Source organism: Mus musculus, chromosome 18, assembly GCF_000001635.26.
Source record: "Mus musculus strain C57BL/6J chromosome 18, GRCm38.p6 C57BL/6J".
NCBI lineage: Eukaryota > Metazoa > Chordata > Mammalia > Rodentia > Muridae > Mus > Mus musculus.
In genome coordinates, this window is record NC_000084.6 from 8,660,995 (window position 1) to 8,733,083 (window position 72,089).

General features: G+C 39.8%; 1 long non-coding RNA gene and 2 pseudogenes across 1 annotated transcript; 2 read left to right on the plus strand and 1 right to left on the minus strand.

Moving 5' to 3' along the window:
- Positions 1–12,926: 12,926 nt before the first annotated feature.
- Positions 12,927–57,022, minus strand: Gm35180. Its single transcript, XR_386043.2, has 6 exons — positions 56,975–57,022; positions 20,983–21,169; positions 18,352–18,459; positions 17,558–17,845; positions 16,443–16,581; positions 12,927–13,031 (listed from the first exon to the last, which is right to left on the minus strand). It is a non-coding gene; the product is annotated as a predicted gene, 35180 (long non-coding RNA).
- On the plus strand, positions 18,057–18,304 carry Gm35232 (annotated as a pseudogene).
- Positions 32,964–36,120, plus strand: Gm5819 (predicted gene 5819; annotated as a pseudogene).
- Positions 57,023–72,089: the final 15,067 nt, after the last annotated feature.

Consider the following 72,089-nt stretch of genomic DNA (forward strand, 5'->3'; position numbering starts at 1 on the left):
TTGGTTTCTCTTTACACTTGCCAACTTTTCTTTGACACTGTTTAGATTATCTTTAACTTCAAACTTTCTTGCATTAAGAACAAGCATAATTGTGTAACCATCACCACTAACCATCCAAGGAACCCTTTCGTCATCCAGAACTGAAGTAGGGTTCACACTGAGCAATCAGTTCTCCAATCCTCTCCATACTGCTGACAGCCATCATTCTATTTTGTCTTGATAAAATTGCCTATTTTAGCTGCCTTACATAAAAGGGATGATACAATATTTGCCCCTTTGTGTGTGGCTTATTTCATGTAGAATGTTGTCTTCACATTAGAAGCAGTATAGTATGAACTAGAATTCCAAAGAATTGGGGACTGATACTTCCCTATTGCACACATTTAAATTCAGTTTCATCTATCATTGGACGTCCATTTGTTCATGATTCTTGGTTATCAAGAATAATGTCCTTTAAGCATAGGTGGATAATGTCCTTTAAGCATAGGTGCACATTATCTTTTCAAATCATTATTTTCACTTATCTCTGATACATAGGTGTGAGTGAAATTGTTGAAACCATTAGTGATCATCTGCTTGGCCCTGTGTAGGGATGCCATGCAGGCTTGTAAACAGACTGCTCCCATTTACATCTCCAACATGTTCACCAACACTTTTTTCTTCATTAATTAATTAATTCACTTTACATCCTGATTGCAGCTGCCACTCTCCTCACAGCCCCCTTATAGTTCCTTCCCCTTTTCCTCTCCCTTTCTCCTCCTAGAAGGAGACCTCCTCTGAGTACCAACCCACCCTGACATATTGAGTCACTGCAGGACTAGGCTCATTCTCTCCCACTGAGACCAGACAAGTTAGCCCAGTTAAAGGAATAGGATCCAGAGGCAGGCAGCAGAGTCATGGACAGCCCCCTTTCCAGTTGTCAAGAACCTGCATGAAAACCAAGCCATATATCTGCTAGACATGGTTAAGGGGTTAGGTCCAGCCAATATATGCACTTTGGTTGGTGGTTCACTTTCTGGGAGCACTGAAGGGTCCAGGTTAGTTGACTTTCTTGGTCTTCCTGTATGTCCTTATTCTCTCTGGGTCATGCAACCTTCCCCCAACTCTTCCACAGGAGTCCTTGAGCTCCATTCAATGTTTGGCTACATTTCTTCATCAATACTTTTTATTTAAAAAAAAAAAAAAAGTAAGATAACAGCCATCTTTGTGGGTGCTAAGCAATGGATGCCTCACTGTGATTTTGAGCTGTGTTCCCTGTGACTATGATTATGAATATTTATTTGTGTGTTTGAGTTGGTCATTTGAAGGTCTTATTTATGGAAATATCCAATTCTTTTGCCTGATTTTTACCTGGTTTCTTTATTGTGTTGTTGAGTCATATGAGTTCTTTAGGTGTTCTAGATACAAATGCTTTATCTAACTTATGACTTACAAGTATTCAATTCTGTAAATTACAATCATCTTTTTCATCTTTCTTTGATGTGAAAAATGATTGACTTTCATAAAGTCCAGTTTTGTTTCATTTTGCTGATTTTGGCACTCTTGGTGTCATAGATAGAAACTGTGGCCAAGTTCAATGTTTAACTATTCTTTCCTAGGACATTTTCTACACTTTATAGCTTTGGTCTTTATGTTTGGTTGGATGCTTTATCCATTTTGGGAAGGAGGTAAGGACCCATCTTCACCCTTCTACATGCAGACATCTTTTTTTTTTTTTACAATAGCATTTGCTGAAAAGACCACCTGTTCCTCATTGAAAAACATGGTACCATCATCAAAATGTTTTGAATAAACATTAAGGCTGTTTCTACTCCTTGTATTCAACTCTCCTTGGCAGATATTTCTGGCACCTCTAAGATATTGGGATCTCCAGTGTTCAGGGTTCACTTCTATAGCTTCATACAATGGCTTCTCAGGGACTCCATGTAGAAACTATCCTGCTCTATGCTTGATGTCAGCAGCTCCCTTATCTGTGTGGGAAGATCCCACCAACCCCTTTACTTGTGTATCTTTCTTGACTCTAAAGTACCATGGATGGAACTGCCAAGCTTGGCTACAAACTTGGGCTGTACCTAAGAACCCTTGAATCACATTCATGGTAGCTTTGGGTTTTGTTGCTTTTTAGGAGCAGAGAATTACTTGGGGATATACATTTCACAAGTTGGAAGCTGAGCTAAGTAGGATCTTACCCTGACCTTTTCATTCCATTTTTTATCAGGCTTCCCTTGAATCTTCTCAACTCTATCAGCACAAGCCTTGGCTGCAACATTAAATTTCTTAGTGTACTTTTTCCCCTCAAACTATATATTTTGTAATTTTTTGTTCTTATTTGGTTTTTTATTGTATATATTGTATATATATTTACCTATATAAAAGTGATTACCAATAAAAATACAACAGAGTCAATATTATGCTTCTTAAAATCTCCTCCACAAAGGAAATTAATCCATTAATTTTCAGTTTAGTATCAACCTAAGCATTAGAACAAAGGCAGAAAGTAGCCATGATCTTTTCCCAAATATCATAAGAATTATCTCTTACCAAGATACTGATATTGTTCCCCTCTTAAATATCTTGATACAAATCTTCCATAGTATGCATGGCTCTCAGTGCTACTGTCTTCCAAGATCCTACTAGGATAGCAAATTAAGCTCTTGTTCCAGCATCCAATCACCTTTCTAGTTCTAAGTCCAAAAGTTTTCCACATGCCTCCAAAAACCAAGGCAAGTTTTTAAAAAAGGGTTTAATTTTCCTTATAATTTTAGAAGGAAAGGGTCCATAAAGACAGAACAGAGAAAAAGCTGAAAGCTACTATCTTCATCAACAACTAGCAGTCAGAGGAGAGAAATAGTGATGCTAGAGATAGATAGATAGATAGATAGATAGATAGATAGATAGATAGATAGTAGATGATAGACAGATAGATAGATGGACAGATAGATAGAGTCCCTTTAATCTTTGACACCTTAAAATCTGTCCCCAGTGACACATCTCCTCCAAGAAGGCCAAGCCTCCTAACAGTTCCATTAACCAGGGGCCAAATATTAAAACTTATGGAAGCCATTTTCATTCAAACCACCACAGAGTCCCATAGACGATAAACCTCTCTGGACATATTTTTATATCCCTTCCCACTATTGACATGCCTGGCCATAATATACCTTCAGCTATAACTACACAGATGAAAAGATCAAGGTTCATTCTGCTTTCTTGGGCTTCCTTGTATAGAATCCCAAGTCTGAGATTTGAGAAGAAGGCAAACATTCTCCTAATTCTCCTCCATAGGAAATGGGCATGCTTTTCTGTTCTGTGCCTGCATGGACACTACCTCATGAGAGCTGTAGTCAATGTTACTAGGGTCCTTTCCTCACAGTTTCACCTAAAGGTCTTCCTACTTACTAAGCATAGTAAAACACCAGCTTTTCACATGAGTCTATTTAATGTTGCATCTTCCCACACTCACCTTAGCCTTCCAGGGTAAGAGTTGCTTTCCAATGTTTCCAGAAATTTCTGTCAACACATTCACATAAAGCTATTGTTTGAGGCAGTTGACTTGGTGGTTGCTATTCAAGGCAACACCCTCCACAGACCTCCTCCTTCTCCTCCATGCATTCTGTACCCAGGCCTGGGCAGCAGACACTTCAACGCAGGTGTGGTATTGACTTCAGCACAGGTTCATTCATTGTACATTATCCTCAACATCCTTCCTCCTATGAATATCAACCAGTGCTAAGGTCATCATTTCCCTTGATTTCGCCTTCCTTTCATATTCTCATTTCAACTGGATCCTGAAATTTTAAAAATAACTAAGACATGAATCTTTTAGTTAAATTTTAATTGTGTGTGAGGCTTTAAGAGTCAAGGAAAAGATTTAAAAGGAACACAAGATGACCTTGTTGCTCGCTTGGCAGAGCTCCTGCACAGCATGCACAGAGCCCTGGGTTCAGTCCCTAGCACCACATAACCAGTGATGTGACTATAATCCCAGCAGTGGGAGGCAGAGGCAGGAGGAATAGAAGTTGAAGAAGTTCATCCTGAACTACTCCATAGCAGCTTCAAGGTCAGCCTGGAATACATGTGACCCTGTCTGGGGAGAAATTAACTAAAATAAATAATGCTGTGCTCTCTCTTTTCACATAAGCCTTATATGGAGGCCATAGAAAGTGGGGACACTTAGGGAAGAAAACATGAGTGTTATGAAATGCCCCATCTTCCTGCCTAAGGGAGATTTATTTATTGAAAATTATATTTCAACGAAAAAGCCTAATCAAATGAACTCTCCAGTCATTATGTCACATGTAGATGTGCTGTAGAGTCATGATTTTGCAGTTAAGTAAGTAAGCTGTCAAGAGCTTACAATTTTAAAGCTGGAAATAGGCAGCTCCCCTGTGGGTCTCGTGGGCCCTGCTGTGAGCCTGATTCTTGGCCAGTGCTGAGACACAGGAAGTTCCCATCTGCAGTAATTTAAACACTGTGAAAATGGAACCTAATGACTTCACAGAAAGGTAAAAATAGGCTAAACCCCATATCCCAGACAAGCCACACAGCTCAGCAGGAGAGGGGGGAAAGGAAAAATTAAACTCCAGTTTACAAACAATTACCCAGTTTTTGCAAAACAAAAATGGAAATCCCTTATTCAAATCTAGAAGAACTTCAATACAGGGGGATGAGATGGCTAAACCAACTGTGGTCTAAGCATGGAGCATAGTGCATATGTCCAGGCCCCAGAGTTGAGACACTGGCTCTTTAACAACTGAGAGCTAGCAGTGTAGCAGAGTAGGCAGAGTACTGTCCTAGAATGATGTGAAAAGTGGTTGCACCCACAGCACCATTAAAGCTGGAGGTGATTCCAGCAGCACAGAGGTCTCTACAAGAGGTCCAGCAGCAAGAGGATCAGGAGTTCTGGAGATCATCTTCAGCTACATGGTTTGAAACAATCCTGTGTATTTGAGACCAGATAAGTAGTTGTGCAGTAGCAAAGCTCAGTGGTCTCAGCTAGAAACTACTCATTCATCATGGTTATTTTGGAACAGCACTGTATATTAATCTGTAGTATGTGTGAGTATTTGCTACATATGCCTAAGGTTGTTGTATATGGCTATAAAGCAAATCTTGGGTCAGGGTAAACTCTTTGAACTCAGCTCATGCAGATCCAACTGTGCAGCCTTGAACCTTGGGCTCTTAGTTTAGCAGAGAGGCAAGATAGTCTTCACACCTTCAGGACTGCCACTGGGTAAGAGTGCTTAAAACAATAAGATAAAACGATTCTGGTTACTCCAAATGAATTTGCAAATTGCTTTTTCTAACTTGGTGAAGAATTGAGTTGGAATTTTGATGGGGATTTCATTGAATCTGTACAGTGCTTTCAGCAAATGGCCATTTTTACTATATTAATCCTGCCAATCTATGAGCATGGGAGATCTTTCTGTCTTCTGAGATTTTCTTAAATTTTTTTTCTTCAGAGACGTGAAGTTCTTGTTATATAGATCTTTGACTTGCTTGTTTAGAGTCATCAAGGTATTTTATATTATTTGTGACTATTGTGAAGTATGTTGCTTCCATAATTTCTTTCTCAGCCTGCTTATCCTTTCAGTAGAGGAAGACTACTGACTTGTTTGAGTTAATTTTATATCCAGGCACTTTGCTGAAGTTGTTTATCAAGTTTAAGAGTTCTACGGTGGAATTTTTGGGGTCACTTAAGAATTCTATCATAAAATCCATAATTCCAAAAACTATTCTCAACAATAAAAGAGCTTCTGGAGGAATCACTATTGCTGACCACAATGTGTATTACAGAGCAAAGGTGATTAAAAAAACAAAAAAACAAACAAACAAAAAAACCCAAGTAGTATTGGTACAGAAACAGGAAACGTTCAATAAAACAGAATTGAAGACCCAGAAAGTAACCTACATACCTATTGTCACTTGATCTTTGACAAAGGAGCTAAAACCATGTAGTGGGAAACAGACAGAATTTTCAACAAATGATGCTGGTTCAACTAGACGTCAGCAAGTAGAGGAATGCAAATTGATCCACTCTTATCTCCTTGTACAAAGCTCAAGTCCAAGTGGATCAAGAACCTACACATTTAACCAGATACACTGCAACTAATAGAAGAGAAAGTGGGGAAGAGCCTCAACCCCATTGGCACAGGGGAAATTTTTCTGAACAGAACACCAATGGCTCATGCTTTAAGATCAACAATCTACAAATGGGACCTCATAAAATTGCAGATCTTCAGTAAGGCAAAGGACACTGTCAATAGAACAAAACGGCAACCAACAGATTGGGAAAAGATCTTACCAACCCTACATCCAATGGGCTAATATCCAATATATATGAAGAACTCAAGATGTTAGGCTCCAGAGAACCAAATAACCCTATTAAAAATGGGGTACAGAGCTAAACCAAGAAAAATCAACAGAGGAATACCGAATGGCTGAGAAGCACCTAAAGAAATGTTCAACATCCTTAGTCATCAGGGAAAAACAATCAAAACAACCCTGAGATTCCACCTCATACCAGTCAGAATGGCTAAGATTAAAAACTCAGGTGACAGCAAGATGCTGGGAAGATGTGAAGAGGAACACTCCTCCATTGCTGGTGGGATTGCAAGCTGGAACAACTACCCTGGAAATTAGTCTGGCCATTCTTCAGAAAATTGGACATAGTATTACCTGAGGCCCCAGCTATACCACTCTTAGGCATATGACCAAAAGATGCTTGAACATATAACAAGGACACATGCTCCACTATGTTCATAGCAGCCTTATTTATAATAGCCTGAAGCTGGAAAGAACCTAGATTTCCTTTAACTGAGGAATGGATACAGAAAATGTGGTACATTTACCCCATGGTGTACTCCTCAGCTGTTAAAAACAATGAATTCATGAAAGTCTTAGGCAAATACATGGAATTAGAAAATATCATACTGAATGAGGCGACCCAGTCACAAAAGAACACACATGGTATGAACTCACTGATAAGTGGATAATAGCCTAAAAGCTCGGAATATCCAAGATACAATTCACAGACCACATGAAGCTCAAGAAGAAGGAAGACAAAAGTGTGGTTGCTTCAGGCCTTCTTAGAAGGGGGAACAAAATACCCACGGGAGGAAATACAGAGACAAAGTGTAGAGCAGAGACTGAAGGAAAGGCCATCCAGAGACTGCCTCACCTGGGGATCCATCCCATATGCACTCACCAAACCCAGACACTATAGCTCCAGCTGTATATGTGGCAGAGGATGGCCTTGTAGGACATGAATGGGAGGAGAGGCCCTTGGTCCTGGGATGGCTTGATGCCTCAGGATTGCCAGGGTGGGGAGGTGGGAGTGGATGGGTGGGAGGGTGAGCACCTTCAGAGAAGCAGGGGGAGGAAAGGTGGGATAGGGGCTTTCTGGAGGGGAAACCTGGAAAGGGGATAGATAACATTTTAAATGTAAATAAATAAAATATCCAATAAAAATTTAAAAAATCTTAAAAAAAAAAACAGTTCTGGTATAGTGTCTTTTCTTGCCCTAAATAAAGACAAGCAATGATTTGCTTCTAATAACACAACAATGTAAATTTAGCTGTCCCCTTTTCTCACCTAAGAGGAACTCAAAAGTTTCTCTAAGTGTTGCTATATGTAAAGAACAATAAAAAACACAGAAGCTGTTTTTATTAAAGTAAGAATTTAAACTGAAGAGTAAGTGACTCGTAGCAGTAGTCTGTCTGAGTAGTAAGTTTCTCCTTTAGTATGGGTAAGAAATTTTAGGGTTTGAAAGCCTTGGCCACAGAGGACTCTTCAGCTTGTTTTGGGGCCATCATGGCCCTATGGAATCTGCTAGGAGTCCAGTCAGAGAGCAGACATGGAGAGCCATTCTATTTAAATGAAGGTAATGAAATCTCACTACACTCATTAAAACAAAATACAATAAAAATGCCACTGCCTGCTGCTGGTAGGTGGAGTTAAAATGAGCAGAGGTAAACTTCAATTTCAAGGGGCAAGTGTTAGATTATTGCCTTCAATCTGGCCACCAATGCTGCATGAGACCTCGCCCCATTTTATAATTCTCCTTTTGTTTGCTGCAGAAACAGAAACCGTACATTATGATTTGGAAAGGAATTTTATGTGCAATTAGACTGCCAAGAATCATGACGTAACACATTCAGGTTTTCTAATTGGGCCAAGAGGAAACCATCATGTCTGAAGTGACTTGGGTACCTTAACCTCAGCTTAAGTTCTCTGGAACACTTGGAGTGATTACAATGGTGCCTGCTTATTTTCAGCACTTCCATTTAATGTTAAGGCTGTGTGTTTTCTAGCAGTGAGACTCTGTTATGGAAACAGTGAAAATGGCCATTTCTTACATTACACTCTGAAACTGTCAAGAATATTGTCATTTGTAAATGATTCCCTGTGACAGTTTTTAAAAAATTGTTTTCAGTGTAACCTTAACACAATCTCACTCTCTGCCAAGACTCAGAGCCAAATTAATATCATAGTAAAATAATTTCTGTCCATACTACCAGTAAAATGCTGACTATGTAGGAAAAGTAATTTCTGAAGCTAAAATAAACATCTCATAGGTTCTTACACACAGCTATTAAATGAGTCTCTAATAATTAGTCTCAAATATTCTCATAATTTTTGCATGACTCCAACTGGTGAGGTCAAATGTTAAATAAAACAACTCTAAATGAAGAAAGCACAGAAAATCACTTTAGTTTGTTTTAATCGATATTTTATTTCTTGCAAAGCACTATGGCTGCTTCTAGAAATCGATGATGCAGTGTGGCCTTTGTAGTTCAATTGACTTTCTGCTCCAGAAAGTCTGCATGGCTATTAACTCAAAGTGGAATTAAGATGGAAGAGCTGAACAGTCAGACTTGAATAATCCATACACACTTACCCCATACCCAAGGGTCTCTGAAAACACTGTGCAGGGTAGGAATGGGTCTGACATCCTCCATATACTATTGACTTGTTGAATCCCAAATACTTTAATCTGAATAAAAATAGCATTTTCCAATCTCACTGGCATTGGAGAGGTCCAGCCACAACCAAATCAATAATTCCTTAGAGACCAAAGACTGTGCCTTAGCTGCACAAAACAATGGTGCACTGGCCAAGATGGAGGAAGAAAAGAAAACATCATTTATATAAATAAATAATTTACACATGGTTATATATTCATGCGTGATACAAATCCAGATAACTAGGATTAAATTTATGGAAACCCTGCCAGAGAAAGAAAAAAAAATACAATTTGACTTGGGAAAGAAGGAGAGGCAAGTGCAGCAATCTGCAGACCCGAGTAAATGTGTAAGCGGAGAGTATGTAGCAGATGGGCTTGTGTCAAGCAATGAAAATCCTTCTCCAGTGGAGGTTTGAGAAGATGAACAAAAGCATTAATTGCTCAGATATATCACTGGAACATTCTGTTCAATAGAAAGTTTCCTCTTAAACATTTTTCTCTTTTTTGCTTGGTTTATTGTGCTATTATTGACAAATTAAAATGTGCATATATTGCAGAATACAAAGGGCGCAATGCTTGTATGTATGTGAACTATGTGGGTGGAATCCACAGTCAAGCTGGCACACCAGTACCAATGTGTGAGGACATATGAGATACCTCATCATATTTCAGCTGTCTGTCTCCTTAAGTCACTAGCTTTTATACTGTATCTCTATATTACCCTCAGACATGAGTTACAACCTTGGATAATTTGAAATACAGCTCTTCTCACACCTCAGGTCCAGGTGAATGCTATTCTAGCTCTGCTGTTAAGACTGACAAATAACTATGATAACATAACATTTGTCATTCAGTCACTGACTTATTTCACTCACCTAGCTGTATTTTTCAAAATTGACAATTTTTTTCTTTTCAAGGTTGAAAAAAAGTTCCACTCTGCCTTGTTTCTTTTTCTTTACAAACATATGTATGTGCAAAATTGGACCTGTTCATCTGTTTGCAGGTGCAGGTGTATGTGTTGGTGCACTTAGAGTTTGGAACTCAATTTTGGGTTGCTATCTTGGGAGTCATCTACATTCTTTTTCCTTTCTTTTTTCTTTTATGATGATTGCATTTGCTCTTTTATAGTTTCACACATCTATATAGCACACCCTGTTTAATCTCATTCTCCTTGACATCTCACATCTTATCCTCATCTGCCAACTCCAACGCCTCCTCATTCCTGCTGGTCCCTTTTCCAAGTTCTTGCCTTACTGCCTTGTTTGTGAACAACTGATTTTTGTCAGGACTGTCTCTGTGAGAGTAGGTTTGGAACTACCCATGGGAGTCTGCTGGATTCCCTCTTGAGTGTGTAACTGGAGATAATGAATATCATTCTTTCAGAATCTATTAGTTGATAACAGTTCAGTGGGGAAGAGCAGCACCTATTAGTCCATGAGAGTCTGCTGACAGGTCCAATCTTGTGTAGGACTATCAGAAAAGATCTTATAGTTGCTAGTAAGACAACATTTGCTATGGATGTCTGACTTTCTGAATAAAACATTTTCTTCTTACCTTTGGGCTCTTTCATTCTTTTCTCTCTGCTCTCTCCAATTGAATCTTTTTTTTTTTAACTATAGAGTCTTTTTTTAAAAAAATTAGGTATTTAGCTCATTTACATTTCCAATGCTATACCAAAAGTCCCCCATACCCACCCACCCCCCCTACTCTCCTCACTCTCCTACCCACCCACTCCCCCTTTTTGGCCCTGGCGTTCCCCTGTACTGGGGCATATAAAGTTTGCAAGTCCAATGGGCCTCTCTTTGCAGTGATGGCCGACTAGGCCATCTTTTGATACATATGCAGCTAGAGACAAGAGCTCCGGGGTACTGCTTAGTTCATATTGTTGTTCCACCTATAGGGTTGCAGTTCCCTTTAGTTCCTTGGGTGCTTTCTCTAGTTCCTCCATTGGGGGCCCTGTGGTCCATTCAATAGCTGACTGTGAGCATTCACTTCTGTGTTTGCTAGGCCCTGGCATAGTCTCACAAGAGACAGCTATATCTGGGTCCTTTCAGCAAAATCTTGCTAGTGTATGCAATGGTGTCAGCGTTTGGAAGCTGATCATGGGATGGATCTCTGGATATGGCAATCACTAGATGGTCCATCCTTTCGTCACACTTCCAAATTTTGTCTCTGTAACTCCTTCCATGGGTGTTTTGTTTCCTATTCTAAGAAGGGGCAAAGTGTCCACACTTTGGTCTTCGTTCTCTTGAGTTTAATGTGTTTAGCAAATTGTATCTTATATCTTGGGTATCCTAAGTTTCTGGGCTAATATCCACTTATCAGTGAGTACATATTGTGAGAGTTCCTTTGTGATTGGGTTACCTCACTCAGGATGATGCCAAGGGAAAGAGTATAAATGTTTCTAAGCCTTAGTTGTGTTTGATGAGCACTAAACTATCATTTATTCTAAGCACTATGAATAGCCACAAGACTTCACTTATTACAGAGAACCTTCTCTAACTAATGGCAAGAGTAACATTTGTCCATGGGTACAAACATAAATACTTAAGTTACAGTTTGCTTTCATGTCAATTTAGATGAACAATAGTCAGTTTCTTCCTAGGGTCTATGGCCTCCTCCACTATGGCTTTCTGACCAAAACCACAGTCAATTTTGTGTTTCTTGAAAGAGTGATCTTTGCTAACATAGAGCTTGTGAACTAGGGTACACTTCATCGCCAGTAAGCCCTAAGGAATCACCGGCTTCTGCTTCTTACTGCAGGGATAAGAAACACATGCTGCCTTGGTCAGTTCTTTCTGAATGAGCTTTAGGGGTAAAACTCAGGTCCTCATATTTGTGCTGAAAGTATTTTACTGCCTGAAGCATTTTCCCAGCCCCTTGCCATGCTTTTTGGAACCAACCACATGTTGATGGATGCCAAAGTGTTCCCTTGCATTGAATATTATGAATAATGCATCAAGAGACTAATTCCTGGATGTGAATGTCTTTTTTTTTTTTTTTTAATTTTATTTATTCATTATATGTAAGTACACTGTAGCTGTCTTCAGACACTCCAGAAGAGGGCGTCAGATCCTGTTACGGATGGTTGTGAGCCACCATGTGGTTGCTGGGATTTGAACTCCTGACCTTTGGAAGAGCAGTCGGGTGCTCTTACCCACTGAGCCATCTCACCAGCCCGTGAATGTCTTTTTAATATACTGATTTTTATATTCTAAGGTTGTACACATGATGTTGGAAGTCACATGAAATGGTAAAAAAAATGTCAACCATATATCTGAAAGATGTGTCCTAATTTGCTTCTTGCTGTGATATAACACTGACAAAGAACAACTTGCAAGGAAAGGATTTATTTGACTTGTAGGTCTAGAAAAGTGGAGGCAGGAACTCAAGGCAAAAACCTCGAAGTAAGAACACAAGCAAAAGAATGGAGAAAAGTTCAGCTCCTTTCCTGAGTTGTCCCAGGACCATCTACCCAGGCATCACACTGGCCACAATGATCTCTGGGCCACAATGATCTCTTTCTACATTGATCAGCAATTAAGAAGTTTCCTCACACACTTGCCCAAGGCCAGTCCAATGGAGGCAATTCCTCAATTGAGGTTCCATTTTCCAAGTTGAAAACTGAAGCTAACTATGTGCAAAATTCCCAAAATATCCAAAACCCAAAGAATTAAAAGCCAGAGTTAAAAAATATATATTAAGGGGCTGGAGAGATGGAGAGATATGTTGGGGATTTAAAGCACTTGCTGTAGTTCCAGGAGACCCAGGTTTGGTTCCCAGAGCTCTTGTTGGGTGGCTTACCTTTAACTTCAACTACAAGAATCAGATACCCTCCCCTGCCCCCACCTGTGCACCTGTTCTCAGAGGCACATATCCACAACACAGAGACATGCACATACAAAGAAATAAAATTAAGTTAAAAATCAAATATTGCAAAACCTGTGATTAGGTTTGAAGAAATATTTCTCAAGAAAAATCTTCAAATGCCCCCAGTTGTATGATTTGGGTACGCAACATCACTGTACCTCCTACATCAAAACCACAATGAAGTGCAGCTTCAGACCTATTTGAAGAGATAATTTACAAAGAAAAAAATAATTACAAGTGTTGGCAAAGATGTAAAGAGATGGAAAATTTTGACATGGCTGTTGGAACATAAATCAGTATAACCACATGGGAAATACAGAAGCTCTTAAATATTACATATATGATTACACACACATATATACATACACATACATATTGACATACCTATATGCATATGTGTATACCAGTGTGACCTATTATATACCTATATATAAAATTAATAAATATGATCCAATATTGAAATAATAAACTAGTGATATTATATATGTGACTAAGTATATGTATACATTGTACTATGAATTAATATACATTTAGTGCCCATCAAGGCAACACATTTTAAAACTTTAGATGCAGAAGAAGCTTTAGTAAGACTTCCGGTAGCTGTAGAGATTACTCAGTGGTCAAGAGCATTTGTGACGCTCTGATGAGGGCCCAAATTCGATCTTAGCACCCATATAACGAGCCAGGAATCCTGAAAATGTCTGTCTATAACTTGAAATGTGAGGGATCCAACTACTTTGGGCCTCTACATTTGTATAGGCATGGAATCTCTCCCTAGCCTTCTCTGTCTCTGTCTCTGTTTCTCTGACTCTCTCTCTCTGTCTCTCTATTTCTCTCTCTCTCACACACACAATTGCTTACCCTTAAAGTGTCATACACACACACACACACACACATTAAATAAATCTGATTTTATACCTATATATCTACATAAGCCACATTCTCTGGCTATTTCAAAGTAAATAGAGAGATACTGGATAAATCTTAGGGGACATGAAAGTAGCTAAAGTTGGGTGATACACATGGAGATGTACTACTCAATTCTGCCTATTAATATGCATTTTAAAGCATTCTAGTATGGTGATAAATGTAAGGAATGATAGGCTAGTGCTTATTGTAGTTTTCTCTTTTTTATTTGTTTCATGCTTATGTTTTTTTTCCTCATCAGCAGTCAAAAATACATGATTTTCACTGCAGGTAACAGTCTGTGGTGTATAATCTGATCACACTGGACAACTGATATCATTGATGTATTTTGCTACACCAATTCCATCTGCATAAGATCATTCTCCATTGTTGCATAATATTTATGAATTCACTTTAAACATCAATATTATACAAAGTTATTTACCCAAATGCTATTTATCTATGGTTCATTCAACTGTAAGATAAAGCATTGCATTATATATTACTTAAAACAAAACAAATTCCTATGCAATACATATTGAAATGCTCTCTGTGCTTTAATTTTATGTTAACTTTTATCTATTAAAAGCTCTTTCAGTAGGAGTTGACATGCTTTGAATGCACATATAAACATGAAAACATAAATAGGGTTAATTGGTTGTACTAGCCCTAAAAAATGTTTCACCTCCTAATCTGATTGCTGTTGACAAGTAGGGGAGGTGGTGTGGACAGGAGAGTGATTGACCAAGGGACTAAAGCCAGTCATAGCAACACATAATATCCTATCTTAAAAAAAAAAAGTCTGTGCTTTCTACACATGATATCAACCACTGTCCATGAAATACATTTGTCATTTGTGATGCAGTATCTACAGATCTTCCTTTGAAATAGGGTTTCTCTGTATAGCTCTGGCTGTCCTAGAACTCACTCTATAGACCTGGCTGGCCTTGAACTCAGAAATCTGCCTGCCTCTGCCTCCCAAGTGCTGGGACTAAAGGTGTGCGCCACCACTGACCATGTAATTCTTTATGTTCTGCATATATGGTATTACTTTTACCTAGCTTCTTAATGTTGAAGAATTAAGTCCATGAGAAAATAAAAAGAATTATGGACTGAGTGTCTGTAAGCCCTAATAGTTTATATATGCTCTTTGGTAACTTCCCTCCTTTCTTGACATTTCTACTTGGATGAGTGCCTGGCAAATACAGAAGTGGATGCTCACAGTCATCTATAGATTGGAACACAGGGTCCCCAGTGTAGGAGCTAGAGAAAGTACCCAAGAGCTGAAGGGGCCTACAACCCTATAGGTGGAACAACAATATGAACTAATCAGTACTCCCAGATCTTGTGTCTCTAGCTGCATATGTAGCAGAAGATGGCCTAGTAGGCCATCATTGGGAAGAGTTTGCTAGACCCCTTGGTCTAGCAAACTTTATATGCCCCAGTACAGGGGAATGCCAGGGCCAAGAAGTGGGAGTGAGTGGGTAGGGAAGCAGGGTGGTGGGAGGGTATAGGGGACTTTTGGGATAGCATTTGAAATGTAAATGAAGAAAATATCTAATAAAAAATTAAAAAAAATAAAATACAAAAAAAGAGAAAATAACATTATGGGATTAAAGACAAATGAAGAGAATATTACTCAACATAACAAATAAAAATGTGTTATCCTAGCCAAAAACAGTTACATTAACTAAGTCATACATTGTGTCTATGTTTAAACTCTTCTAGTTTTCCTCAAAGGATTTTGTGGTTTTCGGTTCCTATGATCCAAGTTCTAATCATTTTGCTTATTACAGCTCTGGCACTGACCTTCTTGGTAAGCCCAACTTCCAACTCCATGTGTTTTCTCTCTCTCTCCTTCCCTCTCCTCTTCTCTCTCTCTCTCTCTCTCTCTCTCTCTCTCTCTCATTTTTTTGTCTTAATTTCATGTGTTATGTATTGTTCTGGGATGTGTGTATGTCTGTGGTCTGTGTGTCTCTGTGTGTATGCTTGTGTGTACATATTTGGGAGTACATCTACAGAAGTGCATATGGAGGACAGAGATCAAAGTGTGCTGCTCTCATCTGTCATCTCCATTTCATCATTTGTTTGAGACAAACTCTTTTGCTGAATCAGGTACTCACCACCTTAGCTATCCTATATCTTCAAACAACTTAAGAGGATTCTTCTGACCCTGTTCTCCACTGTTGGGAATTCAGGTATATGCCACCAACAAATCTGGCTTTTGAAAATATTTGGATACTGGAGATTTAAACTCAGGCTCTCATGCTTACCCAGCAAGTATTTTAATTTCTGTGCCATTGCTCTAGCTCAACCCCAAGCCTGTCTTTTCATAAAATATCCCATATTGTGGACTTTTCTGAAGATGTCCTTGTGATTATATTTAATTTACTTTTTGGCAAAATACTACACAGTTGCTGTGGCATGGGTCTGATTATATCATATCAGGAAACTACATCATATCAATTTCCTCCAGTGTCTAGACTTAAGTGTCCAGTTAGTCAAATGGCTGCTACATCTCACTTATACAGGAAATGCTTACCTCAAAATCAATAAACACCTAGTAAGTAACATTTTAAGAACTTGTCAGTGTCTTCTTCCCCCGAAAACTGCTACTCAATGGTTTCAACTTTCATTCCTACCCTCTGTTCATATGCTTACATATTAACATATACATATACACAAACATAAGTATACATACATTTAGCATACACATGGAGAAACACACAGAATGTTGTGTCAAACATGACAATAGCAGCGGCAAGGTTGACTGGATCAATGCAGATGTTGAGACATTAGATCATCAACTCTAAGATACATCTTCACAACAAAGCTGGGATCTTGTGAAGACAAAAAAGTTTGTCTCAGAATGAGCAATGCAAACCAGCTTTTTCTGCTGCCATGTAGGAGCATACAGTGGCTAAAAATACCAGACAACCTCATAGTGAAAAGGAAGTTCTGTAAACTAACTATCACTACTTAACTTCCTCTGAATGTGGATTCACTCTGAGGAATTTGTCAAGTTGGATATTTTGTACATGGTTGTAAAGTTTCATAACATGCATCAGTTAGGTTTTCAGAACCAAGTTCTATGTAAATTTGGCATGTATTCACAAATTTTCATCTGCTTTGAGAAAATAAAAATCTAATTAAATTAATTAGTGCAGATATAGACAACTTCTAGTTTTATTGATGACTCATACTGCGGATGTTCAGCAAACAGCACTTCCTCTAATATAACATAGGCTATAAAAACTCTAAAGTATGAATATACACAAGAACTAAGTTGGGAAAATGAGATTGAGCTGAACAAATAAGTCAACAATGAGAAAAACTGCTGTGTCACTATTATGACTCTACTGGGTATGTACAAGATCAGTAAGCCACCTAAGTCATCTTAGGTACCTACCAGGCTTCCCTGGTACCAAACATCTGAGTTAGGCAGGGAGAGAGAGAGAGAGAGAGAGAGAGAGAGAGAGAGAGAGAGAGAGAGAGAGAGAGAGAGAGAGAGAGAGAAAGACAGAGAGAAAGACAGAGAGACAGAGAGACAGAGACAGACACAGAGACACAGAGACAGAGAGACTGTATACAAGAAAATACCTACTTATTGAATACTAGAAAGTATCCAAGAACTTTATGCAAATAATCTTAACATACAAAAACAATGCTAATTGTGATTGTCAAGCAAGTAAGGGGTGAACACTCAGGATCTAGGATGATAGTTCAGTCAATAAAGTCCTTGCCACATAAGCATGAGTAACAGAGTTCAAGCCCCAGAAACCCCTCAAAAGCCAAGTGTGGCAATGCAGTACATACCAGTTAATCTCAGTACTTGAGATTCAGAAACAGAGTATCTGTGGGTCTTGCTGGCCTGGCAGCCTACTACATTAGCAAGTTTTAAGTTCATTAAGAGATCTTTTCTCCTCAGCTTCTTTCAGCCTTCCCGAATTCAACACCAGGGGTCAGCTGCTTGTGTTCATTGGTTGAGTGCAAATATCTGCATCTGACTCTTTCAGCTGCTTGTTGGGTCTTTCGGAGGGCAGTCATGCTAGGTCCCTTTTTGTGAGCACTCCCTAGACTTAGTAATAGTGTTGGGTCTTCATCCTGAAGGAGTAACAAAATGAAGTTTGCCTCCTGGAAAGACTAATCTGGTATCACAAAAAGGTTTGGACACTCTGCTGTAAATATGGGGTGTTGTCAATAAATAGGGCCAGCTGTGGGCACTGAAAAGAGCTACTAAAAATGCTAAAATGCTGTGAGTCTTTTTTTTTTTTTCTGTGCTCTCACTGGACCAGTGAGCAGGGATGGCCTCAGCATGCAGAATGAGGCCAGCAAGTTTGTGGACCTGTAGTTGCCTCGGCATTGCTCTGGGAGCAACCACATCATTGCTGCCAAGGACCACACGTCCATCCAGATGAATGTGGCCAAGGTTAACGGGGGCACAGGCTGGTTTAATAGCCAGTTTTAATCCTACGGCATCTGTGGATTTGCAGGATAGATGAGTCAGATGATTCTGTTCTCCTATTGGCTAAGGCTGATGGAGTTGTCTCAAAGAACGTTTGAGCAGAAGAAATCGTGAATAATTTGTTACAAATAAAAGTGATAAGTACCTGGGACAGCTTTAAAAAAAATGCTGTGAAAACTAGACCAAAGTCGGTGCCCAGTTAGCAGGAAAAGGCAAGTTGCTGGTTCTAGAAGTCTAGCTGACTCACAGGCTCCTAGGAAGGAAAACCAAATAAATACATGAACTCACCTGATAACATGAATGCCAACAGATTTTGTAAGGATCCTTTTAAATATAAAATACTATGTAGTAAGAAGAGCAGATTTCACACACCACATTGATATAAATGGTACTAGTTTCCAAGTTGTTTTTTTTTTTTTAACAGCATTTACATTTGAGCCAAATTCTTTTTTCCATCATTCAACCTCCAGCATGTTCTAGTGTATCCTGGATAGAACTTAATTTCTTTTCAATCTTTCCTCTTTTTCTTAGTATATCCCATCCTGTTATGGACTATTGGAGTTATAAGTCAGTTTTTTTGACCGAACTTCATCCCATAGGTATTGTCTTTTGAAGTTAAACACATTGTCACAAACCTAGAAATTTTATCAGGACAGGTATGAAGTGTCATACTTGCTTATGTGAGTCATGAACTTGGAGGCAAGTTGCTACTGGTTCAGGTTCTCATCAAATTGTTGTCACATGTTGGCCAGGGCTGTACTCACATGGATGTTGGCAGGCCTCTATTCTGTGCCACAAGAAACTTCTCTCCTTCATTCTTCTCTTTGGCCCTCTCTCCCTCAGTTTCTTCCTCTTTCTCTCTGTATGAGTGTGTATATGCATATGTGTGAGGTATGTGTGTGCTCAGATAGGTGTGTGTGCACATGTATTCGGGTGCATGTGCATATGGAGGCCAGAGGTTAATCCTGAGTAGCCTCTTCATTTGCCCCCTACCTTACTTTCTTGGCCAACATTTCTCATTTCTCTCTAAGACTACTTAATTAAACAAGACTGGTCAGAAAGCCCCAGGATCCACTGGTCTGCCTCCCCAATATGGGCATGAGAAGTGCTGCTTGCCATCACATCGGTTTCTTTGTTATTTGGATTTGTGTTTGTTTCTTTTAATGCAAACTCTGAGGACTGACCTCAGGTCTTTATGCATATGAGGCAAGGACTTTATCTACTGAGATGTATCACCAGCCCTGCGTAACTTTTTAAAACACTGGCAATCTGTCTTTTTGGGAGAATGGGAAGAGTCTAGTAATTCTTTGCAAACTGAGTTGCCAAAGAATGGGCCTGTGCCCTAGACAGCACAAAAGGGTCACCCAAAAATACAGTTCCAAGTACCACAATGTAGACTCTCCAGCTCCATGAAGCTCTGCTTTGACTTTGCAAGAAACTCCTCATTCAAATAAATCTGCTTAAACCCACAGTTAGGCTGAAGGGTGGCTTAGCAGTTAAGAGCACACACTAGGCAGCTCACACTCACCTGTACCTTCAACTCTAAGGAATCCTACACCCTCTCCTAGTCTCCAAAGGCACTTCAAAGCCCTCAACATACACACAATTAAAACAAAGTCTTTAAAAAGTATGTTAGTAAGTCTCTAGGAATAGATCTTTCCTGTCATTTCCATGTGTGATAGTAGGTTGTAAAGCAAAGAAACAATAATCCATTGGATATTGAACTTTGTCTTTTAGTTTCTATTGCAGTGATAAAACATCATGACCAAAAGTAACATGGGGGGTAAAGGGTTTATTTCAGCTTAGAACTCTAACATTAAACTTTACTACTGATAGAAGTCAGGGCAAGAATTTAAGGCAGGAACTCAGAGGTAGGAACTGTGGTAGAAGCCATAAAGAAATGCTGATTTTGGGCTTCCTCTTATGGGTTGGTCAGCTTACACTACTTAGGACCAGATACCCAAGAGTGACACCATTCTTGCCTACATAAATTATTAACCAAGAATATGTTCTACAGATACATTGTCTCAGCTGAAGTTCCTGTTCCCAGTGAGTTGACAACAAACCCTAAAGAATAATTGATTGCTTGTCAGTTTGACACACAAACAAGTAACTGTTAAACCATAACCATTCTTTCCCTGCTATCCCAAAATTTTCATATTAACTTATATGCTATATTAATATGATAATATAAAACACTCTAACCATAAAATTCTCAGTCTTTAAATTTTTAAACACTTAAAATTTTGAGTTCTTTAAAACATCTGGTCTCTTTCAAACTCTTCTAATTATGGGCTCCTGTAAAATAAATTAAGCATTCTTACTCTAAGAGGGGAAAAACAAGGTCACACTCTGAAGAGAGCAAAACCAGAGTTCCACAGTGTTAGACTTCTGATATTCACCATCTTCCAGGCCCCAAAGGGCTTGCCACTGCACACATTGTACCTCTCACAGACTCATGAAGAGTCCACACAGTATACCCCAGGCTCAGGCAAGCTCCACTCCAGAGCTACCACTGCTCTTGGTGGCTAGTCATTCTGCATGTGACTGGGATCTCCAAATGGTTTCAAATGCAGCTGAGTTGTGCCAGCACCAATAGCTGCTCCTGGGCTCTGTTCAGGTACTCTGTCCCTGCCATGTGGTGCCAAGCTTCAATTCTCTACATGACCTCTTACATCCTGAGGCTTCTACTGTAACTGAGGCTGCATTTTCACTAATAGCATTTCCTGGATTTTCTTTAGAGACTCCAGTCCTGTCACATAGTGCTTAGCCTTACCTGCTCTCCATAATCCCTTCATATCATTAAAGTAAGGACTCCTTGGGAGACGTTGACAATCTGCCAGTTCAGCACACAGCTTTGCTCCTGTAGCTTATGTTGTGTTGACCTTGAGGGAACGTTTCCCACTGATGCTCGTCTCATCTTTGTCAGAGCTGGTTTCTCAGCTCCAGCTGGACCAGCCCCCCTACCCCCCAAAAGAAGGTTTCACTTTAGTGTTTCTGGCTACTTGTTAATCATAGCTGATAATTCAACCCCAGTAAAAACAAAGTACAGATTAATAACTCCAAATATCCAAGAGCCTTAATAGAGTGTTAACCCCCAAATTTCTCTCTGAAGCTTCGCAGGCCAGGCCTCCATCATCAGTGTTGCTCTCATGTCTATTTTCTAAGTCCCTACAGCAGCTCAGTAAGTTGAGAACACTGAATGGTTTCTCTGGCCCAAAGTTCCAAAGTTACTTCATAATCCTACCCAAACCAATAGTGGTCACATATGTCACAACAGTATCCTATGGACCAAGAACCAATTTCTGTCTTAGTAGAAATGTCTAGTGCTAAAATAAAATACCATGACCAAAATAACTTGAAAATGAGAAGATTTATTACAGCTTACAACTCTCAGGTCACAGTTTATCACTAAGAGAAATCAGTACAGGAGCTTAAAGCAGGAACTTCCATGAAGGAAGATGGCTTACTGACTTGCTACTATAGCTTGTTCAAAACTATAGACCACACAAGTATTATAGGTATTTATTGTTACAAAGGCATAAACTCACTATTTTGAAAGAACCACTATTGACATTACAGGAAATGCTATTTAATCTTAAAAATATACATGAAACACTATGTATGTGAAAACATTGTACACCCATGCATACATACACCATTATATAGCACACATGCATCTACACAAAATGTGAGGTTGCTAAGTTTGAGGTAACAAAGTACTTCAACTTTTGCCTGATGCAATGGAGAATTGTTTTAAGACAGTTCAGGAAATTGGAAGTCCGAGTTTGAAGTATCTAGTCCTGGTGTCAAGTTGAAGTAGTATCGGGTCCCTTTGGAGCCACCTTCTTGGTTGGTATGTGGCTGTCATCTCTATTTCCTTATACTGTCCTTTCCAGAACTACAGAGTTTCTATTATAGCTTCATTTTCCAATTTATATGAACATCATTTTGACTAAAGCAAGACCCATCCCAATGTCCTCATTCACACTCAGTTATGTCTTGGCCTCTGCTGTCAAATACAGCTGCACTGTGTATATTCTAACTGGAGTCAAGAATATGTAGCAGAATTTGGCCTAGTAGGCCATCAATGGGAGGAGAGGCCCTTGGTCTTGCGAAGATTATATACCCCAGTACAGGGGAATGCCAGGGCCAGGAAGTGGGAGTGGGTGGGTTGGGGAGCAGGGTGTGGGGAGGGGATAGAGAGTAGCATTTGAAATGTAAATGAAGATAATATCTAATAAAAAAATTTAAAAAGATCTAAATATATAAGTCAGGACATAGTGCCCCTCTGTAATATGTGTGCAATATTATACACTAAAATATTTATAATATATATACATGAGCTATTTCATTTCCATATACACAGGGATCTTGCAAGTACTCTATTTGGTAACCCACATGTCATTCTGTATCTGTTAACTGTGGAACTGGTCATTGCAAGAACACAGAGTAATAGTTGTTTACCAAACTATTTGTGAACTCATTGTTATTTGCTTTCTGTCTTTTCTCATTCAAACTCTATCAAAACATAGTAAATGCTACTATACATGTTTGCACATGTAAGATGTTGGGGGATTTTTCCAAAAGAGAAGTTTCTACAAAAAGAACATCTGGACTAAGGACATGCCTTGAAACTTTAACCTGCTTTTCACAAAGCTTTGATCAATTTACATAGGGAATTTGTCTATCGTCTGATCCTCCTTCTGTCAGTAATATCCATTTTAGCCTCTGAAAATAAGAGATGGAAAATATATCTTTTTAAAATCTTGTTCAATTTTCATGATGATTTTTCTGGGTTTTTTTGTTTGTTTGTTTTGTTTTGTTTTGTTTTTTTCTCAGCATGAAGAAGATATTGTCTTGACTAACTCCTCATTTGTTAGTCATGAACACTGGAACTTGTTTCCTGGAAGTCTGTGGTTTGCTTTCCCGTACTGTTCACATTAGTCATCTGCCATTCTAAAATTCTTGCTTTCTTCTCTTCTGTAATTCTGGAGGGTTTTGGTTGTTGTGACTCTTGACAAATTTCTCCTTTGTGAGGTAAAGTGTGGTTGTGTGTGTGTGAATATTTGCAGATAGGTGCATCTGAGTGCAGAGGTCAGAGAACAACCTCAGATGTTGCCATACATTTGGGGTTTTTTGTTTGTTTTGTTTTGAGATCGGGTGTCTCAGTGGCCTAGAACCCTAGTAGATTAGCCAACAAGTAGATTAGAACAACAAAGTAGGTGCTGGTCTTCACTTCCTTCTGTTTGTAGGCTACTAGGATTGTAGACTTGTATTGTCACATCTGGTGTTACATTAGTCTGGGGATCTGACTTGTCTAGCAAGTGGTTTACCCAATGAAACATCTCCATAGATACTTTCTTGTACCTTTCTACAATCTTCACTTAGATCATTCTGAGTGTTTAAAAATAACCCATGTGCTCAGTTCCATGTGTCCTTCATAGGTAAGTTGTCATTTCACCATAATTTATATACTGGAGAAGTTAATGATGTTTACCCAAGACTGTTTGGCTACCACATCAGATCAATGCATAATGAACACATTTCATGCTTATATCAGTTAAGTAAAAAGGGAAGAGAAAACCTATTCACAGAAGTTTATGGCCATTCAAGGTAAACAGTCCATATGTGTTTAAGTAAGATAGAGTCCTGGGAAGGCTGCTTGCTGATTCAGTTTCTATTCACTGACTATTCTATTCTTAAATGTACTCGAACATATATTTAATAGTGTGAATGTGAAAACAAGATCTATGCTTCTCCTGTTATGATTTATATCACTCTTTTTCCCCCTGGAGCTTACCCTTGAGACTAAGTTCAGAGAGCCCCATCTCTCAGCAAGACATCTGACACAGGAGATGCCTATAATGTTGTATGTACACACAGGCTTCTACATACACTTAGTTTCTGAAACACCCACCCTCATCTTTGCCACTTCCCTTGGGCTGTTTAATCATGCTTGGTTTTTTTTTTTTAATGTCCTATTACTCTTTCATGAGTTAAGCCTGCTTTATTTTTTATGGTGACAATTACAACTTGAGTCTCAATATTTCTACCAAGCATTGTAGGAAGAAACTATAATTCTGCCTCATTTAGAATGGCCCAACTCTTTGAAATTATTTTACAAAATTATAGTTGTCTAACAACTAAACCCAAAAATTCTTTCCATTTGCCTACCACCCCTCAAGTAAGCTGTGGTAAAAGAATCAGCCAGGTATACTTTTATCAATGACACTCAGTAAAATTTAAGACTATTTCTATTATTCTCCACTAAAGCTTTTGTGATGTTATAGCATAGCATCGTATAGTGTATATATAAGCTTTTAGGAAGTAAAGATTTCAATTATTCTTGTATGAAGTTGAAGATGGCCATAATATTAGTTTTTCTGTGAAAAAAAAAAACCCACATTGAGGGGTAAATGAATCAGAATTAAAACACTGCCAAACTTCCCTTATTCCTAGTCCCTAAAACAGCTGCAACTGTGGGAGCATAAACTCTGAACCACTGTTAACAGAAGTCAACCAGAGAGAACAGTTGATTTTTTTCAACAACCAGTAACATGTATCATAAACTACAATGTGTAACTAAGATAGAAAACATGTTATGGTAAATTATGTCCAACTTACAATGACTTCAGAAAAGAATTACTTTTAAAAACCTCACAATTGAGCAGATTTGGTTAACACCATCTCTCATATGAAACATGAAACCACAAGAGTAATCTCAGAAGTTAGCAACTCAATGCAGCAGAAATCTAAGATACCTGGTGAAACTGAACCATGCCCTGCAGCACATGCTTAGGTCACCTGGCTATTCAAAGTGTAAATGTAGTGATGTTTTCTGCCAAGGGCCATGTAATGACTATTTTAGGCTTTTCCATCTGGGAATCTTTGTAGCAACTCCTCTACCATGGGTGCAGTAGAACAGCTAAAGAAAATGGGCTATGCACAGTATAGCTTTATTTATAAAACTAAGCAGTGAGCCAGATTAGCCAATAAAGTCAGTCCACTGAAACTGATTCTTTCGGGTTAAGGAAGGGCTCTTCTCTCCATTTTCTACACCTACTGCTTGAAATATGGAAAATTCAAAGGAGGAAGTAGGACATTCAATGGTAATGAGAGAGCAAGGCATTAGTGTTACTTGTATTTAATTTATTGAAAAATTTTAAAGAATTGGAGATCTTGTGATTTCAAGCCATAAAATTTGGATACATCTATTGAAAAAGAACTAAGACCGTATGATGACGAAGATGTAAATAAACTTTTCTTATGACATTACTTCTCACTAAAATGTATCTTTGCATGAAGGATGTTGTCCTTTGTTTATAGAGTCTGCCAATAAGGTTATCAAGTAATTACCACTGACGTCCATGCTGCACTCTGGGGTCTGGAATAATCCCATAACAGTGAAGAAGAGGGATAGGAGACGGCTCAGGCAGGAAACATATATTCAAGCCCACAGACCACATACAAAGTTGAACATGGCAATGCATAGTTGTATGTCTGACATCTTAATTATAACTAATTAGGACCTAGTTAAATACAGAGACATCAGTAAGTCCTCTGATTATTTTTTTTTTTTTTTTTGTCCCTTGATGGTTATAATTCCTCCTTGTCTTGGGACAAGGGACATCATGTCACGATGTTAAAGTGTAGTTTTAACTGGGTTTTGTTGTTGTTGTATTTTGAGACAGGATCTCACATAGTCCAGGCTAACCTCAAACATAGGTGAGGATGAGAAACTTCTGACATTTCTGCATTCCACCTCCAGAGTGCTGCGATTGTAGGTATGCCCCATCAAGTCCATTTCTGTATAGTTATGAGTATATGTCTCTTGTGTAGATTTTGATCCTGTGCTGTGGCTGTGTCCAAAGATGCTGGGACTGCTCTAAAGTAGGACAAGGACATCCACTGACCAAAGCTGAAACCAAGGATGGTCAGACTGTTTATCTGTTTGATTTATAATTAGGTCATTTTGCTCAAATATATTGTAAAGGTATATAATTATTAATTGATATAAAAAGAGGGAAAGAATTCACTTTAATATAAAAAGGAATACAAAGCAGGAGTCATTACATCTTTAAGAACATGTTTTTGGAGCTAGAGAAATAGCTCAGTGGAATAGAGCACTTGCTGTTTCTGCAGAAGACCCTGGGTTCAGTTCTCAGCATCCACATGGTAGGTCACAACCATTCAATTATTCTTTGACTAAACCAGAGCCACTGGCGGCCTGCTTCAGAGTATCACTCTCCAGTCTCACTCTGGACCCATGTAACAACACATGGCCCCTGTAACATTTGCCTTTCTATTTTGACAGTACATAAATATGATGACATAGCAGATGAATAAGACTCTGGACACAAGGCAGAAACAGACCTGGATCCCTGTAAATCCATCATCTGCTTCATACTCAACTGAGCTGCAATTCTATCCTCCTCGGATGCTTCCAAAAAGCAGCCAATTTCATTTGCATGCATTCTTCCCTGGAGATGACACAGGTAAGAACATGCTTGTCTGACAGCAGGATTGCTGTTTTGACTTGCTAGGCTTCCCACTGCTGCTGTCAGGAAATAAAGCTGCTTTGTGAGTTTGAGGATAATGTGCCAGGTGATGCCTTAGCAAAGGAAATAATTAAAGTATATGCTTGTCATTTAGAGAGGAAAAGAAGATAGACAGGAAGAAAGAGAAGGAGTAAAGAATGGGAAAATAAAAGAGAAAGGGTGACAGTGATCAAGGGAGATCAAATGGAGAGAGAAGTTTGAGCATCATTGCTCCCAGAATAATCTCATATTCCTTAGGTCCACATAGAAATGTAAATTTTTTTCTCAGGAAGGTAGTTAGTTTTATTAGTTCACAGTGGCCCACAGCCACTATGGCATTCCACCTAGAATATTCTACCACAGGCCTGAGAGCTCTGTGATTATCCTGGGTTGGAGCCACTGGGCTTCCCTTTTACAGATAAGAAGAGTGTGTGGCACAAGAGATCATGGACAAATTGGGGTTGGCTGCAGTTCAGAGGAAAAAGCGAGGACTCAGAACTGACATTTTCGGTTAGCAGATGGGTGAGTGTTTCTCCAAAAGACATCTCTGGGAGCTAGAGATTTGCTTCCATTGATAGAGTCCCTGTCAAATATGCATGAAACTTCAAGTTTAGCCCCAGTCAGTGCATAAAGCCAGCATAGTAGCTCACACCTGTGACCCAAACCCTCAGGAGGAGAAACAAGGGGATCATAAGTTCAAGGCCAGTCTTAAGACTTGAAGGGATCTTGACACTAGTCTGGGCCAGAAACTGGAAAAAAAAATAAGTGGGGGCATTCCTGTGTGCAGAATCAATACTGGTATTTCATGCAGGAGACAATCCCTGGTTTAAAAGTCACTGTGCCAACTGATCAGTTGACTCTGGTTCTTAATTTGTGCTTCTTGGGAAATCCAATAAGAGTTAGAAAGAGAAATGCTATTGAAGTTTTCTTTGTCATTTGTGGATTTACCCTGTCAGCAAGATTACCTCCTGTCAAAATAACTAGTTAAGAGAATTTAGAATGTCAGCTTTCACAGAGAAGAGAACATCCACAAAACACAAAACTGCATCTCCTACTTTCAAACACCATAATCCTCGTTTCTAATAGTGATCTTGAAAATAATTATGAATAATATTAAACTGTATATTGAGTTTAATATATTATCGTTCCTTTCCTATTACCTGTGGTGCTAGAAAGTAAATCCAGGGCCTAACACATGCTAAGCAAGTGTCCTACTACTAAGCTACCTTTACAGCTGCAACACTTTATATTTTGATGTGAAACAAGCCTAACCTAACTCATTCAAATGACTGCCAAGCAGGTATTGGCATAAAGGACCAGGTGGTTGATACTTAGGTTGTTGATCACACATTCCTTTCTACACCAGAGAGACCATTGCTGTGCAAAATCTGCCATATATGTTAATGAATGAGCATTGCTGCATGCCAATAAAAGTTTATTTATAAGTGATGGAGTAAGTGCTAAACAGACCTGGACTCATCAAAGAAAGTGTGGCAAGATCATATAACTTTACTCAATTCTCATCTAGAAAAAAAGAATCTATAGGTAAATTATATTTCAGTTTCATAGCCTCTCAAAATTATTTCTCCTAATCACTCCTGCATTCCACTGAAATGCTATATGAATTCTTTAAATTCCATCAATAATCATTCAGAAAATAGGTATCTCTGCAAGGACACATGGGTTTTGCTATCCTTACCCTCAGTTTTGAAGTGATAGGAATGTTTGGAGATGGGGCCTGGTGGAGGGAAGATGGATTAAGGTGGTATGCCTTTGAAGGAGATCTAGAGACCTCAGGTCCTTTACCTTCTTGCTTCTTAATTATCCTATGTGGATACTTTTATTCCACAATATATTCCCCAACAAGATGCTCTGTGTGGGTGATTGGCTCAAAATGAGAAAGCCAAAGCAACCATAGCTAAGCCTCAGCCAACATAAACTCTTCATCTTTCTGAGTTGAATATATCAGATAATTTTGAAACAGGAATGGAAAGCCATTGACACATCATCTAATTGCATAGTAATACTCAGAAATTATAAAGTCTTTTTCTCTCTCACTTTCTCTCTCACTCCATGTGTCACAGCCAGCTTCTAGAAAACTAAAAAATGCTGTGCTATTTATTCCTATTTTCCTACCTTACTTCTGAAAAAAATATATCCAATTGTTAAAATCAAATCAAAGTAAGCAATTAACATAATACATTTCACCAAATCACATACATGGGAAGAGGGGAGAGAACTAATTATCTGGGTCACCTATTCCTATTTATGGTTAAGTCATGATACTGTCCTCCTTGAAATAAAGTTTAGTAATCTTTCATTGATAGGTGGGTTCAGAAATTGAACCAGCCTATCTCTGTTTTGTGTCTCAGGTATGCCCATACATCTGAGACATTTTAGTTATGTTTAGTTTAAAAAATAAAAACCTAATCACAATAAAAAGTCTTTTTAACATTATTGACTAGATAACTTTGGTGAATTGGCTGGAAGCATCACTAGAATAAGATATGTATATGTAAGCATCACTATGTATAAGATTACTATAAGTGCATAAATGTTCCCAATAAACAGGGACCAACTGGCACTAATTGTAGTACATGGTGACCTTAACATGTAGATAGAAAGTCACTTTCCTGTGGGCAACTCAAAAAGTGAAAGTGCTCCTACTTCTCAAAATATATTCCAACACTCTTAAAGAATCTGTTAGAGGATTTGTTAATAATCAAAATTTGCTGAATACCATGATCAGTATTCTTAGAACATTAAAAATAAACTGTTTGTAGAGGTCAAAGAACAGCCCCAGGTACTACCCACCTTATTTTTTGAGATAGTCTCTCTTATGAATTTAGATCTCTTCAAAAGAGCTGAAAAAAAAGGAGCCTTGGTCAATCTTCATCTCTGCAGATGAAGATCCAGAGACCTGGAGAACATGAATAACCTCCAAGCCAATTTTTACCTTGGTTCTGGAGATCAAAATAAGAGGCTCATGCTTTCAGTGCAAGCACATTACTCATTGATCCATTTCCCACCATTCCTAGATATTTTAATTACAAATATTTTTAACCTGCAAAGCATAGACAACTTCAGAATGATGGGACTTAGGCCCACACATCATCTGTGATCTTTCCTTCGTGCTTATCAACCTCTTTCATGTACTGGGACCCCTCTAGGGTCTTCACAAAGATCTTGGTTTCAAGATCATATTTGCTCTTCCTAGCCCACCCCTTGAACAAAGAGAGTCCATTATTGTCCAAGCAGAGAAAACCCAGTGGTTGTGAATACTTTAGATAGAGCTGGGAGCTCCTCAGTCTATGATGAATGAAACAAAAGTCTACTAGTCTGGAGTTTTCAGGGGAATTCATTAATGAGGACTCTGTAGAGTAAATGGAGGCATAGAGAAGATTCAGAGAAAACATGGTCCAGGTCTGGCTCCATCTCCTGCCATGGAGCCTTACAATCTTTCCCTATTTTTTCCTTTATTTTGTTAACGTCTGTGGGTGTGAATGAGTGTCCCCGTGTGTGTGTGTGTGTGTGTGTGTGTATGTGTGTGAGCACACTCATGAAAGCCAAAGGAGATGCTTGAATGTGGGTCATCTGGAACTGACTACATTGGGTTTCGAATCAGAATCTCTCCCAGGCTTGTAATTTTCCTATTTGGCTATGCCAACAGGCAGGCAGCCAGTCTCCTCTTTCTCAGCTCTGAGGTTACAAGTGCTCACCACTTTTGATTTTTTTTTCTGGGTGCTGTGGATGGAACACGAGTCCTCATACTTACAAAGCACACACTTTAACATCAGTACCTTCATTTCAGTTCATCCAGTTATACTCAGTGTGTCCAACTCCCTGCTCTTTGTTCTGCCCTGCCCAGGGTCTTCTGCTCTGTTAGCAAATTGTTCTTTGAAGTGATCCTTTCCCATGGGCTAATCACTTGGCTTAGTTCAGTCACTTGACCTTGGGAAAGCTTTTAGTAGAAGGAATTGGGGCAACAATTTAAAGAATTTAAAAATTGTGATCATTTAAAAGAAATAAAATATGCTGGCAAGAATAATGAGCATGGCTCCTTCTGCTACTTCTTCCTTTTGCCTTCTTTGTTAGAAGAAAAAATTACTCTATGTGACTAATTATTTTTCTAGTTCCTGAGCAGTTTGTGTCAAGAAGGCCTATTTCCAGGAAGAGGGCCCTTTATGGAAATCAATGTCTATTATTTATGCAATAACTACACAGAGGGTTCACAGGCAACACTTGATGAGACAGTAAAGAGAATACTTAAATTTTATTATGTAAGCTTTACAAAATCTATGTGTATGTCTTATTTTAAGTAATTGTATCAACTCTACGGTTGCTTATGGGCACCACTTAGAATTTTCAGAGAGGTCTGTATGAAAATAATAATTGCCATGAAATTTTTCAGGTTAGAATTACATCAAAGCAAATTACCATAGTAGCTGTAATGAGAAGAAACTTGTTGACTACTTAATTTCAAAGCTATTATCTAGAGTTGAGGAGATAGCTAAGTTGATAAAGCGCTTGCCAACAAGGACATGAGTTCAAACTAGAACCTTTATTTAAAAGCTTACTCTAGTGGTACATACTTGTAACCTCAGCACTTGGGAAACAGAGGCAGACAAATCCATGAGTTCACTGACCATATAGCCTAGCCTACTTTGTAAGTTCCAGATAAGTAAGAGACTATCTGAAAAACAGACTATAAAATCAACATTTAAAGTTGTCCTCTAACTTCCACCTGTACCTCCATGTGCAACTGCATACACATACACTAAATAAACACGAACACACACACACTTGGTTCTGTAATATGTGGTATGTGATTTTTAGGTGTTCCTGAAGAGCATGAATCTCTAGTCTTATCCTCTATGAACTGGATAAAGTGTGCTAAGACAAATGCGCTTCTCTACTGAAATAACATGATTTTGAATCCAATCCTTCTCCATATTATGCAAATGACAGGCTGAAGGTTTGATTCTGCTTCTATGAATTAGAGAGAAGTTGCAGCAGGAGATATATTCCCCAAATTGGCTATAGGTCACTAATATGAGTTTATTTAAAATATATATATATTAGGTAGTTGCTACCACTATCTAAACATAATTTCCTGGTGTGAGTTTACTGGATGTTTTATTTCCTTGCATGTCTGACTCAATACCTACTTCTCTTGAGACTCTTTCTGTATATGTCAGAATAATCTGAGTGTCCTTAAATATGTGCAAAAATTTCAAGATTTTTTAAAGGGTTAAACTAAAAATCATTAAAGACACAGTCACAAGTTAGACTGAAGAACTTACTATGACTAGTTGTCTGTTTAGTTCTTAAAACAACCTATTGGAACAACTCAGAAAAGGCCAGTAGATCAGGATTTCTATGAAACAGTAGTGAGCAAATATGGTGTCATCAAAATACCACATAGCTCCATAAGACCCATGGACTGAGACTGAAAAGTCTCTTCAGTCTCTAACAGCAAGAAACAGAAGCTATTCTCCTTACCTAAATGTGTTGGCTCCATAGAACCTGGTGAGATTGATAACATTGTGTGGATGGCATCTAGAGAAATCAAATCAATGCCTATTAATGTAATTTTACTAGGCCAAATTTAGAAATTCAAATAGCCTGCCATACTCCAATTAAATAACTAGAAGCACATTTCTTTCTCAGTAGTTGAAAATGAGAGTAAGTAGAAGCACAGAGGGTGAGCTGACTCATCCTAACATTGGCAAGCCCTACAGAAGAAACCAAGGAAGGATGTATGTTGGAAGAATGCTAGAATAACTATCCCAAAGTCATGCTCAAGGATTACATGTCGTTTAAGAAAGCATTCAAAGATGTAGTTGCAGTGCTGAATGTATCCAAACTGTTTCAACTTCCTGGATACTCACATTAGAAGCAAAGAGTCACACAACACCTATACTTTGCTAGGAACTGAACTTGACTCTGCTAAGAGTTGGTTATGGATGATGATGATAGTGGATACTGACCTTAAGAAAAAGCAAATGGACCTTGGTAGGCAGGGGCGTGGCTTGGTGCTGGGGGCAGGGTGCAAAGCGTGAGTGTGTGTGTGTGTGTGTGTGTGTGTGTGTGTGTGTGTGTGTGTGTGTGTGGCGGGGGGGGGGGGGGGGGGACGGGGACTGCTGCGCACCGGCAGGGCGGGCGGCTGGCGAAGGCGGAGCGCGAACCAGGCAGGTTTGAATCCTCTGTGACAGACAGCCGGCCCTGGCTGCGGAGGATATGAGTCAGCATTGACAGTGGCTGCGGCAGATCCCGGTCTCGCGTCAGCCCAGCACCAAGTTGTGGGTCGTCATTTCTCCGCGCTTTGGAACGAGCATGCGTCCTCCCACCTTGCCAGGTTCTGCCTTAGATCTTCGTCTTAGTGACATAAACATCGCGTCCTTAGATAAAGACTTAGAAGAACAGGACCTTGGATTGACAGGTTTGAACGGCGTTCCCGGGAGCATCTGGGACTTTGTTTCTGGCAGCTTCTCTCCTAGCCCATCCCCCATTCTGAACTCCGGCCCTTCGGCTTCCTCAAGTGCAAGTCCAAACAGTGCTGAGCTGGCACGGGTCAGGCGGCAGCTAGACGAGGCCAAGAGGAAGATCAGGCAATGGGAAGAATCTTGGCAGCAAGTGAAGCAGGTGATCTTCCAGCTCCGTGCCAAACAGTGTGTGGCCTGCCAGGAGCGGGCCCATGGCACTGTCCTGCGGCCCTGCCAGCACCGTGTCTTATGCGAACCATGTGCGGCCAGTACCCCTGAGTGCCCCTACTGCAAGGGCCAGCCCCTACCATGGTGACCAGAGCCAGACCCATTCCTTCCCTGGTGAGCAGTATAAAGGCCTGGGCATGCCACGTGCCACTACAGTGTCGAAACTTGCCTCTGGTACCCCACGCCAGGATGTGAGCTCACACCCACTGTCCAACAGCCTTTCATATTATTTTCTTCCCTGCCATGTCCCACCATCGGTGTCAAGGTATTATCGAAGAACCTCTGAAGCACCACCAAACCCACTGCCTGTCCCCTAGGCAGGTGGCATGCTTTTGGTGCCCCCAGTCCTGAGGCTGCTGTGGCCAGGCCAATGGGAGGTCGGGCCTCGTCAAAGCACTTTGTGAACCGAGGAATTAGATATTATAAATTGTATAAGCTGCTTTCTAGGTCCATGTTTTTTAATATGCGATAACATGAAGCTTTATAAGTATACTGTGAACTTGAAGTTTCCTATCAGTTTGTGGTTGACTCATAGTAATGGTAACTACGTTAGATTTCATACTCTGAAACTATTTAGGAAAGGAACATTTATCTAGTAGTGAAGCACTAGAATTTTTACATTTTAAAATTAAGTGCAAACAAATAGTATTTATAAGCAGAGAGTGGTTATTGAAAGACATATACATTTAGATGTTCTTAATTTTATGGAAGGAACTAATTTTCCTAAACATGTGCAGGTGCACATGTGTGTGGAGTTTTATATTCCAGTATCATAGAGTGATATCCAGAGCTCTGTCGCGCACTTATGTGATCCGTGGCCACTTCCAAGTGCCTGTGCCTTGCAAGAGAAGTGAAGGAATTGGTTCATTTGGTTTTTTTCTTCTCCCTTGAAAGACAATTTCATGCTAATGAAAAACACAGCAAAAGAGTCAGACATTCAGAGGAGTCCAAGATCTACTGGAAGGAGCTGTGCTCTGATGTCTTATCGTCTGTAATGGCAACGGTGCTTTGTAACCTCTGAGTCGCCTGGGGCACCCCAGCTTGTGCTGAACAAGGGGCTGCGAACCTGAGACTGCAGTCTGCTGCACCTGTGACCACCCTCACCTCCAGCTGATCCAGAGGGGCCCAGAGGCACGAGTCCAGGACAGTCTTGGCACACATCTGGTACCTGAGCTGCACAGCCAGATAGTAATAGAATTCATCACAGGACCAGCAAACACAGCTCTGCTACAGTTCACCCATCAGTTTCCAAGGTGAATGTGGCTGCTGCTCACAGCTTGGCCTCTGGTCTGTGGCTCAAATTCTGCTGAGACTGTATCGAGGGTGGTGACTTCAGCTCTCTACCATAAAGACTGGGACTGTTCCTGGAAATCTAGGGAGGAGACATCTGTCCAGGTGACCCCTCCCATGGTGGCAGACCTAGAACAGGGTAGGTATCCTACCTACAGGTTCTGCCCAGGCCTCGAAGTGGTTCTCCTTCCCCATGGCTTTGCCAAAGACTTTTAATAGCATTTTTTAAGTGCAAAGTGACTAGATATAAAACATTTTTATCAGTGACCAAATTAGAATGTATTTAATATAGTAGGAAATTTAAAAGCATTTTTTAATATAAGACAAACTGATAGAAAAGACCTATATCATTTTAAAGGAAATGGATCTTCAACATTCCACAGCTAGCCCACTACTTAATAAGGTAACTATTGACCTGATTTCAGTGACTTTTGTTTTTAATTATAGTGATAATGATTTATTAGCTCAGTACCTAGATCATGTGTATTTTGTGCTACTGTTACCATGGTTTAAGATTGTTTATTTTTATTCATATTTATGAACTGTTTCCCATGTCAGGCTTTTGGTCTCTGTGGTAACAGGACAGTGTTTGTGATTGATAGCTCATCGGGACAATTTCAAGTTGTATACAGTTACATTAAGCTTTAGATTGTATGTAAGCTACTCTGGTTAACTCCTCCTGGGCTGACATTCCAGGCTGGGGCTGGGCAGTTCTGGGGCTGTTGTGATGGCTGGGGAGGCAGGCGGTAGTGCACCCTGGGTCCCATCCCATGCGGGGAGCTTTCCTGAGCATCTGCTCTTCTGGAATCAGGCTGAGCTCTGAGGACAGGTGTGCAGGGGAGGACCAAAGAACGTCCCAGAAGGGGCCACTTTTCCCATCCATTCCAGACCTCTTAGGAGCTGAGGCTTCTAGGATCTACCCTGGGTGGGAAGGGCCAAGAAGGGGAGAGAGGGCCTTAAGGCCCGTGTGTGGGTAATGGAGGTGGGGCCATGGGTCTAGGAACTGGGACCCACCACTGTCCTGATGCCTGTTGTCGTCTAACTCTCTAGTGTTGAATAGTAACAGTATATGGTAGTGTCAGAGTCTTGTGTACCTGGTTGGCAGGCCTTCCCCCAGTATGGATGCGCATGTGGATTAACTTATGGAAGCCTTTGTGTTCATTTGTTCTCAGAAATTAGTTGAGAATGTTATGTGAATGGAATCTTCTTAACCCAGATGGTCATATTTATAATACATAACCATTTACTTTAGTGAATTGTTAAAGTTGTTAACATTTGTTTAAATTTTTTTACAATAGCATTTATGCAATGGTTTACAGAAGTCATGGAGTTATTTTTTATCAGTATGGAATTAATTAAAACTTTGAATCTAAAAAAAAAAAAAAAAAAAAAAAAAAAAAAAAAAAAAAAAGAAAAAGCAAATGCTGAGAAGCAAGTTTGACAATACAGATTGTTTTGCTCAATGAAATAGAGCACAGCTGGCCCTCTCTGCCACTCACAATTTCCAACACAGACATTCATTGAAAGTCTCATTTAAAAACAAAAACCAAGGCAAACAGATTTGAAAAATTTAGGAACACCCAAAAATCATATTTTTCTGTCTGAATGAGGAAAGAATTTAATGGTTATGATTGCTTGATTTCTTACCTGTCCTTTGGATTTATTTAGTTTGGTTGTATACATACACGGGTGTGCATGTACTTGTACATGTGTGTATGTGGGTGGGTATGTGTGTGTGTTGGCCATTATTGTGATCAAACTGGGGGTCTTACACATGCTAAGAAAACATTCTACTACAACTTAGCCTCCCAGCCCCACATAAGTCAAAGAGTTGTTCTGTTGGCCTTAGTAAGTAAATAGTACAAGAAGAAATAAAAGAAATTCCTTTTCTTCATGTCTATGCTAGCCAGCTTTCCTTCTTCATAACAAATATGGTACAATTGAATTATAAGAAAAAGAGGCTTAGTTTGGCCATAGTTTTAGATATAGGCACCTTGCTCTTAGGCTTGTGATGAGGAGTCAGATGGAGTTCAGAGGAGTTGGAAATCTATGGAGAACATTGTCACAGCACAGAAAATAGGCTACAAGTCCAAGCAGCTCTTTCCTTATGCCAGGACCATCATAAAATTGGAGAATAAATATGTTTTTATGTATAAAATAAATAAAAAAGACTCTCTGCTTGGAAACATCTCTACTGTTCAAGCTTAAGAATTGGACTTCAGGTTGCCAGAGCATCTGAGGAAGACATCTTGGTTACCAGACCCCACCGAGACTAGTCTGCTCAAGTGAGAGTGTGGACTACAGAAGCTAACAGCTTCTGGGACAGGCGGGAGCCACAGAGCCTCTGAGGCAGAGCCCTATTTGGGCTCGAGACATCCAGGCACCTTCCTTGCCAGAGGAGAGGTGTCTGTCCGGCCAGGGAGGGCTTTGCCATAGCATCTGTGGGAGCCATCTTGGTTCCTGGATACCGGTGAGACTAATCTGCTCAAGTGAGAATGTGGACTACAGAAGCTAACAGCTTCTGGGACAGGCAGGAGCCACAGAATTTCTGAGGCAGAACCCTTTTCGAGCTCCAGACATCCGGGCACCTTCCCTGCCAGAGGAGAGGTGTCTGCCCTTCCCAGGAGGGCTTTGCTGGAGTACCTGAGGGAGCCTTCTTGGTTCTTGGATTCCTCAGAGACTAGTCTGCACAGGTGAGAGTGTGGACTACAGAAGCTAACAGCTTCTAGGACAGGCCAGGTTTTGGGCCTTCATCTTCTGCCAGGAGGCAAGTCCGAATGCCAGATATCTGTGCATCTTCCCTGCAAGAGGAGAGCTTGCCTGCAGAGAGTGCTCTAACCACTGAAACTCAGGAGAGAGCTACTCTCCCAGGTCTGCTCATAGAGGCTAACAGAATCACCTGAGGAACAAGCTCTAACCAGAGACAACTATAACAACTGAGTCCAGAGATTACCAGATGGTGAAAGGCAAACGTAAGAATCTTACTGAAAGAAACCAAGACCATTCAACATCATCAGAACCCAGCACTCCCACCTCAACCAGTCCTGGGCACCCCAACACACCCGAAAAGCTACACCTGGATTTAAAGGCATATCTTATGATGGTGGTAGAGGACATCAAGAAGGACTTTAATAACTCACTTAAAGAAATACAGGAGAACATTGCTGAAGAGTTACAAGTCCTTAAAGAAAAACAGGATAACACAGCCAAACAGGTAGAAGCCCTTAAAGAAAAACAGGAAAACACATCCAAACAGGGGACGGAAATGAACAAAACCATACTAGATCTAAAAAGGGAAGTAAACACAATAAAGAAAACAAAAAGTGAGGTAAAGCTGGAGATAGAAACCCTAGGAAAGAAATCTGGAACCATAGATGCGAGCATCAGCAACAGAATACAAGAGATGGAAGAGAGAATCTCAGGTGCAGAAGATTCCATAAAGAACATTGGAACAACAATCAGAGAAAATGCAAAATGCAAAAAGATCCTAAGAAAACATCCAGGAAATCCAGGACACAATGAGAAGACCAAACCTATGGATAATAGGAGTAGATGAGAATGAAGATTTTCAACTTAAAGGGCCAGCAAATAGCTTCAACAAAATTATAGAAGAAAACTTCCCAAACCTAAAGAAAGAGATGCCCATGAACATACAAGAAGCCTACAGAACTCCAAATAGACTGGACCAGAAAAGAAATTCCTCCCAACACATAATAATCAGAACAACAAGTGCACGAAATAAAGATAGAATATTAAAAGCAGTAAGGGAAAAAGGTCAAGGAACATATAAAGGCAGGCCTATGAGAATTACACCAGATTTTTCACCAGAGACTATAAAAGCCAGAAGATCTTGGACAGATAGATGTTATACAGACACTAAGAGAACACAAATGCCAGCCTAGGCTACTATACCCAGCCAAACTTTCAATTACCACAGATGGAGAAAACAAAGTATTCCACAACCAAACCAAATTAACAAATTATCTCTCCACGAATCCAGCCCTTCAAAGGATAATAACAGAAAAAAAAAAAAAAAAAAAAAACAATACAAGGACAGAAACCACATCCTATAAAAAGCAAGAAAGTAATCCTTCAATAAACCTAAAAAAAGACAGCCACAAGAACAGAATGCCAACTCTAACAACAAAAATAAAAGGAAGCAACAATTACTTTTCATTAATATCTCTTAATATCAATGGATTCAATTCCCCAATAAAAAGACATTGATTAACACACTGGCTCCACAAACAGGACCCAAATTTTCCTGCTTTACAGGAAACCCATCTCAGGGAAAAAGACAGACACTACCTCAGAATGAAAGGCTGGAAAACAATTTTCAAAGCAAATATTCTGAAGAAACAAGCTGGAGTAGTCGTTCTAATATCTAACAAAATGGACTTCCAACCCAAAGTCATCAAAAAAGCCAAGGAGAGGCACTTCATACAAATCAAAGGTAAAATCTTTCAAGAGGAACTCTCAATTCTGAATATCTATGCTCCAAATACAAGGGCAGCCACATTCATTAAAGAAATCTTAGTAAAGCTCAAAGCACACATTGTACCTCACACAATAATAGTGGGAGACTTCAACACACCACTTTCACCAATGGACAGATCATGGAAACAGAAAATAAACAAGGACACAGTGAAACTAACAGAAGTTATAAAACAAATGGATCTAACAGATATCTACAGACCATTTTATCCTAAAACAAAAGGATATATCTTTTTCTCAGCATCTCATGGTACCTTCTCCAAAATTGACAATATAATTGGTCACAAAACAGGCCTCAATAGATACAAAAATATTGAAATTGTCCCAGGCATCCTATCAGATCACCATGGACTAAAGCTGATCTTCAATAACAACATAAATAACGGAAAGCCAACATTCACGTAAAAAGTGTAAACAACAGTCTTCTCAATGATACCTTGATCAAGGAAGGAATAAAGAAAGAAATTAAAGACTTTTTTAGAGTTTAATGAAAATGAAGCCACAATATAACCAAATTTATGGGACACAATGAAAGCATTTCTAAGAGGAAATCTCATAGCTCTGAGTGCCTCCACAAAGAAACTAGAGAGAGTACACACTAGCAGCTTGACAACACACCTAAAAACTCTAGAACAAAAGGAAGCAAATTCACCCAAGAGGAGTAGAAGGCAGGAAATAATCAACTCAAGGGCAAAATCAACCAAGTGGAAACATGAAGAACTAAACAAAGAATCAACCAAATGAGGAGCTAGTTCTTTGAATCAACAAGATAGATAGCCCCTTAGGCAGACTCACTAGAGGGCACTTAAACAGCATCCTAATTAACAAAATCAGAAATGAAAAGGGAGACATAACAACAGATCCTGAAGAAATCCAAAACACCATCAGATCCTTCTACAAAAGCCTATACTCAACAAAACTGGAGAACATGGATGAAATAGACAAATTTCTAGACAGATACCAGTTACCAAAATTAAATCAGGATCAGGTTAATGATCTAAACAGTCCTATATCCCCTAAAGGAATAGAAGCAGTCATTAATAGTCTCCCAACCGAAAAAAGCACAGGATCACATGGGTTTAGTGCAGAGTTCTATCAGACCTTCAAAGAAGATCTAATTCCAGTTCTTCACAAACTATTCCACAAAATAGAAGCAGAAGGTACTCTACCCAACTCATTCTATGAAGCCACAATTACTCTGATACCTAAACCACAGAAAGATCCAACAAAGATAGAGAACTTCAGACCAATTTCCCTTATGAATATTGATGCAAAAACACTCAATAAAATTCTCCCTAACTGAATCCAAGACCACATCAAAACAATCATCCATCCTGACCAAGTAGGTTTCATTCCAGGGATGCAGGGATGGTTTAATATATGGAAACCCATCAACGTAATCTACTATATAAACAAACTCAAAGACATATCCACATGATTATCTTGTTAGATGTGGAGAAAGCATTTGACAAAATCCAAAACCCATTCATGATAAAAGTCTTGGAAAGATCAGGAATTCAAGGCCCATACCTAAACATGATAAAAGCAATCTACAGCAAACCAGTAGCCAACATTAAAGTAAATGGTGAGAAGCTAGAAGCAATCCCATTAAAATCAGGGACTAGACAAGGCTGCCCACTTTCTTCCTACCTATTCAACATAGTACTTGAAGTCCTAGCCAGAGCAATTTGACAACAAAAGGAGATCAAGGGGATACAAATTGGAAAGGAAGAAGTCAAAATACCACTTTTGGAAGATGATATGATAGTATATATAAGTGACCCTAAAAATTCCACCAGAGAACTCCTAAACCTGATAAACAGCTTCAGTGAAGTAGCTGGATATAAAATTAACTCAAACAAGTCAATGGCCTTTATGAACACAAAGGATAAACAGGTTGAGAAAGAAATTAGGGAAACAACACCCTTCTCAACAGTTACAAATAAAAAATACCTTAGCGTGACTCTAAGGAAGTGAAAGATTTGTATGATAAGAACTTCAGGTCTCTGAAGAAAGAAATTAAAGAAGATCTCAGAAGATGGAAAGATCTCCCATGCTCTTGGATTGGCAGGATCAATATAGTAAAAATGGCTATCTTGCCAAAAGCAATCTACAGATTCAATGCAATCCTCATCAAAATTCCAACTGAATTCTTCACTGAATTAGAAAGGGCAATCTGCAGATTCATCTGGAATAACAAAAAAACCTAGGATAGCAAAAACTCTTCTCAAGGATAAAAGAACCTCTGATGGAATCACCATGCCTGACCTAATGCTGTACTACAGAGCAATTGTGATAAAAACTGCATAATACTGGTGTAGTGATAGACAAGTAGATCAATGGAATAGAATTGATGATCCAGAGATGAACCCACACACCTATGGTCACTTGATCTTTGACAAGGGAGCTAAAACCATCCAGTGGAAAAAAGACAGCATTTTCAACAAATGGTGCTGGCACAACTGGTGGTTATCATGTAGAAGAATGAGAATTGATTCATTCCTATCTCCTTTTATTAAGGTCATACCTAAGTGGATTAAGGAACTCCACATACAACCAGTGACACTGAAACTTATAGAGGAGAAAGTGGGGGAAAGACTCGAGGATATGGGCACAGGGGAAAAATTCCTGACTAGAACAGCAATGGCTTATGCTGTAAGATCGAGAATCAAAAAATGGGACCTTATAAAATTGCAAAGCTTCTGTAAGGCAGAAGACACCGTCAATAAGACAAAAAGGCCACCAACAGATTGTGAAAGGATCTTTACCTATCCTAAATCAGACAGGGGACTAATATTCAGTGTATATAAAGAACTCAAGAAGATAGACTCCAGAAAATCAAATAACCTCATTAATAAATGGGGCTCAGAGCTAAACAAAGAATTCTCACCTGAGGAATACCGAATGGCTGAGAAGCACCTAAAAAAAATCTTCAGCATCCTTAATCATCAAGGAAATGCATATCAAAACAACCCTGAGATTCCACCTCACACCAGTCAGAATGACTAAGATCAAAAACTCAGGTGACAGCAGATGCTGGTGAGGATGTGGAGAAAGAGGAACACTCCTCCACTGTTGGTGGGATTGCAAGCTTGTACAACCACTCTGGAAATCAGTCTGGTGGTTCCTCAGAAAATTTGACATAGTACTACCGGAGGATCCCACAATACCACTCCTGGGCATATATCCAGAAGATGTTGCAACCGGTAAGAAGGACACATGCTCCACTATGTTCATAGCAGCCTTATTTATAATAGCCAGAAGCTGGAAAGAACCCAGATGCCCCTCAACGGAGGAATGGATACAGAAAATGGTACATTTACACAATGGAGTACTACTCAGCTATTAAAAAGAATGAACTCATAAAATTCCTAGGCAAATGGATGGACCTGGAGGGCATCATCCTGAGTGATGTAACCCAATCACAAATTAACTCACATAATATGTACTCACTGATAAGTGGATATTAGCCCAGAAACTTAGAATAAACAAGATACAAGATAAAATCTGCAAAACCCATGAAACTCAAGAACAAAGACCAAAGTGTGGACAGTTTGCCCCTTCTTAGAATTGGGAACAAAACATCCATGGAAGGAGTTACAGAGACAAAGTTTGGAGCTGAGATGAAAGGATGGACCAGCGAGAGACTGCCATATCCGGGGATCCATCCCATAATCAGCCTCCAAATGCTGACACCATTGCATACACTAGCAAGATTTTGCTGAAAGGACCCTGATATAGCTCTCTGTTGTGAGACTATGCCGGGGCGTAGCAATCACAGAAGTGGATGCTCACAGTCAGCTATTGGATGGATCACAGGGCCCCCAATGGAGGAGTTAGAGAAAGTACCCAAGTAGCTGGGGGGATCTGCAACCCTTAAGGTGGAACAACAATATGAACTAACCAGTACCACCCCCACCACCCCCACCCCCCCCCCCCCGGAGCTCGTGGTGTCTCTAGCTGCATATGTATCAGAAGATGTCCTAGTTGGCCATCAGTGGAAAGAGAAGCCCATTGGTTGTGCAAACTTTATATGCCTCAGTACAGGGGAACCCCAGGGCCAAGAAAGTGGTAGGGGGTTGGTGGGGGAAGTCAGTGGAGGAGGGTGTGGGGGACTTTTGGGATAGCATTGGACATGTAAATGAAATGAATACCTAATTAAAAAAAAGAAAAAGAAAAAAAAAAGATTTGGAGTTCAGATCTCTTAATACCCAGACCAAAAAAAAAAAAAAAAAAAAAAAAAAAACATGTCTTCATGATGCACATATAAATTCTCCTGTTAGGAAATTGAAGATACGCAAATTCTTTAGAGTAGATTGTCAGCTAACATAGCCAAATTGGCAAGTTTCAAGTTCACTGAGTAACCTTGTCTAGAAAAAAATATGGACAGAGCCAGCAAGACAGTTCAGGTGTCAAGGCTCTGGCCACTAAGTCTGACAACCTAAGTTTGGTCCCCAGGACTTACACAGTAGAAGGGGAGAACAAATTACTGAAAGTTGTTCTGTGAGGTGACACATACACCCACATGTGCATACACACACACACACACAGACACTCTCACATGCATATGTGCACATACACACACACAACACAGAAATAAGTGCTTCTTAAAAATAAGGTGGAAAGTAATTGAGGATTTCTGATGCTGACTTCTGACTGTTCTGTGCATGTGCACACACTCATTCACACACACAGGCATTCATGTGCTACCCTATACATACTCTTCTACAGTTCCCAAAATTGAGACTACATGAATTTAAGAGATGTATCAAAATTAATATTCATCTTTGAGATAATGAATGATGGCTTTATGAGAAAGCTTTGCAAGACCAGTAATAATAACAAAAAATAACCATAACTGGAATAAGCAAGTGACTTATACATCCATGAGTGTATATTTTAGAAATATTCTGAAATATTTAGCCTTTTATTTTAAACAAATCTGTTTCTTTCTGTCAGCACTTATAATGTTAATAAGCACAGCTAATGTGAGAATCTCAAGACTTCAACTACTACAAATTGAATCCCATGATTCTTGGTTACTGTGACTCTTTTGTCACCCTCTCACTGTCAGACTATAACTGCTACCACCATGGATACTACTAGAGAAATATGCAAGCACATTTGAACATGAATTTTTTTTAGTCATTTTATACAAAAGTTGTAATACAAAATACATTTAAGTAATTGATTAATTAATCACATTTTTATATGTGTGTGTTATATATGTACATATATGTGAGTGTGTTTGTGTATGGATAGAAGATAGATAAATAATTGAGAGTTAAACACCTTCCTCCAAGGAATGTGGGGTCAAGCTCTGTTGCAAAGGTGGTCCTAAATTCCTGGACTCAAGCCATCTCTTTTGCCTTGGATTCTTGGACAAATGGACTAAAGCAGTGCATCATCGCATCAATATGTCACCATGTATTTGTAACTAGTCCCAGTTATAGCTCTGTTCTTCTCCCTCAAGAAGGTTATCTTTGCTCACTCAGGTGGGAAGTCCTCTTCTCCCTTCTCTTGAACAAACATTCCACTTGTAAAAGCTAAGTTTCTCTCCCTTCCCACAAGATCAAGGTCCTAGACAGCACAGGAAAAGCCTCTGGGAATATGCCAGTGTGAATTGAAATGTGTTATACCTCAAGCCACCATGGGCCACCAGAAGCTGGAAGGACTAGAACTGGGAAAGGAAGAAGGGAAAATAGCAGGAGTCTACAACAGCACAGGGAATTCTTGCTTTGAAGCAAAGAGGTTTCCTGGAGGGAAGATCCAGAGTAACTCCGAGTTGAGGTTTGGGTTGCTTGGCTAAAGAGCCTTAAGAAACCCCAAGATATCTCACAGTTTATCCTTGGGTCAAAGTTGGTACCAGCCTATGTACCCTTCCTTGCAGCCCCAAAGTGTCCAGTACCATCTTTGCCCATGAAGTGGGGATATGTCTTCTTCCCTTTCCATTAAGTGTCTCACAGCTTGTTGCTAAGGAAAACTGTTTAACTAGGTATATAAATCTGAACAGTTACTATGGAGTTAACATCACTGAGAAGTAGAACTACTTGTCTGCAAGAAATCTATAACCTACTTTATGCAGGGCCTCTGGCCAGGCAAATCTCACTGACACTTGTAATGCTTGCAGGCCAACATTCTTACAAAACTATTGGTAAGGAGATTTTAAAGCTCCCTGTTAGCATGTCACCATCTTATTACCAGGAAAACACTCTCTTGAATATCTCAAATCCTTCTGAAACAATTTAAACATTTTTTTCCCTTTGTCTGGGGGTCATGTCCCCAGGTAAATTGCTTCTGAGGATATTTATTTCATAGACTTTCAAAGTGTTCACAGGATCCTAGAAAGGTCCCAGGATCACTTATTTTTCTTATTTTTTAGTAAATAATTAAAATTATTGATCACACAGTAACCAAACCCATAGCCAATTAGTCAAAAGTTCCAAGAGCTTTGGTCAAATATAATATAAATAATTCTAAATACTGGGCTGGAGCACCATGGTAGAACCCTTGCCTAGTGTGCCAAGCCATGGCTCTAATCCCAGACCTTCAAAACCTAATAAGTAATAAATAATAAGTCAGAGTCATTAAAACCTTCCTATTATTTCAAAGCTTGACTAGTAGCATAGAAAAACGAACCACATAGACATTCTTGATCAGGGTGCTCTACTTGTGCCTTTTGGGGGGAAGCCAGAGATTATGTTTCTACTCACCAGTTTCCCCGTCTGCAGAGTAGAGATAAAGCTTCTTGATGAGCACCAGCTTCATTTGTCCACATTCCATGACTCAAATATGTGGTGTCTTCAGCTACAGAGCTTTAATATCAAATTCTGAAGGTTAACCAAGAACGTGGGCACTAGCCTGTAATGTTGGGATTTTATGTAACCTGACTTACAAACGATACCTAAAGCAGTAACCCATTCCTGACTTTTTATTTGCTAGCCTGTGGTATCTAGTAGGGGATTTCTTGCTCAACTATATAGGCTTTATAAAAATGATTAAATCCAGAAAGCTATTATTTTCAACCTAAATTCAGCTTGCTTAGTAGACACATTCTAAAGCATCAGTGCCCTAAGTCAAGATTAACCTCTCTCTCTCTCTCTCTCTCTCTATATATATATATATATATATATATATATATATATATATAGATAGATAGATAGATAGATAGATAGATATAGATATAGAGAGATAGATATAGATAGAGAGATAGACAGATAGATAGATAGATAGATAGATAGATAGATAGATAGATAGATAGAGATAGAGATAGATAGATAGATAGATAGATAGATAGATAGATAGATAGATAGATAGATAGAGATAGATACAGATATATATAGAGATATATATGCTTCAGTTTTCCACTGGATTGATAAAGGAAGCCAAGGGAAGGAATAATCTAACTTTGAATATCAGGATATTGGGGATTATAAGGTGCCTATCCAAATCTGTCTGAGAAAAAAAATTCTTCTGAGAATGAAATATGGCTATTTTCTAGACTCAGTAAAAGAATGTGGTCAGAGTATCTGAGCCCCTAGCAGTAAAAATAGACATTTGGTTGTTGTAGTAAAAGGACCAGAGATAGAGACACTAGATAAACTTCCTTATCAATAGCTTTAAAACACCTAAAGGCATAGAACTAAAACATCCCACAAGAAAAATCTGTACTAAAAATTATTAAATAATCTTAGCACAGGGTTTCTTTCTGTCTTAGACCATCTACGTTCCCGAATAAAAGTCACATATGGCCTTTATATTTTTAAATACGCCTTAGGCTTCACATCAGCTGGAAAACTGCCTATCCTCATGCTGTTAGGATCTACCTTCTTATATATAACCCCAGCTACTGCTCTGTTTCATCTGGGCTGTTTTTAGTTCCAACCAAGCAGCCCTCTGGGCCATGTTCTCTTGGTAGCCCATGATAGTTCTTTTTCTCCTGCACATTCCTCTTATATCTCATGGGAGCTTTTTTTCCTCTTCCTCATGGTCTCTTCCTTCCAAGGCAGTGAAAACCCAACCCCACCTTCTGCCCAGCCATTGGCTGGTGGCATCTTTATTCACCTCTAGGGCAGGATCCCAGAGGCTATGTAGAGACTCCAGGTTTGGGGGCTGCATTTAGCATTACAATAAACAGTAAAAGACAAAATCTCAAGAGAATCAGTTAGTGAAGGACAATAAACATGAAAGATAGTCAACCTTATTAGCCATTAGAGAAATGCAAATCAAAACTATACTACTACACTGAGATCCCATCTCTTCCCAGTCAGATCAACAATTCCTAAGAAAATAACAATAAGTCACCTAGACTGTGGGAGTGGGTCTGTTACCAAGTCTGACAACAGGAGTGTCATCCCAGGGAGAAGGTGTTATATATAACTGCCTGTCACAAGCTAACCTTTGTACTTCAAATGCATGTTATGGTGAGTGAGTACACAGACACACTCTCTCTTTTTCTCTTTCTCTCTCTTGCATGTTCATACTTTCTAAGCAGATAAGTGTAATTAAATTAAAAACAGTCAATGATGGAGAGAATGTGGACAAAGGGAAACCCTTGCATACTATATTCTTCTGGTAGGAATGTAAAGTAGCCGATCCACTGTGGTAGTCAAAGTGGTGGTTTCTCAAATTTAACACTAGATAGTCTATATGACCCTAGATATAAATCTTTGGTATTGACCTAAGGACTCTATGTCCACAAATTACAGAGCCCTGTTTTTAATTGTTAAGTTATGTTGCTAGGTAGGTGCCCAACAACAGAAGAATGGATAAAGGAATTGTGTTTTACATAGTCAATAGAATTGGTTTTAAGCATAAAAATGAAAATTTGCCATTCTCAGGACAGTGAATACAACTTGAGATTATCATATTAAATGATTTCAGTCAGTTTCACAAAGATGAATCTCACACACCTGGTCTTTCTCTTGTGTTTCACAAATATTATACAGATACATAAAATTATGTATGTACATACAACATGAAAGTAGAAGTGAAACTGTCTGGGGGACAAAGGTAACTAATAAGAAGGGAAGGGGTGAGTAACAGGAAAGTAGGGACATATGGTGAAATATAAGCTTAATCTACAATATACTGATATGAACATTTTAGATTTATTAAAAAATCAATTAATGAGAATGAGGAAGCAAGAAAAACCTAAAGGAATTCACCTTTGGTTTAGAAAGAGTGATGGACTGAGAATGAATGGAAGGGGCTGAATTTTATGGTGTCCTGCATGCACCCTGGCAACATCATGGACATCTTTTAGTCCTTGCTGTGACTGAGCTTTGATACTGTCAGAAAACATGTGTCATTTGTTTGTATTGGCTACTAGGGCTGTTTGAATGAGAATGAGCCCTATAGGTTCACATGTTTGAATGTTTGCTTCCCAGTTGGTAGAACTGTTTGGGAAGAATTCGGAGGTGTGGCTTTTTTGGAGAACATGTATCACTGAGGTGATGTCACTGAAGTTTCAAAATCACCATTACCAGTTTGTCTTCTCTCTGCTTCATGTTTGTAGATCAGATATAAACTCTCAGCTACTGCTCCAGCCTCATGGCTGCCTACCTGCTGCCATGCTCCCCACCATAATGTTAGGTCATAGATCCTAACCTTCTGGAGCCATAAGTCCCAAATTAAATGCTTTATTTTATAAGTTACCTTGGTCATAGTGTCTTAGCTCAGAAATAGAAAAATAACCAAGACAGCTATAGTATGGAGACAGTTCTCAAAGAATGGGAAACCAACAAGGGAGGACGCTAGGCTAACCCAAAAGTCACTTTCAATGCTAAAGTATGGTTTTCTTAAACTGAAGATTGAATTTGTACTGAAATGTGATATGTATTCAAAAGCCAGGCAGGAGTGATAAGCTCTTATCTTTATTCCTAGCACCTAGGATGCTAAGGCAAGAGGACTCCAAGTTCAATGCTAGTGTGGCTGTTGTGGCTGTATAGTGAAGCTGTCTTTGAAAGAATCATTGTTATCAAAAAATAAAATGAAAATACAATTTACATAAATGTGGTTCCAGCTAGCCACTGCTAATCTATTATCCAATGAAAGTCTGGATTTATTTTATCTTTCTAAAGGTAAATACTTTGAAATGTATGATATAGGGCCTCTAACCCAGACTGTCCTCTAATTCCCAGTTCAAGCTCCAACATGAACTATTTTTAGAGTTTTAGACATTCAAGAAAAAAGTCTCTGTAACTACTTCCTGAAACCAACACACTGTAGTTATTAAATATAGACAAATCTTGCCTGGAAGGATTCTGGATTGTGTTTTCAAGGGAAAGGGGAAATTAAAATTGATCTTTTCTATAAATACTTTAGGTAAAGTGATGTGTCCATGTGTGTGTGAATGAGGCAGAGTCGCTTGTTGATTGGATTAAATGGCCTAACAATGCAACAGGACTTGTTCTGTGAAGTGCTGTGATTTTTTTTCAACCTGGAGAAGACACTTCTCTGGGTGAAGGGCCAGATACCCAGCTCTCTGAAATACTTTCTTAAAGATCATGTGCTAAAGAGTCCCGTCAAAGCCTAAAGGCTGAGTAGTGAAAACACAAGAAACCAGCTAAATTTTAATCTCAGACAAACAATATGTGACTCTTTAGTATAGGTATGTCTTAAATATTAAATGTACTCTGGCTTTACAAAAAAAGCTATTCACTGTTTATCTGGAATAAAAATGGAACTTTACCTTCTCTTATTTTTAGTAGCCAAATCTGACAAGGTTACATGTCATTCATAGTAACTTGATGGATGTTTTTTATGCTCTTAACTGCTAAGTTACACCAAGCACATACTGAGTAAATTCAAGCAGTGTCTCTGTATAGCACCAAAAAGATGAAGTTATATTTATGAGATAAAACTTCAGCAGCATACTCTAAGTAGTTAAGAGTATAGCTTATTTCAGGGAGTTGGACTTCCTGGAAGTCACATCAAGGAGAATTTTGTAAGCCATCACACTGATGTAACCCCTGAATTACTGATACTAGACAGAAGTGTTGTGTGCAGACAGTTTGCCTCTGCATTCCCCGACCCCTCTGCCAGAAGCTCCCAACCTCCCTCCAGCCCTCAGCAAGCACAATAAGCAGACAGCTGCTTTCTGTGCTGCATTCTCTTGCAACAAGCCTGGGATTCCCTCCCCCTTCCCTGGCTGTTCCCCTACATTAAAATGGCACTACCCATAAACGCCCCCTTAATGAGGACATTCTGAGGAGACAGCGAGAGACATCTCCCCCTAACCCCCATGTTTGTGTCTCCAAAAACCAATTCTCTTCCTGATAAACAGCAGAACTTTCCAGGTTCCTGTCCTTGAGACCTTAGAGAAATAACAAGCTCAAGGGAAACTAGGGTCTCAAGTTTGAATCATGGAGAAAAGGTAATCAGAGGTCAGGTCACAGGCAGTTACGACTGGCCATAAAATTAGTCCCTGAACAGACACCCATTAACCTCCTCCCACTTCAGTACCATTCCACCAAATGATTACAGCCCTCTACTCCCCTTTTCTGTGAACATTCACAGGATTTCTAACTATACTGTATATAAACCCAGTGTTTTCTGGACTCAGGGTCACTTGCCAGCATTCACATGGTGAGTGCAAGGAAGGCAATCTGAGTTCGAACTTGAAACAATAAAAGACTCTTTTGCGAGTTGCAGTGGACTTCACAGTCCTTAGGTTCATCTGGGTTTCCCTTGGACTCAGAGCACAACACCTAGGATACAACCAGGCCAGTGAAACCATGGGTGTGCATTCTTTGCAGTAACCATTCAAACACTGCTGTATTCTACTGAGCAGTAGCATAGCAGGCATGAGTCAATAGTGGCAATTGCTTAAATTGTTAGCCTAGGTTAGCAGAAAAGTTTGATTGCTTGGCCTCTTCTTACTTTAAATTTAAAGGAAGTTCACAGCTACTAAAGGTGGCTAAATCATGGAGGAGGAACTAGGATTTGTTTAAAGTATAAATTAGATGGTTACATACAAGCAGGTCAGGTTAGCTTTTGTGGACCTGACTGTTAAATTGAATACAACATAAACCCGTGATTTAACCAAAGTATTGAAACCATGTAGAGACCAACATGTTGTGTTGATAACATTTAGGGAAGACACAAATATCTATTTCCTTTCTTGGGGGCAGGATTGGTGTGTATGAAGATACATGTATGCCAAACTCAGAAGTCACTGCCCAGGAACCACCCATCGTGATTTTAGGGAATGGTCTATCACTGGCCTGGAAGATGCCAAGTCAGCCACAGTGGCTGACGAGTGATCCCATTGTCTCCACATCCACACAGCTGGGATTACAAATATATAGCCTGTACTTGGCTTTTTGCATGAGTAATGGTGACTGAACACAGGCTCTATCCAAGCTCTTTTACTGGCTGAGCCATTTCTCCAGTCAAGTGTATATTTTAAGTACATATTTTCTCACTTTATATTCTATTCCCCTCCCACTCCTTTCCCATTCAAAGAAGGAGGAGGAAGAGGAGGAGGAGGAGGAGGAGGAGGAGGAGGAGGAGGAAATGCATTTCTTACCTGTGTCAGTCATAGAATTTTGAAAAACTCCTAAAAGATCCTAATAAACTTATTACTTTTTATTCTAATAATGGGTACCTTGAAAGTCCAACATACTCTTAAAACTGACAATGTTGCAAAGATCAGAAATGTTATTTTCTCAGCCAATCAAGCTGAGCTGTAAAGCAAATGTAACACCTGTCCATGCAGGGTTGGTCTTGATGCCTTTGGCCTGAGCAGGCTGAGGAGTGGCTGCAGCACTCTTGCTCCAGGCCCTCCTTAGAATGCTAAAGAAGTTGGTGTGCTCTTAAGATGCTGAACCCAGCACTCAGGAACAACAGTGGAAAACATGGCCCCTTATTGTACCAAAGCATAGCTCCACAGCATTTGGTGCAGTAAATTAATTTTCTTTTTTCTTTTTTAATTATAAAAGTGGGTTTTTAAAATTTTATTTAATCTTTTGTTGTTTTATAGTCCAGTTTTTATCCCCCTCCTAGTCCACCCTCTGACTGGTCCACATACCATACCTCCCGCCTTGCCCCTGTCTCCAAGAGGATGTTCCACCCCTTTACCTCCACCCCACTAGACCTCCTGACTTCCTGGGGCCTCAAGTCACTTGACGGATAGGTGCATCTTCTCTGAGTCCAGACCTGGCAGTCCTTTGCTGTATATGTGTTGGGGGCCTCATATCAGCTGGTGTATGTTGTCTGCTTGGTGGCTTAGTGTCTGAGAGATCTCCGGGTCCTAGGTGAGTTGAAACTGCTGGTCCTCCTACTGGGTTGTCCTCCTGCTCAGCTTCTTCCAGCTTTGCCCTAATTCAACCACAGGGGTCAGCAGATTCTGTCCATTGGTTTGGTATAAATATCTGCATCTGATTCATTCAGCAGCTTGTTGGGTCTTAAACAGTCATGATAGGTCCCTTTTTGAGAGCACCCCATAGCCTCAGTAATAGTGTCAGAGGCCTTGGGGCCTCCCCTTGAGCTGGATCCCAATTTGGGCCTGTCACTGGACCTCCTTTTTCTCAGGCTTTTCTCCATTTTTGTCTCTGAAGTTCTTTCAGACAGGAACAATTATGGGCCTGAGATTTGACTGTAGGATGGCAACCCCATCCCTCACTTGATGCACTGTCTTTCTGTTGGAGGTGGGCTCTACAAGTTCCCTCTCCCAACTGTAGAGCTTTTCATCTAAGGTTCCTGCCTTTGAGTCCTGAGAGTCTCTTACCTCCCAGGTTTCTGGTACATTCTGGAGGGTCCCCCCACCACCTACCTTCCAAGGTTGCTTGTTTCCATTCTTTCTGATGGCCCTCAGGGCTTCAGTCCTGTTAAGCCCACTTAATGCCTGGCCATAGTCCCTTCTTCCCCTCCCTATCCCCTTTCCCACCCAGGTCCCTCCCTCCCCACTCCTGTGATTTCTTTCTTCTCCCTCCCAAGTGGGATTGAGGTGCCCTCCCTTTAAGTCTCTCAAGAAAGAAATCAAAGTAGATCTCTCATGCTCAAAGATTGATAGAATTAACATAGTAAAAATGGCCATACTAAAAAAGGTAATCTACAGATTCAATGCAGTCCCCATCAAAATTCCAATACAAAGACATGGAAAGAACAATTCTCAAATTCATCTGGAAAAGCAGAAAATTCAGAATAGTGAAAATAGTTCTTAACAATAAGAGAACTTCTGCGGGAATCACCATCCCTGAACTCAAGCTGTACTACAGAGCAATAGTGATTAAAAACTGCATGGATTAAAAACAGACACATCGATCAATGGAATAGAATTGAAGATGCAGAAATAAAGCCACACACTTACAGACATTTCATCTTTGACAATGAAGCCAAAAGTATACAATAAAAAATAAAACATCTTCAATAAATGGTGCTGGTCTACTGGCTGTCTGTATGTAGAAAAATGAAAATAGTTCTAGATTTGTCATCTTGCACAAAGCTCAAGTCCAAGTGAATCAAGGACCTCAACATAAAACCAGATACACTGAATCTAAATAGAAGTAAATTAATTTTCAACACTGGTATGTTTCCCCCTGCTCTTCATGCACCCCAAACAATCTGATGTACAAATGTACAAATGTGTGGGGTGGTAGGCTGTGCACAGACATCCTGGTCCCCGGTAGAGCAAAGGTCTGGAATACTGGAGCCCAGGTGGGTGGTGAGCTCCACCTGCATGGGACAGGAGGAGTTTGGCCACGCCTCCTGGGCACCTGGCTCCTGTCACATAGCTATAGCCTCCCACAGCCACCTGCAAAGAAGTATGTGGCATCAATCACATAGTAGCTGCACCAAGCCCTCCCACATGCAAATAAGGTTTCCCAAACTCTCAGTCCAAGCCAATGAGAAGGGCCTGCTGCCAAACCCTGAATCATCCCCAAAACTGTATATAAATCCTACCCAGGGATTAAAAGGCATGCGAGAACTACTCTGTCATCCGAGCCTTTTATCCTAAGAGCCATAACACTTGGGAAGAGATCTGCTCTCCTGAAGCACCACCTGAGGCTCTACTGCGCTCCTCACTGGCTATCCAGCTTCTTGTCTGCCCAGCCCGACTGGACACAGTGCAGGATGGCATGGAATTACAGACTAACCTGAAAGGTACAGCAGAGACAGAGGTGGAACCAACATCACAGTGGAAGCGGGGAAGCGACTTCCCCTCCCTGCCCATACTCGCACCAGGCCTGGCCAGAGATCTCCGTGGAAAGCCTCTGGTACTCAGGCCCACACAAACGCACTTTTAAAAAATTAGGTATTTTTGCTAGTTTTATAACTTTTATTATGTTCTTCTTTAACAATTTCATACATTGCACTCTCATTACTCTTCTATCTTTCTCCTTCATCAGGTTGTTTCTGCCATTTCATCTAGAGCACAGGACTCTAAAAGGACACTGAGTCCTTTGTTCCTGGTAGAGAATGGCCAGTAATCTCCACTAGTGTTCACACACTCATGTCTTCAGTGTGTCTGCCAAGGAGAGCTGAAAGTCTACTTGTCAAGTTACTCTTTGGTTGATATTCTTTCCTTTTCTGGTCTGTGCAAAACACTTGGTGATTAGAATTCTGCCCCCTCACACTGGCCTGCACATGCTGACTAAGTGAATAAGTCCAATGCACACGGGATCTCGCAGTGAGATAGTTCTGTGCTCCCCTTTTCTGCATTTGTTTTCAACAGCACGCTCCTCCCCTCCCACACCTTCAACTTCACTCTCAAATATGTATTTCCATTTCTAAAACTCTAATAAAACTCCCCAGCTCTCCTGTTGCTTACAAACTAAATCTCAGTGTGATGAGCTCAGTATCTTGAGACAATTCTAATGTATCTGCCTCGATGTGACCAACCAGCACACTTAGCCATACTTTCAGGAGGTTGCCTGCATCTGTCTATTATATGTATTCCTGCAGCCAACCTTGCACCTTGTCTCACCAGTTCATGCTGGGCTGTGGCATTTATTTACTTACATGACTCCCTGAAATCCCCACAGAGTCTGACCTTAACACTTCCAAAGGGAAGAGTAAAAACACTTAGAAGATTATTATTTTCCCACTGATTAAGAAACAAGAATTACATTTCCACTGAAGAAACAAGAATTACATTCCAAGGAGATTTGTGGAGAGGGATCGTAGCAAGCATCTCCGAATCTCTGCAAGAATCCAAGAAGCCTTTCCTCTGGAAGTCTGGGACCATTAAAGATAGACAGTCTGACAAATGCTGGCACTTCACATTGGACTGCAGTTCCTGGTCACATGAACTTTATACTTTATAACTCTACTTTTCGTACTAGTCAGGGGTTAGCCCCTAAAGCATGATGCCATACAGAGCCCACACAATATCTGTCACAGGATGCCAAGTTCCTAAGCATGCAAAAATGCCAAGATGAGGCAGTAGAAACAACTTATTTAGCCAAATTATCAAAATATAATAGATGAATTTTTAAAAATAGTCACTATTTCACAAAATACACATGACAAAATGGAGCACAATTATAGAAATAATATTATAAAAAATAAAGTAAAATGAAAAGAATTCTGAAGTTGAAGTGTAATATGCCAAAATTTAGATTTACCTGTGCTTAACAGTGGGTTGATAGAAGAAAAGAAAAGTCAGTGAGCTGATCAGAGAAATAAGATACTGCCCACAGTATCACTGACATCAACAGACCAGGGAAAAATTAAAACAAAAGATGCACTGGAGAGTTAGCACTGTTGAAAAAAAAAGTGCTTGTTTTACATGCAAAGGAATATGGGTTTATATCCAGAACCGACATTAAAAAGGGGGGAAAAAAGAGGAATGGTGTCAAGTACTAGTGGAGGAACAGAAACTGACTCCTAGGACTCATTGGCCATCCACCCAGGACCACTTAGCAAATAAGCAAAAGAGAAAACCTGTCCCAGAAAACAAGGTGAATGACTCCTGAGAAACAATACCGAGGGTTATCCTCTGCTCTCCACAGATATGCATACACATCTACCTACACAGACATACATAACACAAAATAAATACATAAATGAAAAGATGTGCATCATTTGTTTAAAATCCACTTGTCTGTACATTTAGTTTTATGTGTGTTAGGCCTTCTCTTCATCTCATACATGAGTGTGTGCTATATATACAATAACATTTATGTAGTATCAGAATTGGAGAAGAAACAAAGCAAAGAAAATGCAAAGTTATCATTATTTTTTCAAAACTGATCCAAAAAAATTATATCAAGATACAGATCTGATGAAAACTTGACACTCACAAAGATGAGGGTAAAACAGGATCACAAGACTAAGGACAAGAAACAAAAAATATCAAAAGACACTCAAGGAAAAACATAGTCTTCAGACCAGCAACAAATCTGCTTCTCTGTGTCTCACATCTCCATAGAAAAATGATTTTGAAGACACTCATGGCAGCTGAGAATCATTAAAGGAGAAAGGAAGTCAAACTAGGTCCCACATTCTGGAGAAAAAGAACTCTAGGTGGACATGAACACAGCTATCTGTACATGTCCCCACATTGGGGAATTCTGTTCACTGCCAAGAACAAAAAGAGATTTAATTGTTCTTCAAGCAGAAAGAAAATCAGGCCAAGAGACAAGACAAATACGGGTGAAATGTAAGATCATAGAAATGTGGTTTGAATCAGTACACTGATTGGCCCTTTCCTTCATTTTTAGAATACATTACATGTGCACACAGACTGAGTTCTGGTTACCCCTCCTCTATGCACTTGCTGTACCTTGATGCTGGAAGCAGATGTCTTTAAGTCAAGATGCTCTGAGATCAGCCTCCCTGGTTACTGACACCTGCAGATGCCAGGAGTCTGACATCATGCTTCCTACTATGTCATAGTGACCAGTACTCTGATGCCAACAGGTTCAACACTCAACAAATGTTTGTCAGCTGAATGGCAGAATGAATGGTATTTTGGGAGAATTGGAGAAACGTAAGAAAGAAAATGGAAAGACACAAACTTATATAGAATTAGTATGGTGGGGCCAATGTAGAGCTGAGTCAAGGGAGAAATCTGCTGGCAACACTTTCCATGACCACCATTTTCTCAAGAACACTACAACACTTTAAGAAAATATCTAGTCTTTTATCACTTGTATCTCTACCCTGCTCTAAAGGTCTTAGCAATAGTTTTAGAAACAGTTCCGTGAGGCTAAATGTGCTCACTTTGAAATCACAAGAGGTAAGAGAGGAAGGCTTGCACCTGTGGTAGCAGAGCTGTAATCCCAGAGGTTTGCTGCAATCATTGGCAAGAGCTGCTCCCATGACTGCAGAAAGGGGGCTTTGGGCTTCTGTTACCTCAGAAGGCCAACAGCAGGGCCTTACTATTATTCTTGCAAAATGGCCATGAGTTCTTTCCTTATAGAGTTTCTTCTACAAGTATAAAGAAGTCATGTCAATATGATAATTGGATCCTAGTAGATAACGCTTCACAGGCTGACAGGAAGGGAACTTTGGTCTATAAACATGCAGCTATACACATATCCTCAAGGCTTAATTTAACCCAGGGTGCTTTTGCACTGAGGGCTAGGTAGGGAAGATTTGTAGATGGAGCAGATGAATCTAAAACAGAATCTGCTTCCAATGTTTTATTTTAATTAAAAGGTTGGAACAGAATAAAACTTACAAATTAGTATTTGCTGATTTTTGAAAATTGTTTTAAAAAGTAAGCAAATTTCATAATTATATATCAACTATCCACTTTTCAAATAGTTTATTATTTTTAATTACACATGTGTATTTGTGTCTATATGTGGGTATTGTGCACATGAAAACAGTTATCCATGGAGGTCAAAGGTGTTAGAGCTATAATGACAGATGGCTGGGAGCCCATTCATGGATACCGGGTGTTGAACTCAGGTCATCAGAAAGAGTGTTGAGCATTCTTCACTGCTGGGCTATGTCTCCAGTCACTTAACCATCTATTTTTATCTTTCAATGTAGCAATTCACTGGTTGATGCTTCCATATGGCGTTATCTACTTTTGTCATTACAGGAATTGAATAAAACAGATATTTTAAGATCCCATTTACTACAAGAAAACCTCAAAACCTCTGTTAATTAGCAGTAAATTATTTTGGTGGATTAAACAGGCTGCTTTGGTTAGATTTGGCACGAGGCTGTGAGAGGCACCAACCTGGAAGCTCATGCATGGGCTTAGTTCTTTCTTTCCTTTATCAACCAGCAAGGATGTGGAAACAGTTTCTGCAGACAGTTTAAGGAATGCAGGCATGTCTCAGGCCTGCTGATTCTCTTTGGGTGCCTTCCAGACAGCTTTAGTTTTACACGCCGGCATTATGCCAGGCAAACAGCAGATTAGCTCTCTGATTGAGCAGAGAACATGGGATGGGGTTGGAGAACTTCATGGTGTCTTGATGGCATTTGTAGTCTCAGTGTGAAGTTTCCAAAATTAGTGCCTGCTGATTAGGAGCATGAAATGCTTAGGTCTCTCACTTAATTGGGCCTTGCATACTTGCCTGGCGATTGAATGACTAAAAGAATATACAAGTTATGTGATGCAGAATTAGCATAAACCCCTAACAAGTGTTATTCCTTTTATCCCACTGAAGTTTCACAGTCTGTGCTTTCTGTGGACGGACAGCATTTACACATCATGGAAAAGCAACTCTGCCTTTGTTAACAGCCAGAGTTCAAACACAAGTTGTTTGAGTATTTCACATTAGTGTAGCATTAACTGAGCTCAAACAGAGACAAACTCTTCCCTTGCTGTGCTGCGATTGGCTCCATAGCTCTGTAAATTATTTGAAATCGTGCATACACGTCTCTGATATAAGAAATCAGAATGTGCCAGTGCATGCAGAGAGGACATCTTCTAAATTCCTGTCACTTGTACCTAGGTTCTTCCTCATTAGTAATGGGCAAACTTTCACAATTTTTCCCTTAACCAGTGAGTTTGGAAGATTAGTCATTTTAGACTGGCTTCTGTCCTTGTTTGTCATGTCTACGTCACAAGGGTGTTGAAAGGATTAATTAGTCAACATGTAAGGTTCTTTGAAGATGAAAGCTCTCTAAATTGCTAAGCAGAGCTAGCATTTCTTCAGAGTACATATTTTTCCTTTTATATTTACAAAATTCCACCTACCTCCCTCCCACTAACCCCTTTGGCTAACATTATTTATCCACCTTGCCTTTATTAAAAATTAACCAGCTTTGTTTTTTTCTCTCAATAAGTTTCATAACATTTATTTACCTATGTCCTCATTTCTCTTCCCCATTTTCCTTGTGAGTCTTTCTGTTACTCAGAGAGAGACACTTTTCTTCAAGTCTTAGGGACTTCTGTTGTTTCTGTTCATCATGATTGTGGCCTGATACATCTGACACCCACAGAAGAGAAAGAAGCCCCTATTACTACATTTCAGAGTCATGCACTAGATGAGTTGTTGTAATCCAGAGGATGCTCAGATGCACTCTAAAAGTTCTGTAAAGAAATGTTTTCCCAGTTGGGAAAGGTAGGTTGTTTTTTTTTTTTCTCCAGGATCTAAACTTTTTCATGGAGTTAATCCTAAGTCCTTTTGAGACTTAGAGATACAGACAGGGGATGGCTGAGAAAGGAGGGGTTGCTAGATAGTACTTCAGAATCTGTTTTTGTACAACCAGCTGTGACAAGGAGGGCCAGCAGTGACAAGCTCTGGGATTTTTCTGTTTCCTTGCAGGCCCATCATAATTTATCTCACATATTCTGACATTTTCTTGTCTTGGGGTAGATAGCAATTTCTCCATATAGGCTAGCCTCTGAAACAATCCCATCATTTTAGATCCCCTGATCAAATGCCCCATTAAGAATAAAATGGGAACATTCACAGTAAGAACTGCTATTTCTTCTTGGGCACCTGATCCTGTTGTCATTATGTAATTGCTCTCACCTAATCTTGATCATTTTCCTGCCTCTGATGGCTAGTCTTTTAAATCAATAAAGCCTTCCTGGCTTTCTTGATTCAATATTAGCATGGTCAGTTTTTTCTTTGTCTCTTTATTTCTAATAACATATATTTAAATGTACTCATTCTAGGCAAGACTCATTTGGGTCTTTAATTATAGTCGTCTGTATCATTTATTTTGTTCTGATTTTGTAGTACTAGAGACCAAATGAAAAGTGTCTTGTGCACAGGGCAATCACTCTGTCTCAAAGCTACATCTCCAGAATTTACTCAGTTGTTTGTTTACAGTCAAGTCTCATTGTGTAAACCAGGCTGGCCTGAACCTCAGGATCATCCTCCTCCTGCTTGTATGTGCAGAGTACCACAGATGTATGTGCTAGGATCGTGGACATCAAAGTGGCTACTGGTATAACTTGACTGCTATGTCCGATATTTGTTACTGTCTGTTCATAGTTCCTGATCTTTCAGTTTCCTCTCTTCTTCTTTTGATGCTTTAGTGGAATATATGATAATTGTGTTTTATGGTTTTTTTTCCTGACCTATCAACTATGCTTCTTTTAAAATGATTTTAGTGTTTGTCCTAGGTTTGCCATGGCTACTTTCAAACAATATTATATTACTTCACAGACAAAGAAACAGCTTGTAATTATTTTATATTGCTTTTCACAGCCATGCTACCATTCATTTCATTGTAGATAACCATATTTACTTACAGCAGGATGGGGGAGTTCTTTTTCTTTTTTTTCCATTTTTTATTAGGTATTTTCCTCATTTACATTTCCAATGCTATACTAAAAGTCCCCCATACCCAACCACCCCCACTCCCCTACCCGCCCACTCCCCCTTTTTGGCCCTGGCGTTCCCCTGTTCTGGGGCATATAAAGTTTGCCTGTCCAGTGGGCCTCTCTTTCCAGTGATGGCCGACTAGGCCATCCTTTGATACATATGCAGCTAGAGACACGAGCTCCGGGGTACTGGTTAGTTCATAATGTTGATCCACCTATAGGGTTGCAGATCTCTTTAGCTCCTTCGGTACTTTCTCTAGCTCCTCCATTGGGAGCCCTGTGTTCCATCCAATAGCTGACTGTGGGCATCCACTTCTGTGTTTGCTAGGCCCCGGCATAGTCTCACAAGAGACAGCTACATCTGGGTCCTTTTGATAAAATCTTGCTAGTGTATGCAATGGTGTCAGCGTTTGGATGCTGATTATGGGGTGGATCCCTGGATAAGGCAGTCTCTACATGGTCCATCCTTTCATCTCAGCTCCAAACTTTGTCTCTGTAACTCCTTCCATGGGTGTTTTGTTCCCACTTCTAAGGAGGGGTATAGTGTCCACACTTCAGTCTTCATTTTTCTTGAGTTTCATGTGTTTAGGAAATTGTATCTTATATCTTGGGTATCCTAGGTTTTGGGCTAATATCCACTTATCAGTGAGTACATATTGTGTGAGTTCCTTTGTGAATGTGTTACCTCACTCAGGATGATGCCCTCCAGGTCCATCCATTTGGCTAGGAATTTCATAAATTCATTCTTTTTAATAGCTGAGTAGTACTCCATTGTGTAGATGTACCACATTTTCTGTATCCATTCCTCTGTTGGGGGAATTCTTAAAACACTGTCATAGTGAATAGTCCCAGCCCCGCATGGGCGACCAAGGAACCGCCCAAGGAACCGCCCCCTTCTATGCAAGTAATCACGCCTACATGCAGATGAGGCCAGAGGAAACCTTTGCTGTGGATCTCTGCTTGTTTTGTTTCAATGGCTTCTGGCCTTTGTCAAGGTCTCTATTAGTGATCACAGAAGTTGTGCTTTGTGATGGGGACATTCATCTCAGGTCTAGAGGACACAGCTTCACTCAGCATCCACAACTGGTGCTCATGTGATCCAGCAAAAGTTAGGTCTCTGTGTTTGGCTTTGGCATCTCATTTCTACTGTTTGAGGCAGTGATCTGTTCTGTGACCTCTCTTCTCTGCCATATTCAAGAAAGGTGTTTTGTTTTGTTTTGTTTTTCAGTTTGACTTGTACTGTGCCTTGTATTTTTATGTTGGAATGAAGACTTCTAAGCTCTTAGCATACTTAGAATGGAAACTAGGTTCCATTGTGAGGGTTTTGTTTTGTGTTTATTGTTACTGTTGTTGTTTATTTTTAAAATTTTTCTTTTAAATTTTATTTGTATTTGTATTTGTGAAGATACACAAATAACAATTTGCCTGAATTAGGTTCTGAGACCAGATCTCTGTGGCTCACTGAACTGCTACATGTAGCTGGATTGGCATTTAACCAATTTTGTAGTTAATTTTTTTTTTTTTTTATTCACTAAGAGCTGGGAGTTTGAGATGACTCAGTCAGGAAAATTCATGAAGCATGAGGATGTGAGTTTGACTCTCAGAACCCACAGACAAGCCACACATGGAGATGCTGTGGTAATCTGAGCATGGAGAGTCAGTTGGTTCTTTAAGGGTGTGATGACTCACTGGTAATCCCATCTCAGGGAGTCAAGTGGTTCTCTAGAGCCTTTTGGTGTACCGATAACCCTGGCATGGGGGCATTGGTGGTTCTCTGGGGCTTTGGTTGCCTAGTCAACTTGGCCTACTTGGCAAGTTACAAGTCAGTAAGGGACCTTGTCTCAACAGAAATGGACATAATAAGAGAAATAACATCCAGTGTCACAGTCTATTGCGTCCCACTTGACCGGCAAGAAAGACGCAACAAACCGGAATCTTCTGCGGCAAAAGCTTTATTGCTTACTTCTTCAGGAAGACCCTGAACCGGGAAAATGGCACCACTTATATAGCCCGCAGCGTGACGTTTCAGCACCTGATATGGCGTGACAGCTCCTGATTCGTTCCTTGCCCATCACCCCACAATTACGCCCCGAGAATGGGAGTGACTAGGAGTGAGTTCACTCTCTCACCTGCGTACAAGGCTTGTTTACTAGTTAGGCACAGCGGAGGCCAGCGCCATCTTATAATTGCTTGCGGCACGGCTCTCCACAACAGTCCACACAGGGGCAGAAGTACAAAGACACTTGTACATACATATATACCCCCCCCCCAAATCACATGGACACACATAGAGATACACATGTGCCCTCTCAAATACATCTATACACATGTCCTCCTCAAACAACTATACACACAGAGATACACATGTATTTCCTCAAAACGCAGGTACCCACTCAGATTGCATATTATGTTTGCCATTCAACATGAATACTAAGATTATAACAGAAAGTGAATTTCATTGACCAAATCATGACATTATGTAATCACAGTGCATTAAGAAAACACAAAATAATAAAATTCCTGTGAAATGGTCAATTTATATAATTATTTTCATAATCATTATGTTTTCAATGTGTAAGTGCAAGGTATTTCTTTCAGCTTTCTAAAGGAAAAGACAGAGGGAAATAAAGACAAATAAAATTCATATCTATTATACGTACAATAATTTTCAGTTCTAACACTTATTAAGTATATTAAGATTTAATAGCTTGTATGAAAACACAGTAAGAAAATATATTTCTACTTTATCTACTTCACTGTAGTGAACTATACTTTATGGAGTTCATATTTTCATTTTTATCTCAAACTTGTTTTTATATCCTCTTGTCTTGCTATATTAGAATTTTGAGATGAAAAAACATTCCAACTTCAATACAGATTATTTTTTCTTATTTCATATCTTCTTGTCTGAGCTAGTTAGGTTTATCAACTTGATTAAAAAAAAGTTACTTGAGAAGAGGGTACCGCAGTTGAATGATTGCCTCTATTGGATTAGCCTTTAAGCATATTTGTAGGGTGTTTTCTTGATTGATATTAGATACAGAAGGTCCAGTTGACTGGGGCTAGTGCCACTCCTGGCCACATAATTCCAGGTGGTATAAGTAAGCATCCTCTGCAAGTCATACAGAGCAAGCTGTAAACAGCACGCCTCCAGAGTCTCTGCTTCAGTTCCTGCCTCCAGGTTCAAGCCCTGATTTCTTGCTGATTACCCTCAGTGATGGACATGAAAGTAGAAGATGAAATAAACCATCTCCTCCCCAAGTTGCCTTTGTTCAGTGTTTCATCCCAGCAAGAGAAAGCAAACTATAACACTGTTCCATTGTGGCCCTCGGTGTGCACAGCTGTTTAGATAGCCTCTTCAGAGGCTTATGCATGAGCAAAGTGGAGGAAACAGCCATTGAAATCTAGAGTTGTGAATGTCACTGATCTGCTTACCTGAATCCAATCCAATGACAGATTAAATGACTGATGAGACAAAAGAACCAAATTATAGGACAAACATGACAGAAGAGGTGTGTGTGTGTGTGTGTGTGTGTGAGAGAGAGAGAGAGAGAGAGAGAGAGAGAGAGAGAGAGAGAGAGAGAGAGAGAGAGGGAGGGAGGGAGGGAGGGAGAGAGAAAGAGAGGGAGGGAGAGGGAGAGAGGGAAAATAAATCTGGGAATTGAAAGGGCCACTTAACTACAACAAAATATACTCCAAGTGGTAGATGTAAAAGCTATTGTGTAGAAATTGGCCCAGAATTTTGTAATTTGTGTGGAGAAGGCTATTCAAATATCTTGATTCCTCCTTATGGCTCTCCAGCGAAATACATATATCCTTGTCAAATTCATTTCGAAGTCTCTACACTAATTCTAAATAGATATACATAGGCCATAAGATTTCAGAGGCAAAGAAACATTTAAAAGCGGGTAAATGGAAGTGGCCATGTAAGCCAAAGTATCCCTAGAACCCACCATAAAAGTTGGGAGCATAATGTGAGCACCTGCAATCTAGTGCTCCTACAGATAGACAGGAAGTAGAGACGGGGGATTTCCAAGAAGCTCAAGGGCCAGTGAGCCTGGGGTACATATTGGAAAGAGCCCCTACCTCAAAACAGGAGAAATCAATGGCTGAGATTGTCCTCTGGCCAATATCATGAAGCACAAATACATGGATGTTCACACGCAGACACAAAAACAGACACACACACACACATACACACACACACACACAAGAATGACAGAGGGGAAGCACAAAAACACCAATGGATTGCTTACATCACACATACAAGATTCTGAGTGCTAATTTTCAAAAATTAAATTATCAGAAAAAAATCATGAAGAAAATGTTCAGATTGCTTTTCTTTTTTTTTTATTACATATTTTCCTCAATTACATTTCCAATGCTATCTCAAAAGTCCCTTATACCCTCCCCCCACTTCCCTACCCACCCATTCCCATTTTTCAAGGGAAAACGTTCCCCTGTACTGGGGCATATAAAGTTTGTGTGTCCAATGGGCCTCTCTTTCCAGTGATGGACAACTATGCCATCTTTTGATACATATGCAGCTAGAGTCAAGAGCTCTGACGTACTGGTTAGTTCATAATGTTGTTCCACCTATAGGGTTGCAGATCCCTTTAGCTCCTTGGGTACTTTCTCTAGCTCCTCCATTGGGAGCCCTGTGATCCATCCATTAGCTGACTGTGAGCATCCACTTCTGTGTTTGCTAGGCCCCGGCATAGTCTCACAAGAGACAGCTACATCTGGGTCCTTTTGATAAAATCTTGCTAGTGTATGCAATGGTGTCAGCGTTTGGATGCTGATTATGGGGTGGATCCCTGGATAAGGCAGTCTCTACATGGTCCATCCTTTCATCTCAGCTCCAAACTTTGTCTCTGTAACTCCTTCCAAGGGTGTTTTGTTCCCACTTCTAAGGAGGGGTATAGTGTCCACACTTCAGTCTTCATTTTTCTTGAGTTTCATGTGTTTAGGAAATTGTATCTTATATCTTGGGTATCCTAGGTTTTGGGCTAATATCCACTTATCAGTGAGTACATATTGTGTGAGTTCCTTTGTGAATGTGTTACCTCACTCAGGATGATGCCCTCCAGGTCCATCCATTTGGCTAGGAATTTCATAAATTCATTCTTTTTAATAGCTGAGTAGTACTCCATTGTGTAGATGTACCACATTTTCTGTATCCATTCCTCTGTTGGGGGAATTCTTAAAACACTGTCATAGTGAATAGTCCCAGCCCCGCATGGGCGACCAAGGAACCGCCCAAGGAACCGCCCCCTTCTATGCAAGTAATCACGCCTACATGCAGATGAGGCCAGAGGAAACCTTTGCTGTGGATCTCTGCTTGTTTTGTTTCAATGGCTTCTGGCCTTTGTCAAGGTCTCTATTAGTGATCACAGAAGTTGTGCTTTGTGATGGGGACATTCATCTCAGGTCTAGAGGACACAGCTTCACTCAGCATCCACAACTGGTGCTCATGTGATCCAGCAAAAGTTAGGTCTCTGTGTTTGGCTTTGGCATCTCATTTCTACTGTTTGAGGCAGTGATCTGTTCTGTGACCTCTCTTCTCTGCCATATTCAAGAAAGGTGTTTTGTTTTGTTTTGTTTTTCAGTTTGACTTGTACTGTGCCTTGTATTTTTATGTTGGAATGAAGACTTCTAAGCTCTTAGCATACTTAGAATGGAAACTAGGTTCCATTGTGAGGGTTTTGTTTTGTGTTTATTGTTACTGTTGTTGTTTATTTTTAAAATTTTTCTTTTAAATTTTATTTGTATTTGTATTTGTGAAGATACACAAATAACAATTTGCCTGAATTAGGTTCTGAGACCAGATCTCTGTGGCTCACTGAACTGCTACATGTAGCTGGATTGGCATTTAACCAATTTTGTAGTTAATTTTTTTTTTTTTTTATTCACTAAGAGCTGGGAGTTTGAGATGACTCAGTCAGGAAAATTCATGAAGCATGAGGATGTGAGTTTGACTCTCAGAACCCACAGACAAGCCACACATGGAGATGCTGTGGTAATCTGAGCATGGAGAGTCAGTTGGTTCTTTAAGGGTGTGATGACTCACTGGTAATCCCATCTCAGGGAGTCAAGTGGTTCTCTAGAGCCTTTTGGTGTACCGATAACCCTGGCATGGGGGCATTGGTGGTTCTCTGGGGCTTTGGTTGCCTAGTCAACTTGGCCTACTTGGCAAGTTACAAGTCAGTAAGGGACCTTGTCTCAACAGAAATGGACATAATAAGAGAAATAACATCCAGTGTCACAGTCTATTGCGTCCCACTTGACCGGCAAGAAAGACGCAACAAACCGGAATCTTCTGCGGCAAAAGCTTTATTGCTTACTTCTTCAGGAAGACCCTGAACCGGGAAAATGGCACCACTTATATAGCCCGCAGCGTGACGTTTCAGCACCTGATATGGCGTGACAGCTCCTGATTCGTTCCTTGCCCATCACCCCACAATTACGCCCCGAGAATGGGAGTGACTAGGAGTGAGTTCACTCTCTCACCTGCGTACAAGGCTTGTTTACTAGTTAGGCACAGCGGAGGCCAGCGCCATCTTATAATTGCTTGCGGCACGGCTCTCCACAACAGTCCACACAGGGGCAGAAGTACAAAGACACTTGTACATACATATATACCCCCCCCCCAAATCACATGGACACACATAGAGATACACATGTGCCCTCTCAAATACATCTATACACATGTCCTCCTCAAACAACTATACACACAGAGATACACATGTATTTCCTCAAAACGCAGGTACCCACTCAGATTGCATATTATGTTTGCCATTCAACATGAATACTAAGATTATAACAGAAAGTGAATTTCATTGACCAAATCATGACATTATGTAATCACAGTGCATTAAGAAAACACAAAATAATAAAATTCCTGTGAAATGGTCAATTTATATAATTATTTTCATAATCATTATGTTTTCAATGTGTAAGTGCAAGGTATTTCTTTCAGCTTTCTAAAGGAAAAGACAGAGGGAAATAAAGACAAATAAAATTCATATCTATTATACGTACAATAATTTTCAGTTCTAACACTTATTAAGTATATTAAGATTTAATAGCTTGTATGAAAACACAGTAAGAAAATATATTTCTACTTTATCTACTTCACTGTAGTGAACTATACTTTATGGAGTTCATATTTTCATTTTTATCTCAAACTTGTTTTTATATCCTCTTGTCTTGCTATATTAGAATTTTGAGATGAAAAAACATTCCAACTTCAATACAGATTATTTTTTCTTATTTCATATCTTCTTGTCTGAGCTAGTTAGGTTTATCAACTTGATTAAAAAAAAGTTACTTGAGAAGAGGGTACCGCAGTTGAATGATTGCCTCTATTGGATTAGCCTTTAAGCATATTTGTAGGGTGTTTTCTTGATTGATATTAGATACAGAAGGTCCAGTTGACTGGGGCTAGTGCCACTCCTGGCCACATAATTCCAGGTGGTATAAGTAAGCATCCTCTGCAAGTCATACAGAGCAAGCTGTAAACAGCACGCCTCCAGAGTCTCTGCTTCAGTTCCTGCCTCCAGGTTCAAGCCCTGATTTCTTGCTGATTACCCTCAGTGATGGACATGAAAGTAGAAGATGAAATAAACCATCTCCTCCCCAAGTTGCCTTTGTTCAGTGTTTCATCCCAGCAAGAGAAAGCAAACTATAACACTGTTCCATTGTGGCCCTCGGTGTGCACAGCTGTTTAGATAGCCTCTTCAGAGGCTTATGCATGAGCAAAGTGGAGGAAACAGCCATTGAAATCTAGAGTTGTGAATGTCACTGATCTGCTTACCTGAATCCAATCCAATGACAGATTAAATGACTGATGAGACAAAAGAACCAAATTATAGGACAAACATGACAGAAGAGGTGTGTGTGTGTGTGTGTGTGTGTGTGTGTGTGAGAGAGAGAGAGAGAGAGGGAGGGAGGGAGGGAGGGAGGGAGAGAGAAAGAGAGGGAGGGAGAGGGAGAGAGGGAAAATAAATCTGGGAATTGAAAGGGCCACTTAACTACAACAAAATATACTCCAAGTGGTAGATGTAAAAGCTATTGTGTAGAAATTGGCCCAGAATTTTGTAATTTGTGTGGAGAAGGCTATTCAAATATCTTGATTCCTCCTTATGGCTCTCCAGCGAAATACATATATCCTTGTCAAATTCATTTCGAAGTCTCTACACTAATTCTAAATAGATATACATAGGCCATAAGATTTCAGAGGCAAAGAAACATTTAAAAGCAGGTAAATGGAAGTGGCCATGTAAGCCAAAGTATCCCTAGAACCCACCATAAAAGTTGGGAGCATAATGTGAGCACCTGCAATCTAGTGCTCCTACAGATAGACAGGAAGTAGAGACAGGGGGATTTCCAAGAAGCTCAAGGGCCAGTGAGCCTGGGGTACATATTGGAAAGAGCCCCTACCTCAAAACAGGAGAAATCAATGGCTGAGATTGTCCTCTGGCCAATATCATGAAGCACAAATACATGGATGTTCACACGCAGACACAAAAACAGACACACACACACATACACACACACACACACACACACACACAAGAATGGCAGAGGGGAAGCACAAAAACACCAATGGATTGCTTACATCACACATACAAGATTCTGAGTGCTAATTTTCAAAAATTAAATTATCAGAAAAAAATCATGAAGAAAATGTTCAGATTGCTTTTCTTTTCTTTTTTATTACATATTTTCCTCAATTACATTTCCAATGCTATCTCAAAAGTCCCTCATACCCTCCCCCCACTTCCCTACCCACCCATTCCCATTTTTCAAGGGAAAACGTTCCCCTGTACTGGGGCATATAAAGTTTGTGTGTCCAATGGGCCTCTCTTTCCAGTGATGGACAACTAGGCCATCTTTTGATACATATGCAGCTAGAGTCAAGAGCTCTGACGTACTGGTTAGTTCATAATGTTGTTCCACCTATAGGGTTGCAGATCCCTTTAGCTCCTTGGGTACTTTCTCTAGCTCCTCCATTGGGAGCCCTGTGATACATCCATTAGCTGACTGTAAGCATCCACTTCTGTGTTTGCTAGGCCCTGGCATAGTCTCACAAGAGACAGCTATATCTGGGTCCTTTCAGCAAAATCTTGATAGTGTATGCAATGGTGTCAGCATTTGGATGCTGATTATGGGGTGGATCCCTGGTATGGCAGTCTCTAGATGGTCCATACCTTTGTCACAGCTCCAAACTTTGTCTCTGTAACTCCTTCCATGGGTGTTTTGTTCCCAATTCAAAGAAGGGGCACAGTGTCCACACTTTGGACTTCATTCTTCTTGAGTTTCATGCATTTAGCAAATTTTATCTTATATCCTGGGTATCCTAAGTTTTGGGCTAATATCCACATATCAGTGAGTATATATTGTGTGAGTTCCTTTGTACTTGTGTTATCTCACTCAGAATGATGCCCTCCAGGTCCATCCATTTGGCTAGGAATTTCATAAATTCATTCTTTTTAATAGCTGAGTAGTACTCCATTGTGTAAATGTACCACATTTTCTGTATCCATTCCTCTGTTGAGGGGCATCTGGGTTCTTTCCAGCTTCTGGCTATTATAAATAAGGCTGCTGTGAACATAGTGGAGCATGTGTCCTTCTTACTGGTTGGGACATCTTCTGGATATATGCCCAGGAGAGGTATTGCTGGATCCTCCGGTAGTACTATGTCCAATTTTCTGAGGAACCGCCAGACTGATTTCCAAAGTGGTTGTACAAGCTTGCAATTCCACCAACAATGGAGGAGTGTACCTCTTTCTCCACATCCTAGCCAGCATCTGCTGTCACTTGAATTTTTGATCTTATCCATTCTGACTGGTGTGAGGTTGAATCTCAGGGTTGTTTTGATTTGCATTTCCTTGATGATTAAGGATGCTGAAGATTTTTTTGTCAGGTGCTTCTCAGCCATTCGGTAATCCTCAGGTGAGAATTCTTTGTTCAGTTCTGACCCCCAATTTTTAATGGGGTTATTTGATTTTCTGGAATCCACCTTCTTGAGTTCTTTATATATATTGGATATTAGTCCCCTATCTGATTTAGGATAGGTAAAGATCCTTTCCCAATCTGTTGGTGGTCTTTTTGTCTTATTGACGGTGTCTTTTGCCTTCCAGAACCTTTGCAGTTCCATGAGGTCCCATTTGTCAATTCTTGATCTTACAGCACAAGCCATTGCTGTTCCATTCAGGAATTTTTACCCTGTGCCCATATATTCAAGGCTTTTCCCCACTTTCTCCTCTATAAGTTTCAGTGTCTCTGGTTTTATGTAAAGTTTCTTGATCCACTTAGATTTGACCTTAATACAAGGAGATAGGGATGGATCAATTCCCATTCTTCTCCATGATAACCATCAGTTGTGCCAGCAGTATTTGTTGAAAATGCTGTCTTTTTTCCACTGGATGGTTTTAGCTCCCTTGTCGAAAATCAAGTGACCATAGGTGTGTGGGTTCATTTCTGGGTCTTCAATTCTATTCCATTGGTCTACTTGTCTGTCGCTATACCAGTACAATGCAGTTTTTTATCACAATTGCTCTGTAGTAAAGCTTTTGCTCAGGCATGGTGATTCCACCAGAGGTTCTTTTATCCTTGAGAAGAGTTTTGCTATCCTAGGTTTTTTTGTTATTCCAGACGAATTTGCAGATTGCTCTTTCTAATTCGTTGAAGAATTGAGTTGGAATTTTGATGGGGATTGCATTGAATCTGTAGATTGCTTTTGGCAAGATAGCCATTTTTACAATGTTGTTCCTGCCAATCCATGAGCATGGGAGATCTTTCCATCTTCTGAGATCTTCTTTAAGTTCTTTCTTCAGAGACTTGAAGTTTTTATCATACAGATCTTTCACTTCCTTAGTTAGAGTCATGCCAAGATATTTTATATTATTTGTGACTATTGAGAAGGGTGTTGTTTCCCTAATTTCTGTCTCAGCCTGTTTATTCTTTGTGTAGAGAAAGGCCATTGACTTGTTTGAGTGAATTTTAAATCCAGCTACTTCACTGAAGCTGTTTTTCAGGTTTAGGAGTTCTCTGGTGGAAATATTTAGGGTCACTTATATATACTATCATATCATCTGCAAATGTGATATTTTGACTTCATCTTTTCCAATTTGTATCCCCTTGATCTCCTTTT